Consider the following 72,089-nt stretch of genomic DNA (forward strand, 5'->3'; position numbering starts at 1 on the left):
ACCAATTTCAAGCACTGAGATCAAAGAAACAATAAAAAAATCTTCCAACAAAAAATGCCCTGGTTCAGATGGCTTCACACCAGAATTCTATCAAACCTTCAAGGAAGAGCTTATTCCTGTACTGCAGAAATTATTCCAAAAAATTGAGGAAGAAGGAATCTTCCCCAACACATTCTATGAAGGAAACATCACCCTGATACCAAAACCAGGAAAAGACCCAAACAAAAAGGAGAATTTCAGACCAATCTCACTCATGAATATAGATGCAAAAATTCTCAACAAAATCCTAGCCAATAGATTACAGCTTATCATCAAAAAAGTCATTCATCATGATCACATAGGCTTCATCCCAGGGATGCAAGGCTGGTTTAACATACGCAAGTCCATAAACATTATCCACCATATTAACAGAGGCAAAAATAAAGATCACATGATCCTCTCAATAGATGCAGAAAAAGCATTTGATAAAATCCAGCATCCTTTTCTAATTAGAACACTGAAGAGTATAGGCATAGGTGGCACATTTCTAAAACTGATTGAAGCTATCTATGACAAACCCACAGCCAATATTTTACTGAATGGAGTAAAACTGAAAGTTTTTCCTCTTAGAACTGGAACCAGACAAGGTTGTCCTCTGTCACCTTTACTATTCAACATGGTGCTGGAAGTTCTAGCCAATACAATTAGGCAAGACAAGGAAATAAAGGGAATCCAAATGGGAGCAGAGGAGGTCAAACTCTCCCTCTTTGCTGACGACACGATCTTATACTTAGAGAACCCCAAAGACTCAACCACAAGACTCCTAGAAGTCATCAAAACATACAGTAGTTTCAGGATATAAAATCAATGTCCACAAGTCAGTAGCCTTTGTATATACTAATAACAGTCAAGATGAGAAGCTAATTAAGGACACAACTCCCTTCACCATACTTTCAAAGAAAATGAAATACCTAGGAATATACCTAACAAAGGGGGTAAAGGACCTCTATAAAGAAAATTATGAAATCCTCAGAAAGGAAATAGCAGAGGATATTAACAAATGGAAGAACATACCATGCTCATGGATGGGGAGAATCAACATTGTTATAATGTGTATACTTCCCAAAGCAATCTACCTATTCAATGCCATTCCTATCAAAATACCAACATCATACTTTCAAGATTTGGAGAAAATGATTCTGCATTTTGTATGGAACCAGAAAAAGCCCCGTATAGCTAAGGCAGTTCTTAGTAATACAAATAAAGCTGGGGGCATCAGCATATCAGATTTTAGTCTGTACTACAAAGCCATAGTGGTCAAGACAGCATGGTACTGGCACAAAAACAGAGACATAGACACTTGGAATCGAATTGAAAACCAAGAAATGAAACTAACATCTTACAACCACCTCATCTTCGATAAACCAAACAAGAACATACCTTGGGGGAAAGAATCCCTATTCAATAAATGGTGTTGGGAGAACTGGATGTCTACATGTAAAAGACTGAAACTGGACCCACACCTTTCCCCACTCACAAAAATTGATTCAAAATGGATAAAGGACTTAAATTTAAGGCATGAAACAATAAAAATCCTCCAAGAAAGCACAGGAAAAACACTGGAAGATATTGGCCTGGGGAAAGACTTCATGAAGAAGACTGCCATGGCAATTGCAACAACAAGAAAAATAAACAAATGGGACTTCATTAAACTGAAAAGCTTCTGTACAGCTAAGGAGACAACAACCAAAGCAAAGAGACAACCTACACAATGGGAAAGGATATTTGCATATTTTCAATCAGACAAAAGCTTGATAACTAGGATCTATAGAGAACTCAAACTAATCCACATGAAAAAAAGCCAACAATCCCATGTATCAATGGGCAAGAGACATGAATAGAACCTTCTCTAAAGATGACAGACGAATGGCTAACAAACACATGAGAAAATGTACATCATCTGTATATATTAGAGAAATGCAAATCAAAACAACCCTGAGATATCATCTAACCCCAGTGAGAATGGCCCACATCACAAAATCTCAAAACTGCAGATGCTGGCGTGGATGTGGAGAGAAGGGAACACTTTTACACTGCTGGTGGGACTGCAAACTAATACAACCTTTCTGGAAGAAGTATGGAGAAACCTCAAAGCACTCAAGCTAGACCTCCCATTTGATCCTGCAATCCCATTACTGGGCATCTACCCAGAAGGAAAGAAATCCTTTTATCATAAGGACACTTGTACTAGACTGTTTATTGCAGCTCAATTTACAATCGCCAAAATGTGGAAACAGCCTAAATACCATCAACCCAGGAATGGATTAACAAGCTGTGGTATATGTATACCATGGAATACTATTCAGCCATTAAAAAAAATGGAGACTTTACATCCTTCGTATTAACCTGGATGGACGTGGAAGACATTATTCTTAGTAAAGCATCACAAGAATGGAGAAGCATGAATCCTATGTACTCAATTTTGATATGAGGACAATTAATGACAGTTGAGGTTATGGGGGTGGGAAGGAAAAGCAGAAAGAGGGATTGGGGGGTGGGGCCTTGGTGTGTGCCACACTTTATGGGGGCAAGACATGATTGCAAGAGGGACTTTACCTAACAATTGCAATCAGTGTAACTGGCTTATTGTACCCTCAATGAATCCCCAACAATAAAAAAAAAAAAAAGGAAAAAGAAAAATAAAATATAGGGTGTCCATGAAGTTCATGTGTAATTTAAAATTAAAATGATTTTAAAGCTTTTATAATTTGCATTCTCCTTCCTGTCTTGAGATACTACTTAAGCCAACAACTCTTAACAACTAAAACAAATATTTTCCCAAGGTTTCCTATCAAAGCATCACAAGAAGCATGAATCCTATGTACTCAATTTTGATATGAGGACAATTAAGGTTATGGGGGGGAAGCAGAAAGAGGGACAGAGGGAGGGGGGTGGGGCCTTGGTTTGTGTCACACTTTATGGGGGCAAGACATGATTGCAAGAGGGACTTTACCTAACAATTGCAATCAGTGTAACCTAGCTTATTGTACCCTCAATGAATCCCCAACAATAAAAAAAAAGAAAAAGAAAGAAAAGAGTTATAAGCAAGAAAAAAAATACTAATAATTTTAAAGATATCCAGTAAGAATTTTCAGTCTTGCAAGTATCCTCATTTGTTATGGATATAATTATTGTAAATGAACAAATTCTTGAATTTTTCTTTTTTAGTTTTTAGTTCATGAATTTATTGAGGCATCAAAACATTTAATGTTATGTTTTACATTAACTCAGATTTAAAAGAATAAGTGTATATCATCAAAAGCATGTATAGCACTAGGACCTCCATGGAGATATATGTTAGCCAAACCACCAGAAAGCTCTCCTGGATACAACGAAGAATATTTTATAGCTTAACTGTCACTTTAAAGGTGCTAAGTGGTGTTTTAGCAAGTTTAATAATATCAAGTCTACTTTCTCTGATTCTACTGTGTTTATAGAGAGGTAAATATATTAAGTTTTTGTTATATGCCAGGTGCTAGACTAAATGCCTGATATAATATGACATATACAGGTATGGTCATTTGCACACCACAACTATTCTCTGCATTATACTTTAAGCCGATCATTTGGGAAAATAGATTCACTCATTTATACAGTTTGTATTCTACACAAACCACCTTCTTTGTGGGCTTGTATCCTCTGCTGCACGCTGCTAGGGGTGGGGGTGGGGGGCCAGGATGTGTAAGTTTGTATGGAAATGTGAATTTCTGAACATTAATTTCAATGACACAGACAGCCCTCTCACTGGACAGAATAGTCTTAGGTGTGGGAGTGCAGAATGGCTGGAAGGCAATAGTGCAAACTACTTGAGTATACAGTTTTTTGTGGCTTTTAATTCCTCTTTGGCTACTTATCAGCTATATGGTGTAAAGGAAGTTGTGTTAGCTTGAAGTCTCAGTTTCTTTATCTGTAACAGGTACACAGCAATAATCCTGCCTTCCAATGTTATTACCAGGTCTAGGAGAAGCATAGTGTGTAAAATAATTATACAGGTTCTGACTTAATAAAAGCTTAATCGTCAAGAGCTCTTTTTCATTGCCATCATCATCACTATTATAACTATTAACCAAAAATAGAACAAAAGATAGACTAGTTTATAAATTATGCTGGAATCTTTCAAAATAATAGTCTTTTGGCCAGCTGTGGTGGCTCACACCTATAATCCTAGCAACCTCACCTAACCTATAATCTGGGTAGCCCAAGGCCAGTGGATCACCTGAGCTCAGGAATTCGAGACCACCCTGAGCAAGAGAGAGATCCCCATATCTCCTAAAAAGAAAAAAAAAAAAGTAGTCAGGTGTTGCAGCGGGCACCTGTAGTCACAGCTGCTTAGAAAGCTGAGGCAGGAAGATTGCTTAAGCCTAAGAGTTTGAGGTTGCTGTGAGCTATGATAATGCCATAGCATTTAGCCCCAGGGTGACAGACAGATACTCTGTCTCAGAAAAAAAAAAATAATAATAATAATGATAGTTTTTTTACAGACTACTTTTTATAGACTCTACAGCATCTTAACAATGTTATTTTCGTGTTTGTAAATACAAGTATATTAGTAAAAGTTGAGATTTATATCTTAAATCATACAACAAAATACATAGCAGACAAATTGAATTATTAAATTTAAAAATAAAACCACTAAAATACTAGAAAGAAATAAAATTGGAGGCCTATAGTGATAGAAAAAAAGATTAAATTTTTCACTACATAAAATAAAAATCTCTGTAGATAAAAAGAAAATGATGTTAAGCCACAGATACATTTGATGAATAAGGATTTATCTTCTATATAATGAGTTCAAATACATATATAAGAAAAACACTAGCTTCAAAAGATAATTAAGAAGATATGTAAAAATATTTTACATAAAAAGGAAATAGTTCTAAAACATAAACTAGATTTTAATATTATTTTGTCTATTGAATTATAAATATATTTTTAAGAGAATATTTAATGTAAAAAAGAATATAGCATCAGAAGAAGTAAATATAAAACAGTGATAGATTTAAATCTAACCACATTGATAACTGCATTAAGTATAAATGGTGTAAACACTTTGATTGAAAGTGTAATAATATTCAATTATGCACTTTTACAAGGAACCCATGAAGTATAAATATACAGAAAGGTAAAATAATAGAAAAAAATACGACACAAAGAAACCAGTCATAAGTAAGCCATAGAGGCTTTACCAACACCAGACAAATAGACTTTAGAACAAGTTATATTAGGGAGAAGAGGGATATTTCATAATAAGTGCATAATTCAAAAGTGACACAAGTGAAAAAATAAATAGGAAAATCCACAATTATCTTTGAATACTTATACACAGTATCTCAGTAATTGATAAAAATAAGTGGACAGAAAAATCAATAGGTATATAAAATACTTAGCCCTCCAATCCATCCTGAACTAAATGACGTTACTGAACACATCACTCAACCAAAGCAGAGCACGAGGAGCCTTCACCAAGATAGACCAGACCATCATCCTGATAGATTGAAAGGATTGACCTCAAAGTACCTATTTGTTTTTTTTTGTTCTGAATGGAATTAAAATAGAAATCAACAATGAAAGCATATCTGGAAAATCTGTAAACACATGAAAGTTGAACAGCACACTTCTAAAGACTAAAAGATGGTATAAAAGGGAAAGTAGAAAATATACTGAGCTGAATGAAAATAAAAATACAACGTATCAAAATAAATGGAATTGAAAACAATGTTGAGAGGAAAAATGTATAGTTCTGAATGCTTACATTAAAAAAAGAGAATTCTAAAACTCAACTATCTAAGTTTTCACCATAAGAAGCAACCAAAGCCAAAGTAAGGAGAAGGGAGGAGTGTAAATGCTAAAGCAGAATTTGTTAAAATAGAAAATAAATAATAGAGAAAATTATGAAACTAAAGACTAGTTATTTGCAAACTTTAATAAAATAGATAATTTGTAACTAGACTTACCAAGAAAAAAAGGATGAGGCACAAATTGCCAATGGCAAAATAAAAGAGTGAGAATCACTACAGACCCTAGAGATATTATAAAGATAACAGGGAAATATTATGAAAACAATGCAAATAGAGCAGTGCCTGTAGCGCAGTGGGTAGAGCGCCAGCTACATACACCCAGGCTGGAGGGTTTGAACCCGGCCCTGGGCCAGCTAAAACAACAATGACAACTGCAACAAAAAACTGGGCAGGCATTGTGGTGGGCGCTTGTAGTCCCAGCTACTTGGGAGGGTGAGGCAAGAGAATCGCTTAAGCCCAAGAGTTTGAGGGTGCTGTGAGCTGTGATGCCATGGCACTGTACCCAGGGTGACAGCTTGAGACTCTGCCTAAAAAGAAAATTAAAAAAAAAATGCAAATAAAAGAGACAAGCTTAGCTAAAATGGATAAATTCCCTGAAAGACTAAAATAATTAAAACCACTTAAGAAGATATAGAAAACAAGAATACCTCCCTATCTAGTGCCTTCCAACAAAGAAAACTCCATACTTAGGTGACATCACTGGTGAATTATATCATATATTTAAGGAATACCAATCCTATGAAAAAATTTTTTAAATATATAGGAAATGTGAAGACTTTCAACTTATTTTATCAGATCTGTGCTGCCTTGTAAAAACTAGACAAAGATATTATAAGAAAATAAAATTATATCAAAATGACTCAGGAACACAGATGCAAAAGTTCTTTTAAAAATTGGTAAAACTTGTGCAGTGCCTGTGGCTCAAAGGAGTAGGGCACTGGCCCCATATGCCGGAGGTGGCAAGTTCAAACACAGGCCCGGCCAAAAACTGCAAAAAAAAAAAAGAAAAACTGGTAATTTTTTTTAAGGCTGAATAATATTCCATGGTATACATCTACCATAATTTATTAATCCATTCATGGGTTGATGGGCACTTGGGTTTCTTCCATGACTTGGCTATTATGAATAGAACAATGAACAATGAACAATCTGGTGCAAATATCTTTGTTCACGTTGTACTCCATAAATGCATTAATGTATACATGATCTATGTGTTTATGATTTAATAAAAAAAGTGAAAAAAGAAATGAAGACAATTATTGTTCAGCCATATAAAAAAACATAAATATAAAAACTGTAAATCAAATCTTCAATCTATCTAAGAATGCATTGGAAATTCAATCAGTGAAATTTACTATGTTAACAGAATGAGTAGTAAAAGAGAGAAAACACATAGACATATCCATACAAACAGAAACACAAATTTGTAAAATTTAACATTCATCCATGATGAATAATGAATAGAGAACGTTTTTAGCTTAATAAAGTGCTTTTTAATAAAACCTACAGCTAATATCATACTAATGGTGAGAGACTAAAATTATTTTCATGAACTATTAGTTGCAAGAAAAGAATCCCCACTCCTATTATTACTATTCAACATTGTACAAGACTTTTTAGCCAGTACAGTAAGGCAAGAAAAAATAATTAAAAGGCAGACTGAAGAAGTAAAACAGTTCTTTCTCATAGACACCATACCTATGAACACAGATAATTCTAAAAAATCTCCAAAGACTTCTGTAAAAAATTGGCAAGCTCAACACAAAATTTGGAATCAATATACAGATGTGATTATATTTCTATATACCAGCAGTGAACAAAAGGAAACAGAAATTGTATGCATATACTACAGGTGATACATATATATGTTATTTACAGTAACATCAAAAACATAAAATATTAAGTAAAGTTAAATAAGACCTTTGCACTGAAGACAGAAAAATTTCTTGAAAGAAATTCTAGGACATCTAAATAAAGAGAGAAATACACCATTGTCATAAATCAGAAGACTCAATATTACAAAAATGACAAAATCTTTCTACAAACATTGTGTATGTGCGGATATTACCAGAAGTTTTAGTCATAAAAAGAAAAACCCAAAAACAATCTAAAGGTTTGCCAATACGTGAATGGATAAACAAAATATGTTATATTCATATAGCTATACAATGAAATATTCTGCAAATATAAAATTGAACAAAAACTGATTCATACAACAAAATAGATACATATAAAAACATTACACTGATTGAAATCAGCCAGAAACATGAGTACATACTGTATAATCCTACTTATATGAAACTCTTCAAAACACAAATATAATCTAGAGGTAAAAAACAGAACGATGATTGCCTTAACACAGAATTGTTCAAGGGGTAAAGAATTGACTTGGTAGGAACACAGGGGAACATTTTGAATCTAAATTATAATAGTAAGGCTGCAAAGGTTTATGTATTTGTTAGAACTCATAAAACTATACAATTAAAATGAATTCTTTTTATTAAGTGTGAAGTATACCTCAATAAAGTTGATTTTTAAAAAAATTATATACATGTATTTGATTCTTGACATTTCCCCAGGGTTCTGGGAGATAATGCATATGTGTGTGTTTATATATATATCTATTACATAATAGAGAAATAACAGGCAGGCCATAGTGGCTCATACCTATAATCCTAGGACTTTTGGAGACCTATGTGGGATGATCCCTTGAGGCCAGGAGTTTGAGACTAACCTGGGCAACATAGCAAGACCCCATTTTTACATGTCAAAAAGAAAAAAAAAAAAAAACTAGCTGGTGTGCACCTGTAGTCCTTGCTTCTACAGAGAACTCTTGAGCCCAAGAGTTCAGGGCTGCAGGGAGCTATGATTATGCTAAGTGTATTCTACCTTGGGGGACAGAGAGACACCCTATTTCTAACATAAAAATTAAAGAAAAAATAAGAGCAACTGCAGGTTAAATACTAAGTTGACAGATTTAGTAGGCAAAAAAAAAAAAAGTATTAACTTTTACACAACTATTTGTGTAAGACCTGAATTTGGACTTGAGATTTCTAACAGCCAGGGTGAAAAATAAAACATGTTCAGCTTACAAATGGAATTTTACAGTAACTGTGTAAAATTACATAATTAAAAAATAAATTTAAATACTTTTCTATAAAATATGCAAGAAATCAAAGTAAGCTTGTGCTCAGTAGTTGGACAATTTGCTTATGATTTTTATTCTTTAATCTTTTGTATTAGAGTGATACTTTGGGGAGAATTTGATAAACAGTATTAACCCTTCCTGGACATGATGTTCTCCTTGCAGACAACAGACAGGTCAGACTACAAAAAAGAATGATTTGTATGTGTTTGTGCTTTTTCCTTTTTAAAACATTTTTCGATTGAGTTCCACTGTGTTTTATTTTATTTTATTTATTATTATTATTATTGAGACAGTCTCACTTGTGCCCCTCGATAGAGTGCTGTGGCATCACAGCTCACAGCAACTTCAAAATCTTGGTCTCAAGGGATTCTCTTGCCTCAGCCTCCCGAGTAGCTGGGACTACAGGCACCCGCCACAATGCCCGGCTAATTTTAGAGATTCAGGCTGGTCTTGAAACTGTGAGCTCAGGCAATCCATTCACCTCGTTCTCCCAGAGTACTAGAATTATAGGCATGAGCCACTGTGCCCAGCCCTGTGTTTTATTTTAAAACCTAAGTTCCTATTTTCTCCACAAGTATGGACATTAAAAAAGTATAAAATTATATACTGTAAAGAAATAAAAAACAAAGGCAGCTTTCGTCCAAATAGACAATATTAACCATACAGCATATTTCATCTTTTGAGTAAACAAGATGTCATACCTTTTCCAATAAGCACAGACACAACTTCATAGTCCCATTATATAAAGTATTTCCACCTATTGATCAAAAGCCAACAATTTTCTCTGGCTAACATTTAAATGTAAGCAAAAGTGGATTTTGACTTTTTTTTCTATGAAGTTTGCCCAGTGCTTTCTTCTGCTCCAGGGTCTGGGGTGAAGCCTAGACCCGAACGGAGAAAATTTAAGGATCCTTTTGTTCAGTATCTAGGTAACGCAGCATTAAATCTTACATGGCCAATTTTTCTGACGCTGTCACCTTTCTGCATGTTGGCAGGGTGCTTGCACACAGTGTATTTCAGCTGCCTGGCCCTCCTGCAGCCTGAACTACCGCATACCACCAATTTCTCCTCTCCCGAAACCAAATGTGTTGCTATTGGTCAGTGGCTGTCTACCGTCCTCATACATACCACAGCTTAGGTTTCTTGACTAATTAAATTAAAATACCTGAGGGAGTATAAAATCCCTGAGGGATACCAAGTATCTTGTAATCTTTAAAACTTTCTAGATGATTCTGATACTCAGCCAGACTATGAGACCGTTGGGAATAACGTGAGGGAAATGATGACATGAAGTGTAAGCAGCTCAGGAACCAAGGCAATATTTGGATGTAATATTTTTAAAAACCAAAAGCAGTAGAAAATAATCCCTAAAAAACAAAATATCAAAAATTTAATAAAGGATTAGTACTTGGAGCCTGAGGCAAAAGGGCAAATTCGTAATACTGACATTTCATCATGAATGATAGACTTCTTTGCTGTAACTTATATATACATATTTTAAATATTGCATTAAGATATTATCCTGATTACTGAGGTTTTGAGCACCCCCTTAAATTTTGTCCTCACCCCATGTTGGTCAGGGTCCAGCAAACCACTAACCTAGCTGGACACCCTGCACCATCAGCGCCTGCCTCTGACCCCGGTGCCACCATGAGCGCAGAAGTTCTCTTTTCCACCCATACCCCAGCTGCCAAGCCAAGCTCCAGTTATGATAATACAAAATAGTGGTATATACACAGGAAGGGACTAATCAATTGCTTATCCAGAGTCCCAATCTCTTTCTTAGGCCCTCGACTAATCCTAGCAAACAGCTATAGCTGAAATATGTAGGAAAGCATTAAATCTCTAAGTGAGCCTGGTTCATCGTCCCTCCCCACCACCCCTATCAGAGCCACTGAGCTGCATCAGTTAGGAAACTGTTACTCAAAAGTGGTCCAGCAGTGTCAGCATCACCTGCAAGTTTACCAGAAGTACCATACTCAGGCTTCCTCCTAGATCTGCAGGAACAGCAATTGGTGGGTGGGGAGAGGAATCTGGGTTTTAACAAGCTCTCCAGACGCTTCAGATGATTGCACACTGCATTTTGAGAAATGCTGGTAGAGTAAACATCTATCTACTAACGGCTTTGAGATGACCACCAGAGAGTTCCCTAGATACCTAAGTCACCTGCAGAGAGAAGCGCAGGCTTGTCTGAATTCCTCTTGTGAACAGGCAGGGTGGCCCAGCAGGTGTGATGTCATGTCAGCTGGAGTGTCCCAGGGATAGAGATTTGGCCAAATGAATGGTTTTCCTGGGAAAAAGCCATTAGACTGGGCATGCCCAGCAAAGGAAACAGAGGTGCTGAATCTTTCCTCAAGCTCAAGAAGCAAAGATAAGGCTAGACCAGGAAAAAAAAAAAAAAAAAAAACACGAATCCGCGAACATTCTTAGAAGGGAAGCCTTTTCCTAAGCTGAATGGCACATGAGCGGCTAATGGCCTAAGGTTAGAGAAAACAGGTGTAAAAAGTGGCACAGGGTGCATCTGAGGTGTGCACAGTGTTTGGGGCTTGCCAGCGATACTGTTACAGCTGCAACTCACCTCACTTTTTTTCCAAAAACAGATGCACCAGGACTGTTTCCAAAGGAGCTATTTCTCTCTAGTCAGAAATACTCAGGAGTTGTAAAAGCCACAGTTGGGTAGAATTTAAGATTCCACGGTGGGGGGAAAAAAAACGAATGTCAACCTAAAAGTAAGATTCATTTTATCCGGGTTTTGTGCAGTTATTTGCACATAGAAAGCATTTATTTAGATATCATCTGGTTGAGGTTTACAAACAAAGAATCTACTTCCGAAACCACAGCTAAATTGAGAATATAATTTTGCAAAGAGCATGAAGTGGATTGAAATCACCTAGGACCAAAATGAATCGGGCAGGTGTGGGGTGGTAGTCAGAAGGATGGCTTATCCAGAATCGACGGAGCAAGGAGTCAGGGAGGAGAAGGGAACTGAGGACCCTCTGAGGCAGCACATACAGCACCCGGGGGAGACTCCTGATTAGAAACCCTGCCTGGGAGTCATCAGGCGGTTGTCTCATCACCAGCTCAAACTCCCACGGCCTAAGCAGAACCATAAAATCATTCTTCCATCTCCTCGCATCCCTTGCCGTTTCACACAGCTGGGACTTGTGTATTCCATTAATATTACCTCCAGTCAGACATCTGCACTCTAGCCGTCTCTCAAAGGAAAGCTGCATTGTCCTTCTGGGTGTCCGCAGATGTTATCTTGCCTCAGAAGTCTTCTCTGGGCTCTCAGTCCACCTCCCTGACCACCCGAAAGTGCCTTCTCTTCATAACCCAAACCCTTCAGACGCTCACTCTTAGTGTGCATTTCACGGAAACTGTTTATAAGTCTGTTTCTCCCAATAGACCATGACCTACTTGAAGGTAAAAACAAAATTTTATGTACTGGATGTCCGGTACATAGTGGGAGGTTAACAATTACTGCTGAAAGAACAAATAGACACAGAATGGAAATTCGGAATAATGATATTGCATAGAAATGCTTGCTAAAGTGTCAATAAGACAAAATTTGGAGCAGAGGCGGACTTGGGAGAGCAGAGAGCATGGTAGAGGTCTTCTCATCTCCTCTCCTCTTTACTACCCAGTGTCAGTCTTGAATTGAAGTAAGGTGTTTGTAGGAGCCTAAAAGCTGACTAAGATCTTCTGGAGAATGGAAGGAAGATGGGCTTTCTGAAGTAAGGCCATTCAAGAGGCATTTCAGGTTGGAAGTGCTGGGGTTAGGGAGGGTAGGGATGCAAAGCCTTCGCTTTGGAAATCATGTTTTCATTTTGAAAACCACAGAGATAGGCAAGACATAAACTATTCAGGCCAGGGAAAGAGGCAAAGGGGACACCCATTGCCCAGTCTGCTAACCCAGGGGGAGGAGAAAACTAGAATTCAGGCAAGTAGCCCCTCAGGATAAAAGAAATCACATTTGGCTGGTACCCATCATTGTCACTCTCAAGAACTTGGGGATCACACAAGAGTGAAAACTCAAGTGCTGACAGGGCCCAAGCACTCCAGATGACTGTGCGAAGAGAGAAGAGGCAGTGTGGGGTGAGGAAGAGGAGGCTGTCCTGTACCCGGGACCCCTACAAACTCCTGCCCACAGCTGCTACTCAGCCTCAGATGGTTACCTCTATGCAGAAACATGGGCCCATGATTGCCAGCCCCTTCAAATTTTCATGAGAAAAATCCCAGTTAGTATTAAATTTCTAAATTTTGAAAGATAAAAAGTAAACAAATTATTTTAAATTATGCTTGAGTCTCCCTTGATCTAGCCAAACAATACATGCCTGAAGGCTGGCTCTGGCCCCAAGATCATTAATCTGTAACTGTGAATGATTTGAAAGAAGAAATGGATGCTTGAGGAGGCCTCCGTGGGTCAGAAGGTGGACGTCGCTCAATATTATTCCCTGGCCTTCGACACGTCTTAGATATCCCCAGGGTCTTGTCCACTAGAAATAGATTTTTCCATTGACATATTCTAGAAGGAAGAGCATCTGAACTTTTTAAAATAGAGAATCAACAAGTTCACCACACAGGGAATTTAGCTAAGGGCTATTTTTTAATGTCAGTTAATAAGGTAAAATAGAGAAACATTAACATTTGGTCTATTCAGTTGGTGTTTTCAGAAGAGAGACTTGTTTGCTGAGCTTACATTAAAAATAAGTAAAGATCTGCTCATTCACCAGCTACTGCACACAATAAATAATGAAGCAGAAATGTATTTGTCAGAAAGAGAGAGAGAGAGAGAGAGAGAGAGAGAAAGAAAGAGAGAGAGAGAGAGAGAGAGAGAGAGAGAGAGAGAGAGAAAGAAGAAAGAAAGAAAGAAAGAAAGAAAGAAAGAAAGAAAGAAAGAAAGAAAGAAAGAAAGAAAGAAAGAAAGAAAGAAAGAAAGAAAGAAAGAAAGAAAGAAAGAAAGAAAGAAAGAAAGAAAGAAAGAAAGAAAGAAAGAAAGAAAGAAAGAAAGAAAGAAAGAAAGAAAGAAAGAAAGAAAGAAAGAAAGAAAGAAAGAAAGAAAGAAAGAAAGAAAGAAAGAAAGAAAGAAGGCTCTGTAAAGTTTTATTTCAGAGGTGTGGTACCGGAGTGGCACTGAGCTTGATTTCCACCAGATGATTTTTTTTCCACCTAGAAATAAACTGAAAGAAAACACTGCTAGGGGCTGGCTGTGGTTGTTGGTCCAGCGAATAAGTGAAGGGGGAAAAACAGCAGACTGGTGAGAGAGATTCCAGAAAGTGTTCCAGAGCCAGAGTCGAAACACAAACTTAATGGGTCATATACAGTTTTAAATCAATGATCTGAACTCAAATAGTTTTTACAAAGTCATTTTTTATGAGCCTCAGAATAATGCAATTGAAATGGCTTAAAATCAATTTTAACTCATTTTCCATTCATAAAATACAAGGAGAAGGAACCGATTTTTCTGATTCACTAGAGAAACAGTAAAGGTTTCCATCGTAGAGAAAGAACTTGATTTCAGCTCAGACAGATATTTCAAGCTTCAAGGGCTGTGTCTAGACTGAGAAAGATTTGCCACCCCCAAAGTCCTACCAAGCAAGGAGTGTAAATATATTTCAGGGCAGCTCAGGTACTGGGGTTCCTGCAGAACTAAACGACCAGTGGCGTTTGGAGCCCTTGCTTATCATGATTTCCGCCTCCCAGAGTGAGGACGGTATCATCTGCACACTTGAAAGTAAATCCTGCAAGGGGAGAACTCTGAATCAGTGAGGTCTTCCTGGCATATGTGCATGGGAGTGTATGAATGTGTGTGTGTGTGTGTGAATGTGTATGAATGTGTGTGTCTCCGTGAGAGAGAGAGGGAGCCAGTGTATGTTCTCATTAGGGGACGATCTGCGATTTGACAGCCTCACTGCTGCCGCTCCTGCTGCTGCGGCTGTATGGTCTGTCATTAGTTGAAAGGGCTGTGAGGGCTTAAAGGAGCTGCAGTTCTGAGGGCTGAGCACTGCTCAGTGGTCTCCCTGTCAAACAGTAGACAAGATTTTCTGCAGGGTTGGAAACTTGAACCTACTACTATTCCTCTGCCCAGCAAAACAGGCAGCACTACAGAGAATAAGGTAAGGGAAGAAATTGCTCTCTACTGGGGATGCAAGGCAGGGGGGCCTGGGGAAACGTAGGCTCAGGAGCTGTTTTATGACACCAAAGATCTCTCTCTTTTGAGAGCAAAGAAGGCAACAACTAAATTCCCTCCCACCTTGATCATTGAGCCTCTTGGCTTTTTCACTCGGTACCTTTTTCTTCTTTATTATACTTTTCCCAAGCATCTCAGGGGTTTCTTGGTATTTATTGTTCTGTTAGCAGATATTGTCTAGTTTTTTTTTCTTCTTGCCAATTGGACACTGTTTTGAAACAGGGAGCTTTTTCCATTCTCTTTTCTTTAGCATTTTTCTCCATTCAGAGGGAGCTAGTCAAAATAGTTACTCCATCCTACAGTGGGATTGCAATGAGAGAAGTTTTCCTAAGTACATATGAGCCCTATTTCTGTAGGAAAAAAAAAATGGAAGGTGAAAGGAGAGGAAGTGAGAGATGCCTGTGACTGTGACTTGGTCAGAAATAGTGACACTGTGAATGAGCATGTACCATAACTCTTCTCAGGGAGACAGGCGTGCCGTGATAAAGGTGGGCACTGGGCAGAAGATGTTTTGAGCGGTCTGTGTCCGAGAGAAGTTTTTAAGCCAGTAAAGATGGAAAACGAGACCGTCAGTGAACTGAACCAAACACAGCTTCAGCCACGAGCAGTGGTGTCCCTGGAGTACCAAGTGGTCACCATCTCACTCGTGCTCGTTATCTGTGGGCTGGGCATCGTGGGCAACATCATGGTAGTCCTGGTGGTCTTGAGAACCAAGCACATGAGGACGCCCACGAACTGCTACCTGGTGAGTCTGGCAGTAGCTGATCTCATGGTCCTAGTGGCTGCAGGCCTTCCCAACATCACAGACAGCGTCTACGGCTCCTGGGTCTACGGCTATGTCGGATGCCTGTGTATCACTTACCTGCAGTACCTGGGAATTAATGCATCCTCTTGTTCAATAACAGCCTTCACCATTGAGAGGTACATAGCCATCTGCCACCCCATCAAAGCTCAGTTCCTCTGCACGTTTTCCAGAGCCAAAAAGATCATCATCTTTGTCTGGGGTTTCACATCCATTTATTGTATGCTCTGGTTCTTTTTGCTGGATCTCAATATTAGCACCTACAAAGATGCTATTGTGGTGTCCTGTGGCTACAAGATCTCCCGGAATTACTACTCACCTATTTACCTAATGGACTTTGGGGTCTTTTATGTTGTGCCAATGATCCTGGCCACTGTCCTCTATGGATTCATAGCTAGAATCCTCTTCTTAAATCCCATTCCTTCAGATCCTAAAGAAAACTCTAAGACATGGAAAAATGAGTCAACCCACCAGAACAAGAACTTGAATTTAAATACCTCTAATAGATGTTTCAACAGCACAGTATCTTCAAGGAAGCAGGTAAGCAAAACTGAACCTCCAAGTCACTAGAGGAAATGGGAGCTAGAGTTCCTTGTAAGATGGGATCGACTTTGCCTATCTAGGTGACGGTGAAATCAAAATACAATCACATAAGTGTTTCACAGTGTAAGCTTCTGCTTTACATATTAAACCCATCTCTAAAGCAACTGAAGATCTAAAAATAGGTGGGGAAAATGTGATAGCACATCAGCAGGTATCAGTTCAGTTGCTAAGCAGATATAAGGAAATGTAAACAGAAACTCCAGAAATCCACCTTTAAAATGTTTGTCTCTCTCTGGAGTTATTATCAGAATATTTGGACCCTAGGGATGAATTATACTGCATGACAAAGAATTACTTTAAAAATTCTATTGCACAACACAGGTTTGACAAGATAGTTTGAGACTAGATAAGTTAAACAGTGAAACTTTTCTTGCCATTCTGTACTTACATCTGAAACATAACTGAAAGAAGTTCCTAGACTTATTTTTGTTAACCTTAGTGGGGAAGATTCTATCACCCTCTCCTCCAGCTCCCTACTGGGTGTCCCTGCATGCAGAAGAAGAAAACACACTTTGCTCAGGAAATGTCCAAATAAAAGGGGCCACCACCAGGCACAATGTTATAAAAAATAATTGAATTGAAATTTTTTGAGTCTGATGTTCCTGCAAAGCTTAACTAAAAATTCTTTTATGTTCTTAGATCACTTTAATGCCCACATGGTTACAGTGGCATAGTGGTTTTCCTAGTGAATGAAGTACACCTTTATTACAGTATATATGATTTGTAAGACAATATAAGAATAAATGCTTTTATACCACTTATCTATATTCACATGATTGTTCTAAGTTACTAACAAACTTAGCTTTTGGTTTCTTTTTCTTCTTTGTTAAACATAATAAACAGACAGTAAATATTTATTCTGATAGCTGAAAAGAAAACATGAAATCCACAATACTGGTTCTTCCAAATGGGTTTAATTGTCTCGTATTTTTTTTTCTGTAGGAAATATAGTTCTTTCTATATGCACAGGTATGAGCAGGGTGTACTTTTTAAAAAGCATGCATATAGATCATCCACACTATGACTTCCTAAACTCTAGCTGATCTGTAAAGAATTTTAATTGAATATATTTTACTGTGGGCTCACAGTAAAATAAACTACTAAAAAATTTAGGTTCGTAAGATATGCATGAAATTAATAATGAACTACAACTAAAAAGAAATACATACAGCATTTTAAATGATACTATGAAAATTGATGTATATAAAATTTATTTGTAAAAATACCTAGATGATAGAAGGGAAGCCCTAAGCAACTACTGCTGGCTCTTAGGTTTCTAATATCCAATCCAGCAGTGCTACCTAATACAAGGTATGTCTGGCCACCTATTGCCCAAAATATGATTAATGGAAATTCAGAGAGATCTGTTGACTATCTGCCAACACAAACATTAGCAAACACAATAAGAGAGCAAAGAATATGTACATCTCAATTAGAGGCCAGACACAGGCTAATGTCTGCAGCAAGGAAGTTTAGTGAGTAGGTTCATTCATTAGACTCCAATGTATAGTCTTGTTATATATTCTAAAAAATCATTTGTCTCATCTAATGTCCTTTCTTTCAATTATAGTCATTAATACCTATCAGCCCTAATAATATGCTTTAAATAACTAATTTGGTTACATGTTCACACTTTTATTTCAAAGCTCTTACAGATATGCTGTCTTTACAGAGGTGGTGTGATAGAAGAAAAAGTCCAGGTTGGTTCCAAACAACCCTGGACTTGAATGCGAGGGTTCCAATCAAGCGCTATAAGCTTGAATAAGCAGAACTCTGAGAACCTTAGTTTTCTCATCCATGAAACAGGATCAATAGCAACATCCAGGATCAGTGTGAAGACTCAATAGAGTATCTTATGAAAGATACTAAAAGGGGACAGGTGATTAATACCTGAGTGTTAGGTAGGCTCTTTTCTAGTTTTAAAAATGTTGGCAACTGTAAGGGAATACAGATTTGTTCCTAAAACTATTATATTCACTGCTTACACAGAGAGTATTTGTTGAACAACTTCTTTAAAGAGCTTCTTAATAATTAGAGCATTTGGAAATCTATGCAGAGCATTCAGGTTGCCACATTAACATCACTGTCAGTCAGTATCTATGAATGAAAGGTGACAAATGTCCAACAATGGGCAAGGCAGTTCTGTATGATGAAGTGTCCCTGTTACAAACAACCAAAATACCCTCACTGAGAAATGTGCAGTGACACATAAATCAATAGAAGTGCACTTAAGTAATGTGTTGTGTAATTCAGTCTTGAGAATAGATGGGATGGGAGTTCAGAGAAAAGGGAAATGATAGGGCTACAGGGATCAAAGAAGTCTTCGTGGAATAGGTGGCATTTGAGACAGCTCTGGAAAGATGAGGATAACTTGTAAAAGTCAAGAGGGGCAACATTTCATGCAACATGGTGTGGGTCTGGAGACAGGCAAGGAGGGGTGCACAGGGGTACTGTTATGGGATGCTGTGACTCAGTTGCCTAAAATGAATAATGTATTTAGGGGAGCAGTAAAGGGTAAGATTAGACTTATAAAAGTGTGCATGGGGGTGGGGAGGAGAAGAGAGGTGGTAGAGGATCCCAACAGTTAGGCAGAGAAAAGAGTTTGAAATTGATGCAGAGGCAAGAATCTGAGTGGTGAACAGGGAGCAGCAATATTGAAGGTGGTCTCTGAGGATGAGAAATCTGACAGCTGCAGAGGAGGCAGATTTGAAGGGCAGGAGAGTGGCGGCAGAAAGACCCCTTTGGAAGTTGTGGGTAGTAACACGGGCATGAAGTAGTAGGATCTTCTATCAGGAGAATTTGAAGTAAGGTGTAAACCAAAGAGATGTTTCAAAGAAGGAAAGGGTGTGATGTGAAGATATTAGACGCAAGGGATGAAGGGGTGGGGGGAGGTCGATTCAACATGGCACTGGGCTCTGAGTCTAGAAGAAAAGTGGTGCCCTGATGAATGGGAACCAGAGTAGGGAAGCACAGCCAGTTTTGTCCCAATTAGTGACCTTTAATCTGGCTTTATCCACTTCCAAAATAATTTTTTTATTAAATCTTAAAAAGGTTAAAACCTCTACCTTCTATAACCCAAGAACTATAATTTTAATATTTTCTCTGCATGTTTTCTTTTAGGCAAGTTTAATTTACATTTTAATAGATAGTCATCTGGGTCAGGTCTTTTTAACCAAGTTGTATTAAAGTCAAATGTGTATAGTCTAACTGCACTACCTTTAAAAAGGAAATAAAATGTAAGGGACAAAGTGAGGTTTGTGTTTGCTTATTTGTTTTTAAGTTATGTCCCCTATGCAGAAAATCTAGGCCAGAATATTTTTTTCCTATTTTTCAGAGATTCATTTACATTTTAGAAAACCACCTAAATATTGAATAGATTCAGTAAAACAAATTACTCAAACTTACGGCTTGAAATTGTGCAGACAAAAAGATTATCTGGGGCAGCGCCTGTGACTCAGTGAGTAGGACGCCAGCCCCATATAACGAGGGTGGCGGGATCTAACCAGGCCTCAGCCAAGCTGCAACAACAACAACCAAAAATAGCCAGGTCTTGTGGCTGGTGCCTGTAGTCCCAGCCACTCAGGAGGCTGAGGCAAGAGAATCGCCTAAGCCCAAGACCTGGAAGTTGCTGTGAGCTATGATGTCACAGCATTCTACCAGGGGCGATAAAGTGAGACTCTGTCTCTTAAAAAAAAAAAAATAATTATCTGATTAACTAAACATTGTGCTATTTTATAATTGGTTGACACAAAGGAGGCATGGTTTAAATTATGACCTTGGTTACATTCCAGGTCTACATATGAAGTGTCTAAAGGTTTCCTCAGCTGGGTCAATTCAGGTGCTCAGCATTATGTAGATAAAATACTTCTGTCATTGACTGTATATTTCTATGTCATTGACTGGATCTTTCAGTATTTTGGAAGCACAGAAATGCCTGGACATCTTCATAAAGGGGTATAATGTCAATAGATGCCTTCAATTCAGATGTGTACTTTTCACAGATTGCAGGCAGACGCAGAATATTTTTTAGATGATGCTACTGATTTTATTTTCAGTGGAATCACTCTGAAACTTTTTCTTGGTTCTTACAGTATAACTGGTAGAGGAATCATGGAACAGAGTCCTAATAGAAGCTGCTAGAATTAATGGAAAATTTTTCATTATGGGTTTTATTTTACTAATCAAGCCTTAAAATATCCAACAGTTTGTTTCCATAAAATTCTTAAAAGTCTTCTACTGTATTAGAAGGAATGCTGGTAGTCCAAGAAATAAAAATAATTTTCCTTTTTAAAGCAATACTATATTTTGCTGCACGTAACAGGCTACTATGTATAATGTGCACCCACATTTTTTAGGCTCAAACTTTGAGGAAAATGCCCCGTGAGAAAGTGGCCAGCTCTTAGCTGGAAGAGACACATCTAGGGAGGGCTAACACTCCCCCTATTAAACTCTGCTATAGCTGCCCGCTCTGTGAAAACTGCCCCTGCCCTCTGTACTGGAAGCCCTTCCCTCCCCACCACATTCGGGACATGGCGAAGATGGCCATGCGCATGGCTGGCAGGGTGGGAGCTTCTGAGGCCACTCAGCCCACGGGCAACCAGGCACATCCCCAGGGTCTGCTTGGCCAGGCCCTGAGCATTGGCCCTCGGCCCTCACCTTGCACGGCCCAGGCTTGCCTTGCCAGCCCCACCACTGCCCTCTCCCCTGATCACAAGGCTCAGTGGAGGCTCCTCTGGCTGCCCCCACCAGACCCTGGATCTTTCCGGATTGGAACCCCATGCTCGTGGCAGGCCTAGACAGGAGGGTGCAGAGCTCTGGAAGGCCCTCCACGCTCCCCAATTCCAGAGCCATACTGCTTCTGGGTAATGCATGTCCTTCTTTTTCTATCAAAAATTTGGGCAAAAAAATGTGCATTATATAAGGCAAAATACAGTAAGTGCCCTTTGTTGTTATTGGTTATGGTGGTGATGATGATAATGATAATATAAAAGTAATAGTGAAGATTATAAAAATACAGAAAATTAGGAATGAGAAAAAAGGCATCCTTTATCCCACCTCTCAAAGATCACACTCAGTATCATTTTGTTATATTCCTTTTTTTTATGTTTTTACTGGATCTTGTTTACATGATTAGAGTCAAAATTTGTATATAATTTTGCTTCCTGCCTTTTCATACAAAATTAATATTCTCACAGAGAAAGCACAGAGTGAAAGAAAGGGATTCGTATTGAGCCAGTTTCTCCGAGCTTCAGTTTCTTCATCCATAAAATGGAAGGAAAGTTACCTTATTGCTGATATCAAATGAGATATATCAGACAAAATTTGGTCTGTTCCCCTCCCACCTGCCCACCCTGGTGCTCCTTCTTTTCTCTGCTGCTTCTCAGAGATCCCTGTATCCTCCTATCCCCCCAGCTCCAGCATGCTCACGGAAATGATGGCAGGCAGGTAAAGTTCATGCCTTCTCTCTTCTCCTCCCACCCTCCAACTCCTGCTTCCAGCACTGTTTACTTTTTATTATTTTATTTTATTTTATTTATTGTTTGAGACAGAGTCTCACTATGTCACCCTCGGTAGAGTGTCGTGGCATCACAGCTCACAGCAACCTCAAACTCTTGGACTTAAGTGATTCTCTTGCCTCAGCCTCCCAAGTAGCTGGGACTACAGGTGCCCACAACACCTGGCTGTTTTTTGTTGTAGTTGTTGTTGTTTATAGCAGGTCCAGGCTGGATTTGAATCTGCCAGCCCTGGTGTATATGGCTGCCGCCCTAACCTTTGAGCAACAGGTGCCGAGCCACTGTTTACTTTCCAAAGAAGACATCTTGAACAAGAAAAAACCTTGAAGACACAAAGGAAAATAGGCATAATTTTGGAAGGTAGGGCTATAAAATCCCTTGAATTATAAGGCACAAGCAGCTTCCAGCCTCACCTACGTCTAAGAGAACCCTTGCTCAATAATCATTCTTCCCAGGTAAATTCATCAACAATTAACCTCACAAGGCAAATTAATAATACTAAACTCTTCAGCATTCGGCCTAAATTAGAGGTTTCCCAAGATTACTGGGGCTATTTTCACAGGCTCATCTTTTATTTTTAATGGCATTATTTGTTTCAATTGGGTTTAGCTGTATCCTTAATAGTAGAAAGGGGGAAAGTACAATTTTTGTCACTTAGCATATGGGTAGCTAAGTGTGCTGTTTTATTTGCATTAGACAATAGCTTTCCATTTTCCAATCTACATCCCATATAAGGAAAGATTTCGTACGTATTCCATAAATTGACTAAATACTAATTTTCTGCATTTATGTGTCTTGTGCTCTTTGATTCAGAGGTTCTCAACCTATGGGTCGCGACCCACAGGAACTGTATTAAAGGGCCGTGGCATTAGGAAGGTTGAGAACCACTGGTTTAGATGAACACGCATTGTTCATTTTAAACTGTATATTTGCAGCACTGAGCTATAATTTCACTGGTAAGAAACATACATTTCTCTACATGCCTAAAAAACAGAAAACCTGAACTCCTACAGAAATCTCAATTTGGCCAACACACACACAGAAAAATCTTAAAATCAGCTGACCTTTACAATGACTAACTACTATACCTTACATTTCTTTAGTTAGCCTCTCATTAATTCTTCAACATGCAGATACCCAAGTTCTAGACAGATAAAAGCTGCTCTGTAACTCTGTTCTTAGTCTCCTTTACTGTTTTGTTTTTTGTTTTTTTTTCTTTAATGATTTGGGAGAAAAGTAAGTTATACATTTAAAGTTGGTTCAACATTAACCAAAATTCTGAAGCAGGTCATTCTCAGTCAATATCCTTCCCAATTAATGAAACCCGTATTCACACCTCCAAAGCATCCAGCACCGCCCTGGCTGTGGAGGCTGCAGGGACGTATAAAAACAAGCTCTTCCCCTTTAAGGAACTTGATGTGGGCCACGTTCACAAACAGTCCCGAGCAGACCATTGTGCTCTATACTGCAGGACACACCGGCAGTGAGAGGAGAAGCAGAGGGAAGGAAGGCCGTATGGAGTGCCCAGTAGTTGAACGGGACCTGTAAAGACAGATTGAATGTCTGAGAGCAGCTGGGAGGAGACAGGGAGAAAAGAAGAAAAATGGTTCAATAGAGGGAGAGGTCGGGGCGCATTCAGTAAGGGAATAGTCTGATATCATGGAAGTGGAGCCATGGAAGGGACTTGTCGGCAAAGGACGTCGACTAGCCTAGAAAAGGCATCTCCAGACCCACACATACCATTGCCTTTTGGACATCACATAATTACACCAAACCCAGTATGTCTAAAATTGACCCATTATTTTCCCGTACAAACCTCTACTTCTTCCTTTCGTTCCTAGTTTAGGTTTCTGGGCCAGAAAGCTGGGAGTCCTGCTGGGTGCCTTTTTCTCCTATTTTTTTTTCTCCTATTATGCCCCTATTGAGACCTAAGCACTAGCCCATTGCTCTTCAGGCTGACCTACTTCTCAGCTCACACCACCGCTGCCCTGGTTCACCAGCTCCCACTGCCCTATGTCTGGACACACCCACCAGCCTCTCTGACTCCCATTCCACTCTCCTCCAAATCATTCTGCATGTCACTAACTAAGGATCATGCTAACACACAGGACTACTATCAAAATAATTTTCACAGTTCCCTGGGCCTAGAGGTTAAACTTAGCATACCAAATAAGATCTTGGCTCTCTCCTACATTTTCCACTTCATCTCTTGAGGCTCTCCCAACCCAGACTTTATACTCCAGCAATTCTAAATTATTTGCAGTTTTCTGAACCTGCTGTGTTCTCTCAGCCAGAATACACTTTATCTGGAAAACTCCCAATAATCTTTCAAATCCCAAATAAAATGATGCCAAATCATACCATCAAATTTCTCAGGCATATTTAAAGTGTTAAATTCCTACCTATATAGGTTAGGTGTTCTTCCAGTAGTCCTATAATACTTTGCATATACTTCAATAATTCCTGTATAGAAAAATTGTTGACATGTCTGTGTTCCCACTGTCAATCACATCCTTAAGAGTAAGGGCCTGTGTCCCCAGCACCCTCAGCACTGCATTTGACACATAGTAAGCTCCAAAAAGTGTATGTACACAGTGGTGTGCTGCATCCACGAAGCTCAGGCTTTGCAAGAGCAGATGGCTTGTCTCTCTCCCCAACTCTGCATTCAGAGCCATCTCAGTGGCTTAAAATTAGTCATGGGTGAAATACTTACACTACAGAAATCGGCTACTATGGCAATCCAAGGTCCCCCCTTTTTTTGGTAGAGAGATGATTATTAAACATTTGCCAGCATTCTTTTGTGTTTGTGGGTATATGCATATGTACAAATATATGTGTGTACATATCAAGCATAATTAATTTTACATGTATAATAAGTGAAAGAGTGAAAGAGCACACTCACACATGTTTAGGGGCTCTATCAAGTCCAACACCCTGGTTTGCTCCCTAAAAAATGTATTATTTATTTGTTCCACATCTTTCTCTGATTTTAATTAAAATTGTCTTATCTTTTATCAAATCTTTTTTAAATTCCAAAGTAATCAAAATGTAAATAAGTAAATGGCGATTGCGTTGGTAGGTAAGAATTTTTAGGAAGATTTCTCCCTCCAAACAGGATAAGACTGACTTAGAAATATGGCAGCTTCAGAGTAATTCACTTTGTTATTTAAAAAACCTGTTGGCTTTTCCATGCTCCTCTAAAACTCCCTCCATAATGGCAGAGTGATGTTAGACAGAAGGCCCAGAGAGGCAGAGGGATGGCAATGCGGGGAAGGAAACAGAGCTATAAAGATGAGAATAAATCCATCTTGGTGGCCCTATGTGACTAATTTTCCTTAAACAATTTGCACACATCATCTTCTTGCAGAAAGAAATTATCCCCAATCTTCTCTGACTGGCTTTTAGAGCCCTCTAAAATATGACCCTTTCATCATTTTTTTGGTTTTGTTCGTCCATTATCTCTGTAACTCAATAAACATTTATTGAGCACCAATTTCATGCCAAGCACTGTTCTGAAGAACCAATGATGGCTACTATCTTATAGAACTTTCAGTAAAATACAAAATAATTAGAAAACATGAGGTAAGCTGCATGGTGCACAGAAGAGACAGCAAGAGAAAACGGTGCCTACTGTATGCAAATCTGGAGAGCAAGCCCCCAAAGGAGTGAGAGTCACTGTCACTCCTGAAGAATGGGTGGGCATCCACCAGGCCAATGTGAATTACAGGAAGACCTTCAGGTTAGCAGAAGTAGTCACTGCGGCTGGGAACCAAGCACAAAATGACACCAGCACCTGCCTTCTCAGGGCCCTCATGCTATTGAGCAGTGCCGGCGACTATCACATTCTACAGACAGGGCTACGTCACTCTTGGAGTTTCCATCCCAAATGGGCTCCCTGTGATCTGTTATCTATCCATTTGCGGGACCATAATCAGTTTTCTCTTCTCATTCCCTAAATACCTCTTTCAGAGCTCTCCACTGTCCTCAAGTCATTATACCTAGATTCTTCCCTCTGTAATCCCTCCCCTTTCCATCGCTACTCCCTCAGGTCCACACTCACATGGCCTCTCTGTGCTGTCGTGAGGAGGCTGGACTCCCCGCCTGGCCACCCTTGCAGATGCTTTCGTGCCTCTTCATTGCCCTCTCTCAAACATCTCCTAGAGTGCTGCTACCATCCTCGAAGGTGCAAAACGCAAACTTGGTACCATCACTATGCTGCCTGAAAACTTTTGATAGCCCCATTTTCTTGCAATTTGAAATCCAAAGTCACCAACTTGCACACCGATCCTCCCTGTTTACTTTCCCAAACTCATCCCCTCAACTCATCCTCTCTCTGCTCCCTAACACATCATTCTACAGACAGCTTCCTTAACCCTTCCCATCTATCATGCCTCCAAAACAGGTGCTCACTCCCCCAACTTAAGTACGCCATAGCCTCGTATTTGGCCGGCTACTTCCAATCCACACTCTGGCCGGGCACCTCCCAAGGTGGGGTTTGGTGTTTCTCCCTTTCCTGTGTAGCCCTCTGTGCTTTTGTCTGTACCACTCACCACGTGGCCGTTAATAGTTTGTTCAAATGTCTGTCCAAATTGTGCATCCCACAATGGCAGAAACATTCCCTCATTTATTTTTGAGTCTGCATTGCCTCCCGTGGTGCCTAGGGACATACTGATAAAGATAATAACTAAAGCCTGGAAGTAAAGAATGAAGAAAATGGAAGAATCAGATCTGACTCTAAAGATTGTTGTCAGGAAAATGAAAATAGTAGAATTGTGGCAAGAAATGTTGAACAAGAAATATTAGAAAGACTGTCAGAAATGTTGAACTTATACGTAAGGGGTTGTATATAGGAGCTAGAAATGTGAGCTTGTAAGTGAGTGGTTAGGAATCACTAGAACAAAGAAAGTGGTTACTATCAGCGTTGAAATTTACAAAGAAAGAGAGAAGAACAGACTGACAAATATGAGGTCTAGAAGAATGTTTACATTTAGCTAAATGAGAATGGGAGGAAAAACTTCAATAGAGATAAAAAGACTTACTTTTCCCCTCTTAGAACATCACTAAAGGGCCAAAGAAAGATTTTTACTGGATGCCCTCAACTAGAGAGAAAGTACAGAAAGAAGAGTGAGCCAGGGAGCCAGGGAAGATGCAGGTATGAGAACATGGATTTATGTAAAACAGAAGTCACGGCCTTGCCACAGAATTCAAATACCTCCGCCCTGCAGAGCTGCCCACAGACACACAAGAAGGACCAGAATACATGTAAAGCTAAATTAGCTCTGAAAATTAAACAAGGCCAAATGCACATGCACATGAATGAGGATGAATAATGTAAAACACTTGACAGCTGTATTTAGTTAAAATAAAAATAGATAACATTTTGGAAAAAAAAATACTGCAACTTTTCATAAACAACACTGGTGACTTTTGGCTATACTGCTTGGATAAACTGCCCTGAGCATAATTATGTATTAGCTGCGAGGAAGCAAATCATCCTATGCTTCTCCCATCCTGGGCCTCTGTTGTTTGAGTTTTACGGGGATTTATGACTATGGGAGAACTCAGAGTATTTTCTGCAAGCAGTGGCTTTTAGCTTAGGAAATAAGGAAGTGACTCAGTGAGAGAGGTGGCCCCACCGTGAGAGGGAGAGGACAGAGGCAGAAGGCAGAGCACCCCATGAATTTTTAAAGATCACTTTTGTAAAGGCAAGTGACTCAAGGCCCTGACAATGTGGGGAACTGACATCCTGCCATGTTCCCTCTGTTAGGAGTTCAGCTTTGGGGCTGAGTCTACTTGGCAAATATTTGAAAGACCTTGCAGACATAAAATTTGATTAGGGGAGTGTGGGAGGAAAGTATGCTCTGATACATTTTCTATTTTACCAGGAAAGATAGAAATGGGCTCACATTGTGGGTAAATTTACAGGAGAAATATTTGACTACAGATTATAAAGTGCTATGATGGATGCTCCAGGGATTTCTTTAGAAATCAATTAAACGTGTCTCTGAATAAGTTAAGAGCAATCAAATCGATAATCTTTTTATAAACCAATTGCAGTGCACAGTGGAAATCCAATCTAGGAATTAAGCACGATCTAGTTAAATTATTACAATCACTTCCAGCACATTATTATGTGGGAGAGGAAAATAGTAAAAGTAACAAACAGTTTCAGGACAGGTTTGCACTTCCTTAATTAAAGACCTGTTATGTGTCAGGCACTGTGTTAGGCACTAGGATGCAAAATGAGCAATGTTTCTGTCCGCAGGAAGTTCACAATCTAAAATAGAAAAAATAATAGTAGACTTAATTAAAACTGTAAAGAAACAAATGTTATCAGTGTAAAAAGCACAGATTAGTAGCACCTGAACTAGGTAGCGTGGTGTGTGCTGGGCATCAGAAAGGCTTTCTGGAAACAAAGACTTCTAAGGTGAGCCTTGTGCATTAATAGACATTTTATAGATGAAGAAGGGAAGGCAGACAGTTTATGTAGTTGGAACCAGACAGGTAAAGACCCCGAGACCGGAAAGGACACAATCCGTTCGGAGAACAGCAAGTAGCTCCTTAAGTCTGGGCAACAAAATACGAGGCTAATGAGCTGAGGGGGATCATTTATGACATAGAGAAAAAAACCTGGAGTAGCTAGAATTCTGGAGACAGTGGGATGAAGAGCCTATGAAATAAACAGAAAAGGAAGCAACTCAAGTGCCCATCAACTCAGGAAAGGGTTAACAAACTGTGGTATATGTGTACCATGGAGTACTCTTCAGCCATGATAAAGTTTGGAGACTACATCTTTTGTATTAACCTGGATGGATTTGAAACACATTCTCTTACCAAAGTATCAAGAATGGAAAAGCAAGTATACAATATACTCAATACTAAGATGAAACCAATATATAAACAACTGCACATCCACATGAAAGAAAATCACAAGTATATTCAAGTGAGGGGGAGGGAGCGGAGAAGAGGGAGGGGCATTGACAAGTTCTCACTTACCGCGCACAGCGTAAGGGTAGGCAACGTGCCCTCTGGGTGAAGGGCTCTACAGCAACTTGAATTCATCTTAGAAATGAAAACAATGTAACCTACACATTTGTACCCTCATATCAATCTGAAATAAATCAATAAATACGTCAATCCAAAATACAAAAAAGACATAAACAGAAGAGGAATAGTCAGAGAAGGAGGAGGAAATCCAGGAGAAAGCAGAGTCTCTGAGACCAAAGAAGAAGACTATGTCAATAGTGGTCAATGGGAAAACATAAAGACAGAAAGTTAAAAAGCACCCCTAAAGCACACTGGTCATCTCTGCCAAGGAACTTTCGTTAAGTGTTGAGGGAAATAAATTAGATTGTATACAGTTGATGAATGATGAATGAAAGAAAAACTAAAAGACAGTAAGAGTGGACTTCTGCTTTAACAAGCTTAATTATGAGACAGAGAGAGTGCACACGCTAGACCACGGGGGCACAGTGATAACATGGAGAAATACGGTAGGGTATTTTTGTTGGATTTATTTTGCTTTACTTCTTAAGATAGAAGAAACCTAAACCCATTTACCTCTTAAAGGAAAAGACGTAGTCGAGTGGAAGGAATTATCTGTAGATACATGAGCAATACCCAGAGTTGGCAGAGCACGGTTCCTGAGGAGGCAAGAGGGAATGTAGTAGGGGTCATCTTTTATCTTTTTTTCCTTGTCAGTTGGGATTATGCCTAATTTGCTGATCCATCTCAGCACTTAGCACAAAATTTGGTGTGTGGAAGTATCTGAAAAATGTGTGTCAAATAAATAGATGGATAAATGAGTTAATTACAGAAGGCATGAATAAGATATATGGAAAAGGAGATACGGATGATCATGGTTCCAAATGAATTTTAGGTTATGGGACAGACAGTGGTGAGTTCTTACAAGCTGGTCTCTATTTTCCCAGAGAGGCAGAATAGAATGTCACTGACTGAGATGAAGGTAATGGCAGGGAGAAAAGGCATGGATGTTCATTGCAGGAAATGGGAGAAGTAGGTGACAGGCAGAATAATAACAGGATCCATGTTTTAAAAAGAAAAATTAAATTGGTAGTAAATTACAGGTGATCTGAATTTCTTAGTGACTTCTAAACATTTTCAATGGATCTGTTCTTGTTTTGGGACTCATCCCCAATAAATATAGTGAAATGGATCATTTTACTGATCAGAAGCTAACTGGCATTGTCCTCAAGGTCATTCCCTTTGTGGCTTCAGGGAGAGAGTGACAGGCACACCACCCATATGATTTCAGGGCTAGCATTTCATTCCCTTTCACTGAAGCAAGGATCTTGTGATACAGGGCCAGGCTGGATCAGCTGTGATTCATTACCCCAGAGTGAGGATTCCTTCGTTTGCCAAGAAGTTTCATCTGAAACTCTGACTCCAAATCGGTGGAAGCCAGATGCCTCAGTAGATCCATTACTCCAGACCAGGCATCCTCAAACTTTTTAAACAGGGGGCCAGTTCACTGTCTGTCAGACTGTTTGGAGGGCCGGACTATAGTTTAAAAAAAAAAAAAAAAAAAAAAAACTATGACCAAATTCCAATGCACACTGCACATATCTTATTTTGAAGTGAAAAAACAAAACGGGAACAAATACAATCACACTGCCGCATGTGGCCCGCAGGCCGCAGTTTGAGGACCCCTGCTCCAGACCCATGAATAGCACCAGAGCCTGGGCAGTCACTCCTTCCTCAAAATCTTGAGCCAGAACTTTGCTTATCAGTATTCTCAGGTCTGATGTTCACAGTCTGTTTTTCTCTCCCCTTAACTATCTTAGCTCTTCCCATTTTGTCTTTAGAGAATTCTGGAAACATGCTTAGAAGCAATTAGCCTGTGACAAAAGCAAGCTCCCTTTTGCACCTACTCCTGACTTGACCTTGCCCCTGACTTGAAAGGAATGTGGTGCTGTGACGTACGAGCACTCTTAATACACAGGGATCAACACAATCAAGAGGGCTTGACTCTTCTTGTTCATAGACCAGGGGTGTATGTGAACCTTGGTGAAGTCTTTTGTGCTTCACCAAGACCCTCAAGAGCACTAAAAGCAAAAGCCAGAAAGGCTCTCGCTGCCAGTGCCCACGCTGCACACTTCAGCATCATGCAGGATGTTTGTTTATCCCTTAGGGGAGCTCTTCCAGCTCAAAGATTCTGTGTCAGCCACTCAAAATCCGATGCAGACCCGAAACTAAGACAGGCGGAAGACTGCCATTGTTGACCATGGCTTTTAAGCTAATGAATAACAGTGTCCACTCTTGGCGCCTCCTCAACTCCACACTTTTCTTCAGCATAATTAATCCAGAGAGGTTATTAAATCACACCAGCCTCACTGTTCCCATCAAAACAAGTTTTAAAATAGACAAATGTCCATGCATATACCATAAGTTGAGAAAGCAATCTTAATTTTTGTAAAATTTTTAATTTTACAGCTCAGAGGCACCAGAAGATAGAAAATTCATGTCCTTATTATGCCTTGTTAGTCAAAAGACAGAAACTTCTGGGCTGTGACAGAATTAATTATCATCTCAAACAATTTTTAGTGTTCACTATGGGGGTCTTGGTTAGCCTTGGAGGAAGGTACATTTTTTTTTTGAAGACTGTTACCTACACGTAAGTTCACTGTCAGATAATGCTGCTGTCTGTTAAAGAGTTACACAGCACAGCTATTATAATCAGAATTCTATTTATTCAGTAAAGTCACCTTTCTGCCTCAGCTAAAGTGACCTAACAATCCCCCAAATGAAAGCTAGACAAGTCAAGTTCCTTAGTAACACTGCAATATAAAGTAGTCTTTCAAAAGTGCCAATAATAGATCAGGAAGACAACTTGAACAATGCTGATTAACGAGGATAAAACTCGCGAAACTGTTTTCCCCTAAAGAGAAATAGAAATGTCTGCCCTGGGAAGTAAAATACCTTGGCTAACTGTTACATAGAACTACGGGGGGAACGCTCTGCTTAGAAGCCTTTGGAATGAATAGCCATGTCCTTGTATACTAACTAGCCAGTATTTTAAATATGTGGCCCTGTTTATAGTCATCATGAGGATTTGAACATACTATGTCTTAATAACATATTGTAAATTTGTTGTTGTCAACGTTTATTTTATCCAAGATCCCCGAGGAACTGGACCTTTACCCTGCAGCAGCAGAGGCACGTCTTACACAAACACTAACGTAGAAGAAGAACCTCAGACTCCTCAGGGAGCATGACGAGTCTTGAAAATTCCCCCAAGTGATCCCTCTCATTCTCCATAATGCTCCCCACTCCTGTTCAAGGATCACGGTCTAAATACTCTAGTTTAGATTCGTCACTTACTATCATGCAACACACTACTTCTCTGGTCTTCCTCCGAACAATGTGACCTAGAAAATAATCTGTCCCATTTGCATAGGTGTCAGCCGTTCACTAACTGTTACAATACATAAAACACTAACTGTTATAATACATAATATTATTGAGCTGTTGATATGTGGCAGGCATATGCTAAGGGATTTTCACACATCGTCCCTTTTGCTGCTATGATATACATATAATTTATCCTATGGGTTTTAAAGATGAGAGGTCTAAGAGTGAATGGCATTAAGTTCAAGGTCACTCAGTCAAAAAAGGGAAAAGCAAGGAGTCTGCTCCTGGGTTCTAATCAAAGTCTCCGATTGCAGCCGTGTACTTCCTCAAACACTTACTCATGGTGTTAGCATCTCAGAGATGAGGTGCAGAGAGAGAGAGCCATATGTAAGCCCAGAAAAAAAGGGGGAGCTTCTTATATGCGTGACAAACTCCTGCTTTCATGCCACAAAAATGCATTGAATATCTGCTTAAATGTTTTAGGCAATGCTTTGGACTTTGGGAACATGGGAATGAGCAAATAAGACAACTATCCCATCCCATGGAGCTTTCATTTTAAGGACAAGGGAGTAAGTAAACAGCAAATAAAAAACCAACTATACATATTACATCAAACTGTGGCATATCAGTTTGTGGAGAAAAAAATCAAGCAAATAAAGGAGATAATGAAATGCTGAAATAGGAGGGGTGTAATTTTAAATAGGGCAGCCAGAGATATGGAATAAATAGCCCATTGTCAGACTGTGGTGTTGTTTTGATTCTATAGACAGGCACTGGTGAATGCCATTTATAAATCAACGCCTGAAACTCAATCAACAGAGCTTTTCCTCACTGATGCAATGTTAAGATGCCAGGCTGCCCTACATAAGCCCTTTGGCTTTCATAGGCTGAAAATAAAGCATTAGTGATATTATTTAATCGTATTTCATAAAGTTTTATAACTCTCATTCTAAAAGAGAATGCATCCTGTGTTCTAATTCAAAACTGAAAAATTTTCCAGTGGTAGCACAGGGAACTTTAGGTAGGTCAGTAGTTAATAGAAATTTTTGATAAGTGTTTCTTTGCCCAAATACAATGTTAGCTCTCTTCATTTTGTGTAGGGAATAAGAAACAATTAATTTTACAAAGGCATGTAGACTGACACTCTCCTACCTGGTTCAAATCCTTGTTTTACCATTTGTAAGAGATGCATGAGTTCCCTCATTTGTAAATGGAGATAGAAATTAGGAGAATTTGGTAGAAAAACCAAGGGACTGGCTTACTCAGAGCCAGGAGGTCTGACTCTCATCGATCCATAAATTCATCTTTTGCAAGTGCCTCCTATACTGTCATTAATACTTCTGATCTAATCATCCACACAAGTGCATATCTTCTGGAAAAGAACTCTCAGGATTGCTAAAGGAACAGTGTTACCATGATATTCTTTTTTTTTTTTTTTCTACAGTTTTTGGCCAGGGCTGGGTTTGAACCCACCACCTCTGGCCTATGGGCCACAGCACCCTACTCCTTTGAGCCCCAGGCACAGCTCCCATGATATTCTTTTAAGTGTTAGTCAAGTGATAATACTAATTATGATTTTGTCATAAGAGAAATAAAATCTTAAATCAAAACTTTGGTCCCTAGGCTGAAAGCCATCATTTTGTTGGTCCATATTTCTCATGGACTCTGTTGATAGTTGAATGAAGAACTTGAAAAAATTCGTCATCAATCATGACGGTACTTTGAAATTATATGCAATTGTCTGTTTTGTTAAAAGTGTTCATCTCTTTCATGAGTTGGCAAATAACAGTCATGGGCCACATCAGCTCTTGCTCGTATTCCTAAGTAAAGTACAAATGGAACTGAAAAGACATGCCCATTCATCCATATATTGTCTACATGGGTGCTTTCTCACTCCACTGGCATTGGGAGGCAGTCGTAACAGGGATTATATGGCCTGCAAAGGCTAAGATATTTACTATTTGCCCCTCTACAGTAAAGTTTGGTGACTTCTGAATTATTCCTAATTAGGAGTTTATACATGAAAATATTATGTACTTAGCACAGGTGCTAGTGCATGGTAAGTGCTCGATAAATAAATAAACATACATATTAAGTCAATATGTTTGAATGCTACAAAACTGCCAGAACCAGGGGAGTTCAAGCCTATCACAGGCAGCCTAAATTAGCAGCTAGTGCATTCTAGTGTATTAGAGAAAGAATCCTTGCTTTCATTCAACTGGCTCTAAAAATACGAATTTGTGATCTATTGATCCAGAGTGCCATCATGAGAAATTGCTTTCGACAGCTTCATGAGTGACAGAGAAGCCACAAATGATGGACTGTGACGGCTGACAGGACAGAACAAGAATACCTGTCAAAGTGAGATTTGTTAGTTTGGGGGCAAATCCTATGTCACTTTGGTATATATTAACACAGTATCCATCAATATCCACTAATGGGAAGTGAGCTCAGTGTAAATCATAGGGAGATAGCTCCTTTAGCTCTCTACTTTTCCTAAATTCTTCATACTAATATAGCCAATAATTCTTTGTTTCTACAGCATGACAGACTGTAGAAAATTTTCTTCACTGTTATTCCAATGTGATCTATCCTGTCCCTTTTTGAGAAGGAATGTTTGCACACTGATTTTATTTTTTTCTTTGAGGTTTTTTTACACACTGATTTTAATTTTTAGCATTAAGCATTTTTTGATATCAAACCCTCTTTTAGGAGTTAGAGATAAAAATATGCAATGAACATAATCATGACATTTGTAATTAGGGCTCGAAGTATAAAATGGCCATATGGAATTCCATAGAGGCTGTGGGACTTGGAATAGCATAAGTCAACCATTTCTTCACTCATTCATTTATTCATTCAGTTCCTGAATAGTTATTGCCTCTATGAGGGGCTAAACCTCCATGTTGTAGGAAGCCTTAAGGAACTCTGATCCCAGGGCAAAACAAGAGAAAACAGGCAGGTCAGCAAAAGAAGGAAGAGGTCACGAAAGATTGTGACCATTAGCACAAATCAGTAAGCAGAGAGACGTGAAAGAGGTAATCTGGGGAAAGATTAATACCCACCACTTTCTCAAGAGACATGAACTTCTCTGAATCTCCTTTCCTTCATCTGTGGAATGAAGAGACTGCCTACCTCACACACACCATAAAGATGAAGTCATTCAGTGAAGTCCCTGGTGCCATATTTAATATATATGAAGGGTTCAGTAAAGTATTTATTATTTATTATTGTCAAAGGCTTCTCTGCCATGTGGTTAAATCTTCCACATTTCCCCAGTAATAAGAAATCATGCCTCCTAAATTGTGTAAAATCAGCTGTCTTTTAGTGAGGACCGTACCCTGTACCACTGCTTTACATAAATTACCTCATTAAGTCTTCATATCTGCTCATATTTCACAGACAAATATACTGAAGCTTAGCAGAACGGATGTCTTGCTCAATGTCACACAGACAGTAAGTGGTGGAACAAGAATTAGAATACCTCTGTGTCTACCCCCGCAGCCTTACCCACCATACTAATACTGCAAAGCAACCCATATCACACCATCCAAAAGAGACTCAGATGCACTAATAATCTGTTGTTGAATGTTTGGGCCGTATAGCCAAGGCTGGCGTGATTTTTACACTCAAATAGGTTTCTAGTCAAACAAGTGAGAGGCAGATAAATGGAAAGAAGTTTGACTTAGCCTGTTAGGGTAACACAGGGTATAAAGCTGCTACTCATTACCAAAAATGTGGATTTCTAGACAGAATAAAGAACACAACAGCTCCTTATATGACAAAGGTGTAATGCATGTCACAGTGTGCTTTCACATCCTTCTTGTAATTAATCCTCACGTATGTGTTTTCACATATTAATGAAGACACCAAGGCTCATTGAAGAGTTGAGTGGTAACAGGTAGCAAAGCTGAGATTTATAGCCAAGGCCTCTGATTTTGAGTATCATGTTTAGCACACCAGAAAGCTAAAAATCAGTGGAAAAGTTGAATTTATGGTTTGCTGAAAGAAGGAAATGTAACTCCCCCTTGGCTGACTTTGTGAGTTCTTCTGGGATAGCTAGACAATTAGCTCCGTGACTCCGGACAGCCAGAGAATGATACAGGCTGTCTCCCCGGGGAGGGGCACAAGTGCAGAGGGGTTGGACGCCCCCCAGACTCTCCCAGCTCCATGATGAGGGATGCTGTCCAAGACTTGTAGCAGCAAGACAACTAAATGCCCACTGAAATTTGGCAGCCCTGGGAGTTTCACTTCTATTTAGGGATCACCATCCCTCCTTTCCTATCCATCACTTACATTCTAAAACATGCTCTTTATTTCTCAGCTCCCACTGGGCGAAGCTGAGGTATCACTTGTCTGCCTCTCAGCCTTCAATGTCACCTTTCCAGGATACAGAGCCAGAAAATCACAGGGGACTGAGGAATTGTGGGCAACCTCTCGCTCAGAAGGATCAGTGTCTTAGGAGATGTATCAGCTGGAATCTGGATTCCCTTCTGAGAGCCAGGCAAGATGCCTCACTTAGAATTTCCAAATTCTTTCCCAAATAGAAAAAATGACCACGGGTAGAGAGCAAAGGTGAGAAAACCCAAGCCAGCCTGAATGAGGCAGACTGTTCCAATACGTAACTATTCACCAATAAGGTTCCTAAAAGAGCACTTAGAAAAGGCTACATGGCAAACTCCTCCCAGGGCAAATGAACTCTAGCATTCTTCTAGCACATCTCATGAGAGAATTCACAATGACATTTTATTTTCTAAATTGAGATGTTGTTGTAATGTGAATCCCAATTCTCTACCAGCCGGAGTTTTTTCTCTCTCAGCATGTTTTCAAATATTCACCTTCTGTGAACAAGAAAACAACCAGCCAACAGGATGCACGATTATCAGACTCCATAATCAATACCAAAGCCTCCGCACAACAATGGTTGCTAGTATTGTGGAAAGCTTTGCAATGAATCTTCAGGTCTAAACTGCAAATATTACCCAGCACCTAGCTGTTTTCCACTCAGTGTAAGAAGCCTAATATCAGAAACATTTTAAAAATGTGTTCCATAAGGACTTAGTACCACAGTGTGAATAGGAATATCCTTGTTAGGTGCTGTAGGCATAGACCTGTGTGGAAGTAAGAATTAATTTTTTATTCTTTTTGCTCCCCTCCCTAAAGGTCAGCCATTAAACTTAGTTTTGGTTTGAAGGTTTTGCAAACTTCAGAAAAAAAGATTTCTTCCCAATTCAAGGTATTAAAGAGTAAAAAACCACTTTGCAGTCAAATGTACAGGTCTTTACAGTGTTCAGTTTAAACACCAGCATCTGAATTTCCTGACATCAGCCTTAGTCTCTGTACAAGGTATGGAACATTGCCTGCTACGTAGTATTTCACATGTCTTAATTCTCTTTCTCCCTTTCATTGGCTAATTCCTATTGTTAGATAAGAATGTCTTCAATTGTCATTGCTTTTTCACCATTCTTGAACATGTTAAGAAAATACCACATCGTTTCCATCTAATGCCGACACTCCGTGATTCTCAGGAAGCAAGGCTTACAATCTCCTGGGGCCTCTCTTACGCTGAGAAATTCTGACATAACTTAACATTTATCCCCAGTTCAACTGACAGCTCAAAGTCCTGTCACTTTTCTCACTCTTCAAGTGTGTTTATCCCTCTCTAACACTTTCTAACTTTGTTCTTGAAAGAACGTACAAGACTTTGAGTGTTCATTCCACATCAGCATTGGGAGCAGAGCTCTGTTCATTTCCTGCAGCTAGTACCTTCACACTTGTACTTGGTGATACACAGTTATTTTCCTGGGAAATTTGGGGCATCACAGAGGAAGGGTCATATTACGTTCTACATAGCATTACGCTGTCCTGTAACTCCACTGTCACCTGTACCAATGACAGTGACAGCTTGTGACTCTGTTGGTACATGTAGTCCCCCTGACATATGGAGTCTAGTTTCTTGTCCCCTCAAATATCTCACTCAGGAAAGAGCTCTGCCTCTCTCAGCACCCTCTAGAATTGTGGAGGAAAAAAATATTTTTGCCATTTTGCTGGATGCACTGTACTAGTAAATTTATACTTTCAAATCCTGTATATTTTCCCCTTAAGCCCAACTTCTTCTTCCTCAAGCATTACCAAATACATCTAAGGTTTCTCTAGAGTGAGTGTTTGATAATATGTTTCCATGAGCATTTAAAATCAGAGTAGAGCCCAGAAAACTCTACATAATGCCTGCAAGAGTGGCTATTCTGGAGGCCACATTTAGACACAGCACTTGAGTAGAGTCAGGAACCTATGTGCTAGCATCTCCCCGTGTCTTCTTCAGGAAATTCCAAAATAATGCAAGAAAACAGAGCATGCCAGTCCATGATCTTTCCGTCATGAATCACCACTCAGCTATTATTCACTTTTATTATACATTAACTGATTTTGAGTTCATTCCAATCCCTTTTTTGGTTCCATCATTCAACTTTTAAGCCCCACCATTAATCTCACTTCGTGGTATTAAGCATCGCACTCTGAGGGTAACTGTCTTTTAAAAACTGAATGTCGACTGAAACTAGACCCACACCTTTCACCATTAACTAAGATAGACTCTCACTGGATTAAAGATTTAAACTTAAGACACAAAACTATAAAAATACTAGAAGAGAGTGCAAGGAAAACTCTTGAAGACATCGGTCAGGACGAATATTTTATGAGGAGGACCCCTTCCCCCCACCCCCGGGCAATTGAAGCAGCTTCAAAAATACACTACTGGGACCTGATCAAACTAAAAAGCTTCTGCACAGCCAAGAAAACAGTAAGTAAAGCAAGCAGACAGCCCTCATATTTGCAGGTTATGTCTCCAACAAAGGTTTAATAACCAGAATCCACAGAGAACTCAAACGTATAAGCAAGAAAAGAACAAGTGATCCCATTGCAGGCTGGGCAAGAGACTTGAAGAGAAACTTCTCTGAAGAAGACAGGCACACAGCCTATAGACACATGAAAAAATGCTCATCATCCTTAATCATCAGAGAAATGCAAATCAAAACTACTTTGAGATATCATCTAACTCCAGTAAGATTAGCCCACATCACAAAATCCCAAGACCAGAGATGTTGGCATGGATGTGGAGAAAAGGGAAGACTTCTACACTGCTGGTGGGAATGCAAATCAATACATTCCTTTTGGAAAGATGTTTGGAGAACACTTAGAGATCTAAAAATAGATCTGCCATTCAATCCTATAATTCCTCTACTAGGTATATACCTAAAATACCAAAAATCACATTATAACAAAGATATTTGTACCAGATTGTTTATTGCAGCCCTATTTATAATTGCTAAGTCATGGAAAAAGCCCAAATGCCCATCGATCCACAAATGGATTAATAAATTGTGGTACATGTACACCATGGAATATTATGCAGCCTTAAAAAAGATGGAGACTTTACCTCTTTCATGTCTACATGGATGGAGCTGGAACATATCCTTCTTAGTAAAGTATCTCAAGAATGGAAGAAAAAGTATCCAATGTACTCAGCCCTACTATGAAACTAATTTATGGCTTTCATATGAAAGCTATAACCCAGTTATAACCTAAGAATATGGGGAGGGAGCCGAGGGAGGGGAGGGAGGGGGAAGGATGACAGAGGGAGGGTAATTGGTGGGATTACACCTGCCGTGCATCTTACAAGGGTACATGTGAAACTTTGTAAATGTAGAATATAAATGTCTTAACACAATAACTAAGAAAATGCCAGGAAGACTATGGTAACCAGTGTGATGAAAATATGTTAAATGGTCTATAAAACCAGTGTATGGTGCCCCATGATCGCATTAATGTATACAGCTATGATTTAATAATAAAATTAAATTAAATTAAAAAAATCTTATTAAATAACAAAGTCCAAAAAAACACCTGCCAGTAGGGTAGGTACTCTCTCCTATAACACCAAAGCTATTTATATTCTTTATAGAATGGGAGAGCAATAAAAAGATACATGGAGAAGGTAAAAAAAATAAAAATAAATAAAAACTGAATGTCCAGACATAAGTCAAAGCAAAGCAGAATAATCTGCAAGAAGAAGCTTCCAGAGCCTCCAATCCGTGTGGGAACTTGGCTAAATTCAGATATATTTAATTATGAAGGCAAGTGTATCCTTCTACTGGCTTTACTAATGTAACAAAGTGCAAAGGGTCATGGACCACTTTGCTGAGGGCCATCTGAGAGCAAAATATTCCTACTCACAGAAAACTTTTTTAATATGCAGAAATGCAGGAGAATGTGGACAGAGTCCAAACATGGAATGTGCTATTGTCCTCCAAAGAATGACATTAGAACATCAAAGGCTACCTGTTTTGTATTTATTAACCAAAAATATGTAACATTTCCAGAAAAATGTACCCTTCTGAAAATGGAAGTCTTACAGTCAGAAGAAGTACAAAAACTAGAACACTTTTCTAATTTAAAGAACCCTAACCCATATTTACCTCCATAATTATATTTTAACGTTTTTAAAAATTAAGTATTTACTCAACAATAATTGAACTGCATTGAGCACTTATTATGTGGCAGACATACATACTAAGGATTCCTCCCTGCTGTTTGTACAGTAGAGATACAGTGAAAATTTGGTGTTAATTTACTTTGCTTATGAAGCCAGAAATAGAACTTGATGTTATACAAGGTGGAATACAGAATTAGTAAAGAGCCTATTGACAAATTTAAGTTACCTATGATGTCTTTCAAAATTGCTCATTACAAAAGAGGTAAATAGTCTTCAAATATAAGTTTGATGATGTGGTTATTACCTTCTCGTATATGGCTTTGCCTTTCCAGTACTAACAAAACTTTTTCGAAATTTAAGCTTGCCCAGGAATTTAAACAAAGTTCAGATTGACCTTTGCAGTGTCCTCAAAGGCAGAGAAAGATTGTGAAACCTAGATGCCGAATGGTGATTTCACCTCTTTCTTCTCTACCTACTCTACTTTGTCACTCAGTAACACATAAAGAACTATGCTATAGCCTTTCTCTCCAGATGCTAAGTGTGAGATAGAAGCAAGACCCATGACCATGTACAGAATTTTTTCTGACTCATATATAAAATCCAAATTTAGAGTTTATTCTGAATCAGAATTCCAACTAAAACTCCCACGATTTCCTAAAATAATAAACTGATCTCTGACAGTTAATTAAATTGTCTCCAATTCTCATGTAATCAGAGCCTAATAAATGACGTCCTATTCATTGGGTTGTGGTTCAAGAAATATAGATTTCCATTGTTTTATTTGCTTATTTTTACATTTTTAATTCTCTTGTTATTCCCACCCCATAAAATATGGGTATGAAGTTTTCCTTTCTATCTTGTTATAAAAACTTTCTTCTTCCTATTCAGTACTCGTAACACTGCAATTGGGGTTAAAAAAAAAAACCCACAAGCGACTCCAGGATTAACAGTGTTTTCTGGCAACAATATAACCCCTTCCAAATAGTTCATAAACAATATTTATGGTAGTTGAAATTCTTCAACTCATTGAACATGTTGACCTTGTGATTTTCTGGAAAGAAAACTAGACCGAGACTCAACAGAGCCAGTTCAGTAACTAGCTTTGCTGCTTATAGACGAGTACATGAGCTACGTGGCCTTATTTCTGTGCTTCTTCGAGCTCAATTTTCAGTCCTTCAACAACAAACTGGTAACATTTCCCAACAGACCTCAGAAAGATATGAGCCCAAAATGGTTTAATGACAACAAAAGAATTTAGTTAACTCCAAAGAATTCAATAATTAATTTTCATCAGAACTCCATTGAGGATTCAGACCAACGATGGGAAAGGTGGCATTTTCTCATGTGTTACCTTGATCTGCTAAGTGTGATTAAGAAAGAATAGGCAGGTACTTAAAAAGTAACTTTGTGTATAGGCTTGAGCAGAGACCAACTCCACACTTACGTACTAGATATTATTCCCGGGTCCCTCCAATTCTTCCAGCAAAACTCTCAAAAGATATGTTTAAAGTCACTATCTTCACAGTCTATCCCATTCTGGCAAGCTTTCTTGGAGTGAGTTCAAGAGAAAGGTGCTGATATATTATGTTGTGAATGGCACTTCCCTTCTGTGGCTTTACTCTCAAAAATCCATAACCCTGTCTAATCATGAGAAAAACATCAGCCAAATTCAGGTACATTGTATAAAATGCCTAATACAGTGGAGCCTCCATAGCTCACCACCTCCCTACACTGACCATCTCCTTAAGTCGACCTGATTTTCATAGACTAGACATGCACCACATGTATTACCACATGTACTTATCAGTACAGTAAACATAGTTCTTACGTTGACCACCTCCATATGTTGACCAGCTCACTATAGTCCCTTGGGTGGTGGTCAACTTATAGAAGTTCTACTGTGTATTCCTTAAAACTATCAAGGTGGTGGTCAACTACAGAGGTTCTACTGTGTATTCCTTAAAACTATCAAGATCATCAAAAACAAGGAAAGCTAGAGAAATTGTCTCCACCTGGAGGAACCCAAGGATACATGATAACTAAACATAATGTGGTATCCTAGATGAGATCTTGGAGTAGAAAAAAGAACATCAGCCAAAAAGCAAAGAAATCTGAATAAAGTTACTCCACATAAGAATTGTCAACATTGATTCATTAATTGTGACAAACGTGCTATAGTAATATAAGGGGTTGATAACATGGAGACTTTGATGTGGGCTATATAGAAACTCAATGAATTATCTTTGCAACTCTTTCATAAACCTACAATATTCTTTAAAAATAAATAAATAAATATTAATTAATAGTTTCAAAACTTGTAGTAAGAGTCATAGTACTATAATAGTAATAGTGATAGCAGTTAGCTGTATAAATTCTTCGTAGGCTAGAAGAGAGAATCTAATTCACTTGTTTTTCCATACAGCACACATGTACAGAGTTGCAATTGTGCCTATGCAAAGAGCTATAATCTTAACAATCAGAAAGAAATCTATTCAATTCACATTTTAAAAATGTCAAATAGGATCTTTATTTAGAGCAGTGGTTCTCAACCTTCCTAATGCCTTCTAATGCCACGACCCTTCAACATAGTTCCTCATGTTGTGGTGACCCACAATCATAAAATTATTTTTGTTGCTACTTCATAACTGTAATTTTGCTACTGTTATTAATCATAATGTAAATATCTGATATGCAGGATGTATTTTCATTGTTACAAAGGGGTCGCGACCCACAGGTTGAGAACCACTGATCTAGAGACTTCATAAAGATGACAAAGGGTGTGTTGAGAAGTTCTGAATCCACATTTTCTTATGAGAACTTTGTCATTTATTCCATGTATTTAAACACAGTAAAGAGTAAAAGGGCTTGATATCAACTCTCCAGCTGATCCTCATACAGAAGATAACACAGGTGACCAAGGACAGTGGCCCATCAAGCCCAGACCCTTCCCTTCTCAACCATCTCTGGTAGCAACTCTCTTTAAACACCGTGTTTAAATCAAATGAATTTTATAGCCTCCTTTCTTTGCCTTTCATATCTTCTGCAAAAATGGCTGCCTGCTTCCAAGTTGACTAAACTGGCTCCCCAAGACTGACTTTTTCTAGAATTCAACACTCCATCCTGCAGCTGTACCTCCTTTGGCAGCTGTATCCCCTTTTATCTGTATAAAAGGATGACAGCCAAGCATGCCATGGAGCGTGATTTCACTCATCATATAAAAATAAAGACTTTGGTCAGATGCAGTGACTCACATCTGTCATCCTAGCACTCTGGGAGTCTGAGGCAAGAGGACTGCTGGAGGCCAGGAGCTCAAGACTAGCTTGAGCAAGTGCAAGACTTCATCTCTAATAAAAACAAAAAAATTAGCCATCTCAGAGGCCAGCACCTACAGTCCCAGCTACTTGGGAGGAAGAGGAGTGGGGATCAATTTAGGCCAAGAGCTGCAGACTGCAGTGAGCTATGATGATGGCCACTGCACTTTACCTGGAGTGAAACTCTGCCTCAAAAAAAAAAGGACTTCAGCAACGGTTTCCATTGGCTTCCTAGAGAAAGCAATAGTACCTCTTTTTACATGGCCTACAATTGGCACTTGCTTACTAAATCCCTTCTAGCCTCCATAATGTGCCCACTCTTACCTTCAAAGTAGACCCACACACTGAGTCTCTGAATACTTCCCACCTCTTTTTACCTTAAGATTTTGACTTGGATGTCTCTTGGGCCAGAAAGTCCTCCCAGATCTCCTTCCACCCCAAGTCTGGATCAGGTGCTTTCACAGAACCCACACTTACCTGTCTCAGCACTTGTCCCATTGCACTACAATGGCCCATCATAATTAAGGGACATGAAGGCATTGGCAATGTCTCCTTGGATCACTGTTGAATCATTAAGAGCCAGAACACTGATATACAGTATGGATGCAAATAAATAATTTAGAATGAATGGGTAAATTCCTTCCCAATCAAAAAAATATATTGGAAGGTTATTTTCACCCAAAGACTGGGTGGTGCTGTTTCTCTAGGACTCTTGCATCTTGGGCAAAGGCTGCTTCAAAGAAGTAGTATTTCATACCACCGCTCACCCTTTGTACTACTCCAGCAAAAATGTAAATGCTTAAAAATAATGAGGTTTTTTAGAATATTTTTCAAATTTGCATTTTGTCACTTTTACAGGATAAAGAATAACAGCAGAAATAAAACTTCAAAATCAATAGTGAAATTAATTGGTTAGGGACTATAATCTCTAGAACAATTCCTTTCTAGATGTTTACTCTTAAATTGAGGAAGAGGTGTTAAAGTCCAAGCTTTGGTTATATTAAAAATTTGTTAATATTTTAGACCATTATTTAATTCAATTAAAGATATTTGAAACTAATTAAAAATAATTATCAGTGGCATTAAGTAGTGTTACTTGGAAACATAATTCCCTCTGGGTCAATCTCAGAAACATCACTGCATCTATTTCATTTCACATCTCCTTAAATTTTTAAAAATATATTTTAAATAAAAGTTGAAATGTATTAAGGACTCATTTTGTTAATTGACCTACCCTCCATTTATGGGGGATTGTTTAATATTAAAAAAATAAAATGTTTGCAAATTTTTTGACCATGTGAAATGTGACCAAATTTTTTGACTTTTTCAGAACCCAGAAAAAGTTCTATATTTTGAAATAATTTCTTGCATGCCTGAACTTATTCAACTGTTTCTGAGGGCTTCTTTATGTCATATAATGTACTAAATACCCAAGAGCAGGGAAATGCATAAATTTGCTCATGCCCTGGAGAACCGCACCATTTATTAGAGAGATGTAAAAGTGTATTCATCACAATGAAATGCTGAAGAGTGATGTCAAAGTATGCCCAGGGGGGCCATGGAAGAGCACAGGAGAGATGCAACCTTGAAACAGAGTGCTCTTCTGTACACATTAAAGTTTCTCTCTCACTGACATTAAGTGAAAGGAGGTAGATAGATGTTAAATGTAGATTCTAACTTTCCCCTGACAATTGCAAAGAAAACTATTAAAGTGGAGGAAATTCAACCAATAGGCTTGGCATGGTGGCTCCCACGGGTAACCCCAGCACTTCAGGAGGCCAAGGTGGAAGGATTGTTTGAGGCCAGAAACTCAAGATCAGCTTGAGCAAAATAGAGTGACCCTGTCCCCATGCAAATAGAAAAATCAGCCAAGTGTGGTCATGCACACTTATAGTCCCAGCTTCTTGGGAGTGGAGGCAGGAGAATAGCTCTGGGCCAGGAGCTTGAGGCTACAGTCAGCTTTGATGGGACCATTGCATCCTAAGCCAGGGGACAGAGCAAAACAAAACAAAATTCAACCTTTCTTCTGAAAATTAGTAGTAATAATTGTGTTAGGTTTATATGTAAAAGAAGTTAAATATTTTGGAGACCATAATGGGGCTAACACAGTCAAAAAATCACTGTCAAAAATACTGACAAGTGTGCAGCAGTAAGCTAATGTCAGAGGACCTGGAGTATTAGACAGGGGAGAAAAGTTGGGGTGTAGGTGATGACACTAATGATTGTGGTAATGATGACAGTGAAGGCAATGACTACTGTTATCTCCTCCCGAAGCTCAGAACATATATTATTGAATTGTGTTTATTTCCTAGGACCAATTCTAATATTTACTTATAATCTTAAAAGCCTGCTTTGGAAAAAATCAGGTTTTAGTTAACCTCTTGGCTGAGTAGACTCCCCATCTGTAAAGAAGTCAGGGTTTCTGCAGTGTTTAACCCAATATTTTGTGAACCAGTGTGAAAATCGCATCTTCCCACTGAACCACTTCTCTGCCCCTGTTGGTAAAACATGGAGTGTCAGCATCTTACATGCACAGAAGGAAAGCTCAGCTAGCAGCAGGGAAGTGGAACAGAAGAGACTGGGCCGCATTCTTAAAGGGCAGAGAGAGAGTAAAGAAAGTGAGAAAATAACCCTGCAGCAGAGCAAGTGCAGCAACTTGAGAGTGGGTGGGTAGCCCTCACAAGTGCCATTGCAGGGAAATAGTTAGGAGTATGAATGGTTCAAAAAGAGATAAAGGCTATGTGTGCCCATAGATGGGACATCTTGGAGTGAATGATATTTGGAGAGTTGAGGAAGGAGGAAAGGAATTGCTATAGATTTAGGAAGAGTAACAGCAAAAGAAGTAGCACCACCCTCAAAAAGCAGGACTCACAGAAAGTTCTTCACTGGGGTAGAAGCAGCGTAGTCAAAGGCAAGGCAGAGCCCCAGGATTTGAAGACTCGGAGGGCTGGGGACCAGAGACGCCATTTCAACCCCCAGGAACAATGTGGAGCCTATTAATCAGATTCAGTACCAGGTTGCGAATGAGTTGATAGTAGATACATGACAGAGTAGGTATTTAGATGTGAAATCTTTAAAGAACTTGAAAAAGTCCTCTCTAACGACAAGAGAATCCCCTTCCATGCCAGAAGACACAGGCTGCGGATGAGGGCTTTGCTGCCACAGCTGGGAGGTTGAGATAAGGGAGGGAGAATTGGTTCATTCTATTTTGTGTAGTTTTCAAGTTCAGAACATCTAGAAAGTCCAGGCTGAGGAAGCTGAAATCTCTCAAACTCCGTAAGAGACTGCAGATAACTGAAAATTTATTTTAAATTATTTAATTTTTTTAAATGTATAAAGTTTTGCTTTTAATGAAAACCAATCAGTTATTACCTCTCTGCCAAAAATAACCACTGCAACAATTTTAATATATTCATCATGTAATTGAAATATTATAATCACCTTACATTGTCAGTAATCAAAGGGTAATATTTCCATAGTCCTTTACAGTTCTAATGCCCATTACAGTTCTATCACGTTCATTATTTTATTTTATAGCCTGATGACTCTATAAAGTAAATGAAATAATAGGACCAGGAGTACTTTCAGATGTAGACATAAAAGTACAGATTAATAATTTGATTAAGGTCTTAAAACCACTTATAGAGTCAAAGCCAGATGACATAACTGTGAGTCCAGACCAATCCCAGAATCTCAGTGAATACCCAAGTGAGTGAGGAAAGAATCTGCTAACTTATACCCTTTGATAACCTTGCTCTTGGACGATGTTGGATATTAATCTCATGGTGCCTATTGTCTTACCTTCCACGCATCACTTGTACTTAGGAGTGAGGCCAGCCATGGGTCAAATTCAGAGTTTGCTTTCTGAACAAATCTCTCTTTAATCTGAAAGGAAGCTGTGTGTGAGAAGAGCAAAAGCTTCGGCCTCCACCTGAGGGTAATTCAGATGGACTTGGATTCCAGTCCTGGTTAAGAGACTACAATGGTTACCAAAGTGCTTAACATGTATTAGCCTCTGTACCTGTTTTTTAATTTGAAAAATTGTGGGCATTAGACCTATTTTAGAGGATTTTAAGCTTTTTAAACATGATAACAAATGTGAAACACTCAATATCGTGTCTGTCACATGGTAGATGTTCAGTAAGTATTGCTGTTTTGGCTTTCTCCTTTTTATACTATGCCACATCATTTGATTTAGGAACTCAATACTGGCTCTATTTCATAGATAAGTTATAAGAGAGGTTAATATTATTTCTTAGGACCCTTCATAAGGTAAATAAATGTGAGATTTGACCATAGGTCCCTGAATGCTGGTGGCAGACACTTTTCGTGTCCTGTGCTGACAACCTCTTAGCCTGACTCTGGTTTCAGCCACAGCTACAGTGGATGATGGTTCCTGCATGCAGACAACATCCCACTTCAGGCATCCACCTGTCCCTTTTGTCTCTCCTCTTCTCTGCCTCAAGTTTCTTGCTAAAGCCCTAAAGAGTTTCTGGTTCTGGAAGTACAGAAGAGTTAAAATCCCTAAGCTAAGGGCACCCTTCAACAGATGTGAGCTGGCAGCTAGTGGATAAAGGCCCCATCCTGTCTTCCCTTGGACAGACAATTCTGCGGTACATCATTTGAGTTGCACTTGCCCATCTCAATAACATACCCTATTTTGGCTTTTCCTCCTGGATCACCTTCTCTTCTGCACCCTGAATCCTGCTTCCTGTGGTTACTTCCCAAATAAACCACTTGCACCTAAGTCCTTGTCTCAGACTACATCCTGGGAACTAAAGGTTTGGGTGGGAGAAGAAAGAGTTGCTTTGTTTTCTTTCCATTTGTGCTCACACTGCACTTTTCTGTATTTCTCCATAGGTCACCAAGATGCTGGCAGTGGTTGTCATTCTGTTTGCCCTTTTATGGATGCCCTACAGGACTCTTGTCGTTGTCAATTCATTTCTTTCCAGCCCTTTCCAAGAAAATTGGTTCTTGCTCTTTTGCAGAATTTGCATTTATCTCAACAGCGCCATCAACCCAGTGATTTACAATCTCATGTCCCAGAAATTCCGTGCAGCCTTCAGAAAGCTCTGCAACTGCAAGCAGAAGCCGATGGAGAAACCCGCTAACTACGGCGTGGCCCTGAATTACAGCGTCATCAAGGAGTCAGACCACTTCAGCACCGAGCTCGACGACATCACCGTCACTGACAGTTATTTGTCCGCTACGAAGGTGTCTTTTGATGATACCTGCTTGGCTTCTGAGGTAACCTTTAGTCAAAGTTGACTCATGAATTAGAAGAAAATGGACCACAAAGTAAGTAAGAATCTGTGCAGTTACCAACAAAAGAGAGGAAATGGCCAATACTTATGTGTGAAGACAGAACAGATACGATCTTTGCCAATGCTCTACAAATCCTGAGGCCCATGAGAATGATCCAGACTTTCCTCCTTTAAACCTAGTAACCCCCAAATAGAGCAGACCTATGACATAGCTCAATCATAAAAACTGGAAATGCAGCCCTTTCCATTTAATTTAAGAAATTCACTAGGTTTTCCGGGGTTATGATGTCTTGATAAAGTCTAGACATCACTTTGAATTATTCAGAATAACCTTATGAAATGTGATTTCCCCAACACCCCCCCAAATTGTGTATACATTTGGTAACTTGGCAACACGCATCTTTTAAATGTTTGCATTCAACATTTCATTTTAACAAAGGACAGTGCTATTTCCTAAATATCTGAGACTACAAAGGAAAATATTTTAAAACGCATTTTATTTATAGAGTAAAAATACAATTTCAGGCAAACATATTCACTATATCGAAAAGGTTGTCATAATGTTTCTAAAATTCTGAGATGATTTTTATATCTTACAGAGTAGTCATCACTCAACTGCAATGTAAAATAAACTTGAAAACATCCAAAATTATAAATTGAGGAAACATATAGATTTGATTTTGAGATAAATCCAGCTCTTATCAACACTTCGAGCCATGGAAATGATGGATGGGACAGAGAAATATCCAGATTAAATAACTATGGAGATACAAACTTACATATGATTAATACTGAAAAGTTATCGCCAGGATCAGAGCATGCTTTTTGTCTGAAACTTTCAAGCAGAGTGTCCTTTGTGAATCTTTCTAGTTGAATCTACTTTAAAAGTCTGAAACATTCTCAAAAGCTTAGTTGTTATTTTATGTCAGCCGGAATCTATCACACTTCCAGATGAAGACCTCCCACTGAGAATTGTAGTCTATGGATTTTTACTTGTCTGCAAGTGTCTTTCCTGCCTGCCTGCTTTTTTGTCAAATGCCAGTGATATTGTGTTCACAGATGCTAAACCAAAGCAATGAAAAACTCTGTTGGCTTTATTTTCAGTGGCATTAAAGCTGATTTCATCGTATTATCAGGAGCTCCTCCTTACAGTTAATCACTGGGACCTGCTATTGTTCCAGTGATTTTTTGAGAGGTGTCAATGTGAATCTGCCTGGGACATTTGTCAGGTCTACTTGAATTTCTTTTAAGTAATTCACCTGCTGAGATTGGCCAATCAGCATTTCCAAGGGTATAAATTCCCCTTGGTGATGGTTCTGTGATTGCTGATTTTTAATAATTGCATCAAAAAATGCCCCATAGACTGGCATTTGCCTTCTCCATTCTATATCCCTATTTTATGGATATTTTACAGAACCTAGTTGCTAATGAGAATGACTCCTCTCCATCTATTTAATGAAGAAGACATCATTCGGTTTTGGAAACTTCTATTTTATTTATTTTTTTAAATTTCAGATTATTATAAGAGTACAAATGATTAGGTTCCACTGTTGGCATTTCTAAGGTAAAGTTGCAGTTGCAGTTGAGCCCTTCAATTTTCAAGTGCTGCTTCATGGAGACGCTGCTATCCAGAACCTCATAAGAATATGCTTTTTTGAAAATTGGCTTCACCTACTCCAGGAAGATTTTATTATCCTGTTACTGTATCAGTAAATAAATGCAAGCAAATATTTACATGAATATTTAAATTCAGACTTCCTAGAAGTCTGTCTGAATGACGCTAAGCTACTGATGTTAACTGCCTTTTCATCCTGGATTAAATCTTAATCTTCGAGTCATATAGATGGAGCACCAAACTCAAATCACACAAGCACACGTGTAGGTGCATGCAAACACATACAAGTCCCACAGGTGCATAAATTGCTTAACAATGAGGACTCGAATATATTAGATGTTTTTCCATTAAGAAAAGGAACTAATAATTACATTGAGCATCTACTATGTCTCAGGCATGCTTGTACATACTTAGTCAATCTTAACTTCATCACAATCTCATAACAGCTATGATTTCTCAGGTGATAAGAAATCAGATATCAAGGTCATTTTCCTAAATAGTGTGGCTACTAGGCAAAGAAAATGAAGAAAATCTGTATTTCTTTTTTCCTCCTTTTTTAAGCTGGCATAGTGATTAAACTCTTGGAACTTGGTAGCCTAACTAATTAAAAAAAATGCCTTGCAGAATGGTAATATCAGATGTTGAAAAAAATTATAATTAGGAAGTAATATATTCTTCTCATTTTGTAAATTCAATATATGAACTAAGTCTTTCCATTTTAATTTTAAAAAGTTATTTACCAATAATCTGTTAGTTTTAGCCCACATGAGACATTCAAAAGTACACAGTTCATAGTGTTTCAACTCGAAAGCAAATGGCATTATAAAATTAAATGTTCCTGTGTAATGTACAATAGATATTTGTGTTTACACAGAAGAGAAATAACTTTTTTAAGTATTCTTTTTTTTTTTTTTTTGCAGTTTTTGGCTGGGGCTGGGTTTGAACCCACCACCTCTGGCATATGAGGCCAGTGCCCTACTCCTTTGAGCCACAGGTGCTGCCCTTTTTAAAGTATTCTTTATCACACTATATGAAAATCGTAAAATAGTGGCATAAATTATCAAAACTTAATATACCATCAAGTGAAAAATAAAAAGCTAGATTAAAATTTGCTGTCGAGATGAAGTCATGTTATTAAGCGCCTCCCTTAATAAAATTCTTTGAGTTATTTTATTACTTCCAATTTCATTAATTGCCAACTGTCCGTGGTTAGATTTTGCGTTTGAGGTAATTGGGTAAAGGACACAGATCATGAATAGAATGAGCAAACATAAATTCCCTCTAGGACTTTATCGGTATTGTGAGTTTAATCCTAGAGCTTAACCTACAATGCAAATATTCTAAATGCTGAAGAAGGAAAAGTCCAGATTCTATAATAATTCTTAAACAGATTAATCTCACAGTTTGGTAATATACCAAAAGAAATGGCTTGTTTGTGCTAAACAAATGTCAACTGGCAATGTCAAAGGAGAAACTATAGCCATAAAACTTAGCTTAGTGTGAGTAAGTGTTAAATGGATACTTGAATTGTTTTATTTGTAGAAGACTACATTGGATATTAAGGACCATGTGCTTTATAATAAATCTGGGTCTACTCGATTTTGGTCTGCTCCTAAAGAAGAAATGAGTTATATCGTTTTAAACTATGTTAAATATAGAAATATAATGAAAGAAAGAAAATATTAACTTTTAACTTTTTGGAGGAGAAGGCTTTAAGTAGTTAACTCATGAATCTATGAATTCTATAAGTATTAAATCTAACATTATTTTTGCCTCTCAGATGCAACTTGCACAGGGATTGGAATATTTGCGTATAAAGTAAGGAAACTAGATGTGAATGAGAGAGCCCCCCAGCTAGTCAGTTCCAGGTGTAAAGAAAAACAATGTTGAGAGGCACACATTCTCCGAGGAGGGAGCAATCATGACCATCTCTAGTAACTTATTTTCCATTTAGCCTTAGCTGTCTATAGCCAATAGCTGTCAAAACCAACTTAGCTGGGTGAATACTAAGTTTTCAGAACACACATGAAGAAGCCTTACAGAGCTCTGTAGTGATAAGTATTCTATTTTTGTCTTTCTCCTTCTGCTGGCTGACCTCACCTTTCTCCACAAGCATCGACGTCCTCAGAACGGGAAGACTGATCTAACTTCACTCAAGACTAAACCTGGACCTGGCATAGCTTATGTAGAAGCGTAAATGTCCTTTCAAACGTATTTATGTACCAGAAAATACTGTTCTGCGAGCTTTCATGTTCATAGAATCGTTTTTAAATTATGGAAAACCTAATACTTCTACTTAGAACCTCATTTAAAGGCAGGAATCGTGTGTGGAGTTGAACTGCTTAATATGGCTTTTTCCTTCCAGAACAAAGAGGAGGTTTCATATTTCTTAGATTTCAGTCAGAAAGCAATAGAAGAATACTCAGTATGCGCAAAACTGCTGCAGAAATTCGTTTCAGAAAACAAAAGGCTCTTCCCATTCTTATGAAGCTCACAATCCAATGAGGAAAACAAGATGTAACCATTTGGCAATATTTAAAATATGAATCTGAGATAGCAGATGGATGATAGAAATGATTGTTAATCATCAATTTGGAAATGTCTTGGGATAACTTTCAATATAAAAATCACTTACATATTCTGATTCCATTTTATAGACTGTAATTATAAATATCAATTAATTTAATTTTTAACTACACAGGGAAAAAGAAAGGTCAAATGAACCCCTGTAATACTTCTATTGCATGATTAGTCTATGAGTACAATCTCAGTAGCAGTCCTCTTATGGAAGAGCTTTGCCTTGAGGAATAGTTCTGTTACTGAGAGGGTTAGCACTGAATGCTGACTCTGCTGACATAAGCTAAATCTATACAGTTCTGATTTCAACATTCAAATACAGTATTTCTCCCTTATCTTCAGCAGATGCCTGACACCGCTGATATAGTACTCAGCCCTATAGATATATTATGGTTTTTCAATTTTATAGCCTAGATAGCTATTAAGTGACCAGCAGGCCAGTAGTAAGTACAGTGTGGGGACTCTGGACAAAAGGAGGACTCACATCTTGGCAGGATAGAGTAGGATGATGTGAATTTTTTTAATCATGCTGCTCAGAACTGTCACAACGTAAAACTTATGAGTTGTTTATTTCTAGTATTTTCCATTTAACATTTTTGAGCAGAGGTTGACCATGGGTAACTGAAACTATAGAAAATGAAACCAAGCCATGGATAAGAGGCAGCTATATAATCTCTTTTGACAAAAGTAATCATGAATGTTTGTACAGAAGGTTGTCAGGCCTGTTCATATTCTCCTTCTACACCAAGCACGTTCATGACAAATCCTATATAAGATGATTTATTCAGATTTTGAAAATTACATGTGGGAAAATGAAAGAACACAATGAAGTAGAACAGCTGGGACAGTGAACTGTCCAAAGTATGAAATCTGGATACAGCACAAAAACCAAAGAGTGTTTTAATGGCTGATAAACAACAAATCCACAAATGATTGCCTGTGTGGCCTCACGGAGAAACATCTGGAGCGAGTCCAGACTACAGACTCTCACCTGGAATAATGGAAATGAAAGCACAGTGGAAAGTGTAAAAGTGAAAAAGTGGGATAAACCATGGAGTCAGCTAGGGCTCCTTCCATGTATCTGAGCCCTGAAGCAGGACCTACAAGTGATTCTTTCTTTCTTCATAGAATAATAGACTTCATTCTTGTGCATATGGCTGATTCCTGACTTACAAAAAAAAGAGCGTGTGAACTTCCTTAAAAATAACTGAATGGATCTTGATAAAGATGGAGGCTTTTCAGAAAAGAAAAATAAATACCACAAAGTAATAGAGTAAGACTCACCAAAGATCTGAATTCAGAAGTCAATAGGAACATTCTGCACCAGTAAGGAAGCCAAATACTTACTTCCTAACCAAGAATAATAAACTAAACCTGCAATTCATAGGCATAAGAATTACCTGGGATCTTATCTGAAGATGTGCTTTCCTTGGCCCTGCCCTAAGAGAGTCTTTTTATACTAAGTGATATTGAGGCTGGTAGTCCCCTGAACACACCCAGAAAACTGCTGGGTCCTGGGCCCCCACAAAGAGCTTTCAAGGCACTTTACCATGTAATTCTTTATAAGCAACTAAATAGAAAACTCCTCACAGACAAGTATGTTTCACTTTTGTATCCCAGAAATTATCCAAATTATTGTTCAGTTTATTATTATCTATTCGATGGTGTCTCTAAGTATTTGTCAAATGAGTAGGAAAAAAAAAATCAATGAATTCCAAACTAAGGACTATATTCTAAAATTTGATAATGCTCAATTTGCCTGTAGATCTATCCTCGTGGTAAGGTAACTCAACGTGCTATTTTTATTTTTTGAAACAGTTCTCTTGGCTCTGTGACAGGCAGTGCATGAAGCACGCAGATGGTGATCAGAACCATCCCTGTGTGTACGTCAAGCGTGACTGTTTCAGTAGCTCTCTCAAGTCCAGCTCATAAATAAAGAAAATTAAAAGATCGTCTCTACATTCAAGGAGACTACAGTTGGTGGTAACACATCAACACAGAAACATACAAGAAAAACATAGTGCATAATTGGAAGCCAAATTGTAAAATTTCAAACTACAGGCAACCAAGTTTTTCAGAGGGGAAGGGGTATTGGTGGAGCCTGGCATCATTAAGGAGAGCTTTGTAGAGAAGGTAGGGCTTCCTTCCAGGAAAATTTTGATTTAGATACTTAAAGGAAAGAAATACAAGAGAACAAAGATGAGTAAGGATAGGAGACAAAATAAACCTTACAGCAAGGCTTGGAATACTAAGGCTATGTGTCCAAAGAAAATCCAATTCATCAGGGAGGCAGCTGGTCTAAAGAAATATACAGGAAGGAAGGGTCCTGTGTGTACTTACATTTACTGAGAAAATATTCACCCATGCACAAGAATATAAAGTAGAAATGTACATAAGTCAGTTATGTTTATTTTCTAAACTTTATGACTTTTGTTTGTAGAAAATACAGTATGCTATTTATCGTGTGATACAATTCTAAAAGTCTTCTTATAGTGCTAATTTTCCAAGTGAAAAATAGATTTGCATATACACCTTGTTTCTATATTATATTGCCATCACTCATTTAAAAATATTTATATATGCGTATGTTATCCAGGAGTCCTTAACAACTCTGGCTTCACCCAGTTATGCTGACTAAAAGTAGAGATCAGAGCTAGCTCAGGGACCTCGGCCCTTCATAAACCTAAGTTTCAGCATTAAATATGAAATTGAAAAACACATTAGTGATTAGCTTCAGGTTACTGTGGCAACACTGTTGACTTGCATGTCGCTTATTATGTGCCTTGGAATGTTCTGGCTTCCTCTATCGGTTTTAGAAAGTTGTGTGCTGACTCATTTCACCACTTGGGAATTAACCATTGTGTCCAGAAGTACAGTGTTACGTGTTCAACTGTGGGAAAACAGTGTGTGTGTGTGTGTGTGTGTGTGTGTTCCAGTAGTGTATGGTGAGCAATAAAGCACCAAACTGAAAGATCTGGCTCTTTACTTTTCTTTTTCTTGCAAATTATTCATTTTTGGTGTAATTTGACCTTACATCACTTGCCCAATGTTGAGTGGCATTTTAATTCAGTGCCACTCAACATGTACTGCTGGTGGTTTTTTTAAATAATTATGAGTAATACAGAAATAGACATAAATGTAATATGTCCATGCCATGCACCCTACAAAACTGTCCATTCTGCTGATGTCCTTGTTTAAAAAGGTGAGATAATGTAGAAGAATCCACACCCCAAATCCCAGAGGTAGCATCCTCTTGCTGAGTCGGGTGCTGTCTCTCCTTTTTGGTGCTGATTTCGGCACAGCTGTGGCAGGCTATTCCATACTCATTGTCACTCTCCCAGCTGCAGCAAACCAAAGTGACAGAGCTCTCCAAAACTGGAAAGCCACTCAGCATGGGCATAGGTAACCAACAATTTCAAGGGAGTTAATGCCCTTGGACACAAGACTCAAATGGTAGGGGCAAAACCAATGGCTTTATGCTCCAGCCCTTTGCCTTCTGGTGGAATATATCTGAGGTATATTCAAAATAATCCTTCAAGGGGTCCTCAGAATGATTAAGCTCCCTTTCTCCATATTTGGAAACCAGCCCCTAAACACATTCTCTTTATTAACTTTTCTTCCTTCCTTGTTCCACTGTTCAAACTTCCTCACTTCCGTTTCCTCAATAACTTCTGAAATGTTCCCGAATCCTTGTTTCAGGCTCTGTGTTGGGGTACCATCAATGCCAATTTTTTAAAGTGATGTCTTTTAAGTGGTGGATCAGAAATGTCATCTGGAAAATAAAAAAATCAGAAAGTGACACTGACTGAGGATAGATCTCATTGCACACTTACTCCTTTACTTCATCAGGATGGGGCTACATCCTGATAAACCCATTTTAAGTTGAAAACATCACAAGTTGAAAATGCATTTAATACGCCTAGCCTACTGAACATCATTGCTTAGCCTAGCCTTCCTGAAACACACTCAGAATGCTTACATTAACCTAAAGTTGGGCAAAATCATCTAACATAAAACCTATTTTACAATAAAATGTTGAATACCTTATTTATTAATTTATTGAATATTGTACTGAAATACGATTTCTACTGAATGCATGTTATTTTCACACCATGGAAAAGTTGAAAAATCATGTATTACAAGTTGAACCATTGAGTCAGGGACCATCTGTATTTACAATTAGAAATGGCCTTCAAAAATCTTGAAGAGCTGAATTTGCATACATATGTCAGTTATTACACTTTTAGTAATCACTGATTTTATGAATCACAAGAAGTTCTTTCTCTATATTGAACCATAGAAGATCCTGTCATTTCAATTCAACTTTATTCTCATGATCTCCTAAGTAATTTATAAGTACAGGTACTAGGCTATTAGCATATAATCATTGCATCTGTATAATGAAGATAGAAACATCTAATTCATTAGTGAACTATGAGAATTAAAAGTAATTTAATTTAAAATTTTCTTGCTAGCTGATATTATCAAAATTTACATGTTGAAATCAAGTCTTGCGTGGCCCATGCTATGCATGTGACACTGCTTAACAATTACTAATCAGACTCAAGAAAGGAAATTCCAACCGTATCAAACTGCAAATATTCATTGAGAAATGCTAGGTACAAGGTCTTTCCGTGGTGCTGGGATAAGATGGCAAGAATTGTCCTCAAGAATCTTACAATCTGGTTGACAAGACCAAATACAAGCATTTTATATTTAGGTAACAGGATAAGATTTAACTATCAGTCCAAGATGCCAAGTGAAAGAAAAAGAAAGTGCGCTATCAACTCGCCAATTATTAACACATATGATAGTCAAGAAAGTTCGGAAAAGAGAGAAGTCAATCCAGACAAGCCAGGGTCTTTTTTATCGCCTGCTATAACCAAATACCATGGAAGAGTGGTCTGTAAATAACAGAAATTTATTCCTCACAGTTCCGGAGGCTGGTGCATCAGAGATCCAGGCCCTGGCAGTTAGGGTGTATGGTGAAGGCTGCTTTCTGGCCTAGGGATGGCACCTTCAGGCTGTGTTCTTAAGCGCTGGGAGAGCCATTGAGCTCCCTTGGGCCTATTTTACAAGAACACTAGTCCCCTTCATAAGAGCTCCCCCTTCATGATTTAATCACCTCCCAAAGGCCCCCAATCACCATCACATTGGCGATTAGATTTTAATGTGTAAGTTTTGGTGGGACGCAAACATTCAGATCGTAGCACCTAACACGAAAGACTTTGAGGAACAATGAGCTGAAAGTTAAATGGTGGTACAAATAAGAAAGGGCACAGAAGTTACAGGGTGGAGTTGACAGTAGGCATTCACAAAATGTCTGAGCAGAAGTAATGAGAAGGGGAGATGAAGATGGTGTGGAGATAAGAGTGAGACGGAAATTGCAAAAATTAACTTGTTCACAATAGAATATCAAGAGTGGAGTAACAGGTAGTGAACATTAGAGAGAGAATAATAACATTAGAGAGCCCAATAATTCTCTTGGCGTCTGTATTACCTTCCAATTAAGGAAATTTCTTCCTAAAAATATAAGATATGATAAATACCAACAATCTTTCCCTTACTATTTTTCTGGTTAAGAATAATAGTAGTACTATTTTTTGCAACTTTTCTGTAAATCTAAAATTATTCCAAAAGAATATGTTTACTAAAAACATAACGAATGTTGGTAATGGAAGTCCAAAAGTAAATCAGTTTGACCTAGAATATTTCTCCTACAAGCATCAAAATTATTTTGGCCCTGAGGCATTTTTTAAATTAATCAAATGGCAAAATTATGTAAATTCACTTTTCCAAATGACTAACAATGTTCATAATTTTCAAACCATAATTCAAGTGCAGCAATGTTTTTTTTTTGGCAAAGATCTTTTTGAATGGCTCTTACTTAAGTCAGTTTCATATTTCATTATGCAGCAGCAAAGGTTGGAAAAGTCCATCTTAACTCCAAGTACACACACACAAGATTTTTATAAGTGTAAAATAATGGGAGGGGCAGAGTAAACACAGACTTCTTTCTTTCTTCACTTCATACACACATTTACTCCTTAACTAAAATATAGCATGTAACTATATGACTTTGTCATTTTTATGCATGATAAAATGAACACAAGTAGGCGTTTCTAATGACTGGTCTTGCAAGTTATTCTCAGAAAAACTCCAACATTGATGATTAAATCAGGTTTCAATTTTTGCCTCACATCCAGACCTTAAATGGTTCATGCCCTTGGCTGTTATGGCAGTTGACATGATTGTGGTAACTTCTAAGTTTTAAGGATGACTAACTCTTGGGCCGAATAAAAAACTGAAAAGTAGCTAACAACAGCAACAGTTTGAATAGTTGTTTGTTCATTGGCTTCCAAGTCAATACCATGGCTGAACAGAGATACATGGAAATATCTTGAGATAGCAGGTTGATAAAGGGAAGAAAAACAGAAAAAAAAAATTTATTTTATTTATTTTATTTTTTTGAGACTGAGCCTCAAGCTGTCACCCTGGGTAGAGTGCCATGACTTCATAGCTCACACAAATCTCAAACTCCTGCGCTTAAGCGATTCTCTTGCCCCAGCCTCCCAAATAGCTGGGACTACAGGCACCCGCCACAACGCCCGGCTATTTTTTTTTTTTTTTTGATTGTAGTTGTCATTGTTGTTTGGCAGGCCCAGGCTGGATTCGAACCCGCCAGCTCTGGTGTATGTGGCTAATGCCTTAGCCACTTGAGCTACCAGCACCAAGCCAAGAAAAAAGATTTTTAAGAGGATCATTGAAAATCTTCCAAATAGCATATTCTTTGTTGAATTTACCAGGGCAAAAATTCTTTCATAGTTTAAAATGAAATATTTTATACAAACACCATTATTTTTTTTATAATTGGTTATCATCTTTTTTCTTTTCTTTTCTTTTTTTTTTTTTGAGACAGAGTCTCACTATGTCACCCTCAGTAGAGTGCTGTGGCATCACAGCTCACAGCAACTTCAAACTCTTGGACTTAAGCCATTCTTTTGCCTCAGCCTCCCAAGTAGCTGGGACTACAGGCACCCGCCACAACCCCTGGCTATTTTTTTGTTGCAGTTGTCATTGCTGTTTAGCTGGCCTGGGCTGGGTTCAAACCCACCAACCTCAGTATATGTGGCTGGCACCCTACCTACTCAGCTACAGGCACTGCCCCACAATTGGTCATTTTCTATGGAGGAATGCAGTTGGCCACTAGAAGGATCTGAGACAAGGTAAAGAATTTGTTTCTGTGTTTGGAACATCAAACACATTCTTCTTAATGCCAGGAAATGAAGGATGTGGAAACACTGATTAATATAACCAAATGGTGAGCTACAATTTGGGCATATGGAGAGGCTGCTGAGTTAGCCACCAGCTATCAGTCAGTAGGCTATGCCTCGCACTGTCCTTCTACTTACTGAGCAGAAATGGCAATGGAGGTAGCACGAATTGCTGCCCTTTGATTTCCTGTGTCAGTTACATATGTTTGGGATTTTTATGAAAATTAACAGTGCTGGGGCAACTGAGTGACACACAGAAGATCTAGAGGGATTGGGACCCAACATGAACATGGCCGCTTGCCTGAACTTCCTGAGAAGGAAGTTGAAGTAGTGGTTCATCCCTCTCTGGAAGCAGAGACAACAGGATCAAGGCCAAGAGAAAAAAATGCTCCTACATAACAAGCTGAAGGCAACAAATTATTAGTGAGATGGAGACCATTTATGATCCCAGGGGATCCCTCAAGACTGAAAAGTGTCTTTGCTTAGCACAATTGACACTGCATTCCGATTTGGTACCTTGGTAAGCATGTCTCCTGTCTTATGTACTGTGTCTACAGCTGGCAGCTACCAGCCATTGTCCTCTCTCCTCGGCCTTGAGTTTCACTCTCCTCTTCCGAACATCTCAATCACCTCCTCACGCCCAGTGCACACAACTCAAGGAGGTGACACTCAAAGATGTGGGTGAGGATGTTTGTTCCAAATATTGCCCGGTAAGAAGAATTACTGATTATTTACTAATTTTCTCTCCTCAGTCTAAGTAAAAATGTGCCTTCTCTGAAATCTCTGGGACAAGCTACTACATTAAAATATCCCAGGATCTATGAGCCTATTTAAAACGACCGCCTCACAGAACCTTTGTCATCCTCCTCGCTAACTTTCTCTTTCCCTCTTTTTACCTCCTTCTCTATCTTCTCTTCTCTTTCTTTGTTTCTCTTCCTGGTCCTTCCCAGAGCTTTCTTAAGGGCATGATACTAAAACTTCACGGAGGAGTAAAGGGGCTTATCGATACAGCCTTTGCTTATTCTAATTATGGATGATTTTCCTGATTTCAGAATATTTCCCAGAAAAGATCTTAAACGCTTATTCAATTTACCCCTGTTTTGACCAAAAGAAAGGGAATATAATTAAATTAAAAATTTAATCAAAAATTAAATATACAATTTTCAACATCAAAAACACATAATCATAAAGTTACACTTTTTTTCTGGTACTGTAGATGGAAGAAAAGAACCTTATTTAGTTAAAGACTGACAACATACTTAAGAAGGATAGATGGATGGATGGATAAATATACAGAGAGAGAGAGATCAACCCAGCCAGACATACAAGCAGATATTTCCATATTTAAGTTGCTAGAAGGTAACTCAATTTTTTAAAATGCTTTTAGGGTTACTCTTGGCACATTTCTTCCTGTTACTGTTACCACTCTAAGTTTACTTTCTAGAAATCTCTTTCAAAATTGCCATATGTTGCCCTTCCTACATCACTCAGACTTTACTCTCCCCCCCTCTGTTCAATAAGACAGCTAATTCGTTCTACACACTAGTCTCTACCAAGAAGGATATTTGTTTATATCACCCTTGGGAGGATCGCACCTTCTGCAAGCTTCCATTTCTGAAACAACACAAAATAAATAGAAAAGTTTCATCTCATCAGATTTTAGAAAACGTCATCAGATGTAAATGTGCTGAAGTAATGGAAATGCAGCAAAAAGGGTGCTCTCTGCCAAAGGACGGCATTCACTCAAGTGTCCGAAGGCAATGTATAATGCTTCAACTTCCAAGCGAATTGAAATCTGAGCTCCCAGATATGTATTTGTACTGTCTGAAATAGATGCAAATGCAGCTGAGATTCCCTGGACTTCATTGGACTATGGACACAAATTAAATCACATCAAAGTTAATGTGCAATTTCACGGGCTAGTCAACATCTCAGCCTCACCAGAGAACCTCAGCTTCCCCTTCAGTTACTCCTTACGGTTCTGGGAATGTATCACATTGCTCGGGACTTCTCTTGTTCTTCAACCTTAGTCTCCTTTCTCAGTAATGCAAAACTACCAAAGGATATCATTTACTAGCTGCCATGACTTGTGTTTCCCACCATGGTAATTCAGTTTTGCCCATAGAACCACCTCTTCTGAGTTTGAAAGGTGCAAATCTTTTAACAGCTGCCAAGAAGAACTGCGCTTGTGTTCTTGCTGCATGGAAAAATGGCCTTTTTTTCCTACTTCATATCATCCGTGTCATAACTCTGATTCTCTGTGCCACTGCTTATGCAGTGTGTGCACCAATGATTCCTATAAAAATAGGCTCTCAGCTTCCCTCTGCAAATACTGTCTTGCTAGAAGGTCGATCCAATTAGGTCTATCCTATCCTTTGCCTCCTTCAGCTCTGCTTTCAGACATTCAATCACAAAACTTTCACTTCTAGCATGTCTTTCTCTTTTAATATAAGTAAACGCTTGAAGGTGCATAATGGAGAGCACTGGCCCACCAGCAACAACAGGCTGAATCCCCTACAGCTTCAGTGAAAATCACAGTTGCATTGAAAACAGACTGTCTGCAGCACAAAGCAGGCATGCTAGTTTCCTTCTTCTTTGGGGGTCTCTAAAAAAGAACAAATGTTAAAGCAAAGAAAAACTCAAGGTATCCCTAGCGTACTTCAGATCTGAGTTCAACCCTATTCAAACAAGAAGAACTTATACCAACTTCGAATATCCTCACTTATGGCTTCAGAATGTCTCTCCATTGGCAGCAGCCTCAAGCATTCAGATGGCATGAGTGAGGGGCAGAGCCAGAACGAAACGTATTTGGCTGTCATTAGACTATAAATCCCTTTCTAAAAATCTGCTTAGTTTGAGCAACTGACATCTGATAAAGATCGAGTGGAATCAAACAGGGAGATTTAGCTGTTAAGATCCTAAAACCAAATTTATGTGGTGGTATTTATTCTGCTTCCCACCTGTTCTTGTAAAGTCCTATAGACTGGACTGAGATTACAAAGCATTCTGCCCAACAAACAACAGACCTGCTGTTTATCCAGTGCACTTGGAGGGAAGCCACAAAGTCTACACTCCACTTTCCACAGCTGTTAACAACGGATTCACAAAATTCAATTTTATGGTGAAACTGGAGCATTTCTCTATGTTTTGGAGACCAAGACATTATTCATTTCCCCTGTTCACAATGATCTCAAGAGAGAGTGAGGTCTAAATCTTCACCTGCAGGTAAATTAAAAGGAAAAAAAATCAGAACTTTCATTAGCAAATGAAGAGTGCAAACCTGAAGCTTAATCTTGATTCGTGCATGTAAATTACAAAGCAGCAGCTCAGCCAGGGACCCCCCTGAACCCCGTAAGACCAGAGTGAAATAAACGGAATCCTGGAAACTGATTTCCCTCTCCGCCACAGCCTCTCCTAGAGAAAGTTCCCCAGCAATTAAAGGTGTTAAATTCATGCAGAGTGCCTGTTACACAGAGGGAACCGCACACAGCAAATTGAGAGACACATTGCAGCATCAAGTATTGTAATTAAGAAAATTGTCTTTGTGCTTTTCTGTGAATATGAATCACTGAATAAATGACTGAGCAGCACAGCCTCTTCATTACCAAGGCAGGCGGAGGCAAGAAGAGGCACCTGGGTTTTCAGGAGCTCTGAGAGGGGTTAGAAGGAGGAAGAAGGTTTGAAAGCCAATTGATCTCAGTAAAATGTAGGAGCCTGGGTGCTTGAAAATAAATACAAATAAATAAAATGCACAGCTCAGCTGCAGTTGCTGAAACATTAGCCTAAGTCTGAGAGAAAAGAAACTAACATGGCTGGAAGGCACCTGGGAAAAACGTGGGATCTACACTGGAGACACAATTTTCCTTAAGTAGTCATGGACTCTTTGAGCACAACACTGCTTTTTTGGGGGGGTGGGGGTATAGACAGAATCTCACTCTATTGCTCTGTTGCCCCAGACTGGAGTGTGCAGTGATGTCATGATAGTTCACTGTAGCCTCCAACTCCTGGGCTCAAACTATCCTCCTCCCTTAGCCTCCTGAGTAGCTGGGACCACTACACCTGGCTAATTTTTTAATATTTTATAAAGAAAGAGTCTCACTGTATTGGTCAGGCTGGTCTCAAATTCCTGGTCTCAAGCCATCTTCCAGCCTCAGCCTCCCAAAGTACTAGGATTACAGTTGTGAGTCATTGCATCTGGCCCCAGCACTGCCCTCTTGATTCTGCCCCTACTGGAAATAGTTCAAAACCCATGTATGACTCTGCCCCTACTGGGAATAGTTCAAAAACCCATGTATGATTCTGCCCTTACTGGGAATAGTTCAAAAACCCTTTGTACTTCACCAGAGAAGGGTTAGGGTTAGGGGTTAGGGTTAGGGCTAGGGTTTCAGAAGGACCCTAGTGCCTAGTGAGCAGAAACAAAATAAAGCCTGGGTCAAGGGTCACCTTTGGGAAAGCAATGAGTAGACAACTACAGACTGAGAAGATTTGGGAGGCGAATGGAATCTAACATACTGGGGACAAATGAACAGGCAGGAAAGAGGAATTAGGGTCTATTACTTGGGTATTGTTTGCCCTGAAAAGGAACAGCTACATGGCTCTAGCTCTCATGTCTCTTGTCATGACTTAGTGACATATTCCAAACCAGTCCCCAGATTCATTTTTCAGTGTGGTTCTGGATCTCTGTGAGTTCAGTCTTTCTGTATAAAAAAGTATTTTGAGATGCTACTAGGAACAGTAAAACTTAACACATGGAGTTTTCATTGTGAGGAAATATTTTTCAGGGAGAAAAATTGTAATAGAAACAATCTAAAATTTAAAATTAGAAGATGAATTCAGTAAATTATGTTATTCCTTTAAATGGAATACCATAGGACCATTAAAAATTGTCTTACAGGGGTACATGTGAAACTTACTAAATGTAGAATATAAATGTCTTAACACATAACTAAGAAAATATGGTGAAGGCTATGTTAACCAGTGTGATGAAAATATTTCAAATTGTATATAAAACCAGCGCATGGTACTGCATGATTGCATTAATGTACACAGCTATGATTTAATAACAAAAAATTATGTAGTGGTAGTAGTATATAAGATATAAAACTAAGATTTATGTAAGGAGCTGATTTTTACATATATGTATGTATGTAATTTGAATATGTATGTTTTTTGCTTATTTTTTTTTTTTTTTTTTCAGTTTCTGGCCAGGGCTGGGTTTGAACCCGCCACCTGCAATATACGGGGCCGGCGCCCTACTCCTTTGAGCCACAGGAGCTGCCCTGAATATGTATTTTTTTATTGTTTCAGGTTCATTGAGAGTACAAAGAATTAGGTTACACTGGTTGCATTTGTTAGGTAAAGTCCCTCTCATAATTGTGTCCTGCCCCCAAGAGACGTGCCATACACCATAACATCCCCCTCCATTTTCCCCTCTCTGTGCTCCCTCATTCCCCCACCTCCCACCTTGAATTGATTTGACTTTTTATCTTATGTGGGTATGTGTTAGATCATCTACTGGCTTCACATTAGAATTGAGTACTTTGAATTCTTGCTTCTCCATTCTTGTGTTGCTTTACTAAGAAGAATATATTCTAACTTAATATAGGTTAATACAAAAGATGTGAAGTCTCCACTTTTTAATGGCTGAATAGTATTCCATGGTATACATAAACCACAGCTATTAATCTATTCCTGGGTTGGTAGGCATTTAGGTTGTTTCCACATTTTGGCAATTGTAATTTGAGCTGCAATAAACAGTCTAGTGCAAATAACCTTACGATAAAATGACTTTTTATCTTCTGGGTAGGTGCCTAGTAATAAGATAGCAGGATCAAATGGAGGGTTATTTGAGGATTTTCTGTGCTTGAATATGTATTATCTATGTAAATTACTTACACTCTTTCTTTATCAAGCAAAGAATCACTTGAGTAGCCCTCTTGGTTGTTCCTATGTGGGAAAATAATTACTCAGAGGTTGGTGTAGACCAAAACCTTTTGTAACTTGAGCAGGGCATGATCTCAGAAGAGTCACTTGGACTTGGGAACCCATAGGACTTCAAGAGACAAGGAAACACAGCCCCAATGCTGCTGCCTCAAATGAGAATTTAGGAAGACCTGGTGGAGCATTCCTGGCTTCATTACCAAGAAATAGCAATGAAGCATTTAAAATAAATTTATGTTGGCAGGGCGCAGGGGCTCACGCCTGTAGTTCTTGCGCTCTGCGTGGATTGCTTAAGCTCTGGAATTCAAGACAAGCCTGAGCAAGAGCAAAACCCTGTCTCTAGTAAAAATAGAAAAACTAGCCTAGTGTAGTGGCAGGCACCCGTAGTCCCTGCTACTCGAGAAGCTGAGGCAAGAAGATTGCTTGAGCCCAAGAGTTTGAGGTTGCTGTGAGCTATGCTGCCACAGCACTCTACCAAGTGTGACAGAGGAACTCTGTCTCAAAATAATAATAATAATAAAATAAATTTATCTTGACAAAAAGAATAGTGGTCTAAGCTTTTGGCAGAGTCTAAAGACAGAACCTAAAAGTTTGTGTGAAAGGGCTGGTTCTAACATTGCATGTAGCTGATTTTGGAAATTCCCCTGGATCCAGCCCCTTGGGACACAGTGGTTGTATACCGAGAGACATCGATTTAGCTATGAATCCAAGTGTGGAATTTAGAGGAAGCAAAACAGGGAAGACATGCATTTCATCTGCTCCTTCAGTCTAGGACTGGCCAGCTCCAGCACCTGCAGCCAGGGAGCCAGATCTGAGTGACCCCATATTTACTGTCTGCTTGATTCCACCTGCATAGAGACCCCTCAGGACAGGTCCTGTCTTCCAAGAATTGCTTAAAAAAACAATAGTCTCTTTCTAATTGAGAGCTAATTATTAACTGTAAGATTATGCATAACTCCTTTTCTTAGAAATAACAAGGGTAGAAGATTTATATCCACAAAGCTGAGTAAGGTATGCTTTACATTGCATCATGCCACCTTCTCCCACGGGCTCCGTAGAAAATTAGTCATTAGTGTGCATTGTGCATAATTTATACCTAATTATTATGTAGTGTGGTAATAATTATGTAAATCACTAAATGAATCAGGTTGCCTTTAAGGTTTTTTTTAGTGCAACACAAAATTTTGTGTTCTCAGCCTTCATAATTGGCTGCTTCTATAATCTATCACTTGGTATGGTTTCCATCACAGTACTAAACTCTTATTTATTACTCCAAACTCATCCCGACTTAACCAACTTTATTATGTTGCATAACAAGAAGTACAACAGCCACTGGCAAGCTGATTTGATTCAGTGGCACTCGTCACCACATAAGGGATTTGGGTTTTTCTATTTTTTTGTGCTGCTGTTTTAGTGTGACTGGCTTTTTCCTGCCTTCTCATTGTCATCATAAGATGGTAGCTAGCAGCAACTGGAATAGTACAGCCTCTTGTTCACAGCCAGAGGGAGAAGGGGAAAAGCCTCTATCCAAGGGTGGAATATAAGTTTTTTTCGTTTGTTTGTTTGTTTGCAGTTTTTGGCTGGGGCTGGGTTTGAACCCACCACCTCCGGTATATGTGGCCAGTGCTCTACTCCTTTGAGCCACAGGCGCCGCCCTGGAATATAAGTTTTGACTTTAGTTTAAGTGAGCCAACTAAAGTCAGAAGCCCACTCTCGTGTCAGTAACAGCTGGGCAGAGAAAGCCATGTCCTGGTTCCTCTAGGCTAATTTTTACCCACCACTGGTGCTAAAGGTTGTGTCAGTTTCCTTTCAATCAGGTAGATTACGTGGTGCGGGGATGGATTCCTGAACAAAGTATTTTGGTAGAAAGGAGGTAGAGATGCTAGACATCAGGTAGCCAGCCGGCAGTCCTTGGCTTAATAGTCATGTGGGAAGATTATTTTTAGGAGGAATGGGTATAGGAAGGAGAGGAGCTATGGCCTAATACTACCTAGGAGTAGTTTATGTGTGTAGAAAACCACAGGAGTGCCTGTATATTTTGAGAAATGTAGGAGAGTAACTTTCTAAAAATCTAAAAATATTTCTGTCACCAGTAATGCAAGTAGCATGAAAAAGAAAAGTGGTTATGGGCCAAGTTCACGAAATTGATGCCAGTAGTGCTGGGCCAGAAGTTACTCTCCCTCCTGCTAAATTCAAAATACCCCCATTTGCACTCATACCAAGAGTTCATCCCTTAAACTTTTCTTTCATCATGTGTGAACTTACAATAAAGCTTTTCTGTCCCTGCCTTATGAAAATCAATTGCTGGTGACTCTACCTTGTCACGCCTGGACCCATATGAACCCAAATCCCCTGTGGGTATATAGCCTCTGTTTCCATTTGAGATCCCACTATGTTAGCAGCTTCTAACATTAAAAATAGAATCAAATCTGAATGATTGAATAGTCTGCGTATGTCCAAGTCTAAGCTGCACTCTGCAGAGAATTGAGTAGTAAATGATAATATAAGCAAAAATCCATTTCACTGAATGGAAGAATTGATGTCATCTCATTAAAGCATACTTTGTTGAATTCCAAAGGCCATATTTCTATAAGATTGTGTGATCAAAGGCAATGTTCTGAGTTTAAAAATTCTTCAGTTGTCGGCTGTCTACAAGTTTTAGCTTCTAAGGATTAGTTTGGGTTACACACCCTCTGATTCAGATTAGATTGGGTTACACACCCTCTGGTTCAGTAAATGTGTGATGTGCTAGGTACTGTGCTAGGTGGAGACCACTGGCTTCTTAATTGTGAATGGACACGTGCACAGCTAACAATGAAATAATCTTTTTAACGTCAAGATCTGCAAAGTCCTTTGGAAACACAGAATCTAAGTGGTAAATTCATCTTAAAGGTGTTAGGGAAGTCTTTTCAGAGGAAGAAAAATTTAAGAAACGTTTTTTAAATGGGTAAAATCTTGAGAGAAACGAACCCCAAAGTGCATTTTCAGGAAAAGGGAATCTGCTATGAAGTGAGATTCAGACACCAGTCTTTTATTAATGTGGTACATTATCTTTCATCAATAAGCAACAACTACAAAACCTTAAATATACTGGGGATCACTGATTAATTATTCACAAGATAAAAATAGGTAAAGGTAGCTCAGTGCCTATAGTTCAGCAGCTAGGGCGCCAGCCACATACACCAGGGCTGGCAGGTTCTAACTCAGCCTGGGCCTGCTATAAACAACAATGACAACTACAACAAAAAATAGCCAGGCATTGCAGCGAGTACCTGTAGTCCCAGATACTTGGGACACTGAGGCAAGAGAATGACTTAAGCCCAGGAGTTTGATGTTACTGTGAGCTATGATATCACAGCACTCTACCCAAAGTGACATAGTGAGACTCCGTCTCAAAAAAAAAAAAAAAAAATTAGGTAAAAGTCATACTAGTCATAGTAAAAAAAGATCTGTGAATGACATTTCGAGGCCACTTCAGATAATTTGAATAGGGACTCTGGAGCTGATGACAGTACTGTATCTATGTTAAATTTTCTGGTTTTGACAAATGCACTGTGATCATTAAAGACAACATCTCTATTCTTAGGAAATTTACAATGCAGTATTTAGAGGTAAAGGGGCATGATGTCACCAACTTACTTTTAAATAGAGATACGTGTGTGTTTACATAGTATATATGTGTGTGTATGTGTATGTATATGTATATATATGAATGAAAATACAGGAGTTCCTTGTTCTTTTCTTGCCATTTTACTTTATGCTTTAAATGTCATTTTTATGAAGAAAAGGGGAAACCACACCATCCAATGAGCCGTTAGTTTATTTGCCATACACACCTGTAGACAAAGGACCATTCAAGTCACTCCAGGAGAATTTCCAGGAAAGATGAAAGAATACACCCAAGAAGGGCAGATATATCTTTGATTCCCCCTCCCATCATAGCATGACAATAGCTGCCCACCCCAGCACTGCTAATCCTGCCTGCCCTGAAAAAATGGAAATGACTCAATTCTTGATATGATCTAATTTGCACTATGTAAATTATTACTCAATTTGGCCTGACGTATTTTAAGAACAGCACAGCAAGCATCCTTCCTTGAATACTCCCTCCCCAGATTCTAGGTATTTTGGTAAGTCTTATCACTACACACTGCATAATAATCTTCAGGCTGAAGAAGAACCATGTATATGACATAGGTCCTATAACATTGTAATGCCATATTTTTACGGGGCCTTTTCTTTATATATACATACATAAATATTCATATATGCATTTATTTTATATATATGTATACATATATATTTAGAAACACAAACACCGTAAACTATTCTGTCACTTGGCAGGATAAACTACTCAGATTTTTCACTCACTACAGGCTTCAAATTCTCAGTTTCAACTGTAAAATGGAGATATTAATTCCTGTTCTCCTTATCTTAAAGAACCGTGGGGAGGGCGGTGCCTGTGGCTCAAGGAGTAGGGGGCTAGCCCCATATACCGGAAGTGGCAGGTTCAAACCCAGCCCCGGCCAAATAAAAAAAGAAATTGAGGTTGTAAAAAGAAAAAACAAAAAGAACTGTGGGGAAAACAAATAGTAAGAACATGTACATAGGTTTCTGCAAACTCTAAAACTGAATTATATAATGTAATTGTTATGTCAGAATGAAAGATAGGCAAACATAAGGTTTAATCCTTCCTGTCTTCTCCTCGGATTTTTTTCCTAAGGCTTTAACTGGGGTGAATTTTAAGGTACCTTGATTCCTACTACTAAACTTTCTGATGATGTACTCTTTACAGGTGAGAAAATGAATGCTGGACTTTTTCTGTCTGCAGCACTATATAGAGTATAATGCAGATAAATTACTGAATAAATATTTTAGAGCCAGCTAGAGTGACAAATAACACTTCAAAAAATGTTTGACTTGCTCATGCACAAACTGAGTTGAGTCATACTTGGTTTCAGAGATCACTAATAAAAAATTCATTTTACATCGATGTATTTAATTAAGTATGGCTTGGTCTGCATCCTAAATCTTTTCACTCTCATCTCGAGGTAAATATTTTTTAAGATGAAAATAAATCCTAGAATAAAAGTTTTTTTCTTTTTCTAAATAATTTGTACTTTTGAAATTAAACAAGTAAACAATCTTGTTGA

General features: G+C 38.7%; 1 protein-coding gene across 1 annotated transcript; it reads left to right on the plus strand.

Annotated features, from left to right (window-relative positions):
• Positions 1-15,728: 15,728 nt before the first annotated feature.
• On the plus strand, positions 15,729-53,870 carry TRHR (thyrotropin releasing hormone receptor). The gene is made up of 3 exons (XM_053559285.1): positions 15,729-16,517; positions 49,127-49,564; positions 53,259-53,870. The coding sequence occupies exons 1-2, from the start codon at positions 15,729-15,731 to the stop codon at positions 49,532-49,534; spliced, it is 1,197 nt and encodes a 398-aa protein (XP_053415260.1). The 3' UTR covers positions 49,535-49,564; positions 53,259-53,870.
• Positions 53,871-72,089: the final 18,219 nt, after the last annotated feature.

Source organism: Nycticebus coucang, chromosome 13, assembly GCF_027406575.1.
Source record: "Nycticebus coucang isolate mNycCou1 chromosome 13, mNycCou1.pri, whole genome shotgun sequence".
In the NCBI taxonomy this organism is placed as follows: Eukaryota; Metazoa; Chordata; class Mammalia; order Primates; family Lorisidae; genus Nycticebus; species Nycticebus coucang.

Excerpts from the sequence above, each read along its gene's own strand:
- TRHR (XM_053559285.1), top strand. The coding sequence starts at position 15,729 with ATGGAAAACGAGACCGTCAGTGAACTGAACCAAACACAGCTTCAGCCA. Across the intron at positions 16,518-49,126 it reads CAGTATCTTCAAGGAAGCAG|GTCACCAAGATGCTGGCAGT; the intron begins GTAAGCAAAACT and ends ATTTCTCCATAG.